The following is a 64,423-nucleotide window of genomic DNA, read 5'->3' as shown; positions in this document are numbered from 1 at the left end:
GTGTGTGCGCGAAGGACAGTTCCACCAAGCTCCGAGTACCCCCCCATAGCCAGGAGAGGGGATCCCGTCGGGCGCAGAGATCGGGTCCTCATACCGGGATCGGTCGGGTGCCGTCGAGGCTTCCTCCTTTAGCACAGACTGGCAGAGCTGGCGTGCCAGATGCCTAGGATTCTCCCAGAGACAAGAGTTATGGGACCCTCACTTCGCTTTGACGTCTCCCACTGCTCTCCCCTGCCCGTCACCTCCACCCCCGACCCAAGAGCTCCTGCTTCTTTGCTGCTGACTCTGGCAAGATTGCCCCTCCTGTCCCCTAGCAGTTGTAGAATGTGAGGTGACACAGCCCATCTGGGGCTGAGACTTCTAGCTTTCTTTGCCCCGAGGCTAGGACCAGAGGACAGCGGTGTCCCCTGGCCCAGACTGTGGAGAAGAGGGTGGGGGGGGAAGGCCCTAGACCTTGTGAAGATTATTTTTCAGGGGGAGGCCCTGGTGCCTGTCTTGGGCTCCCTCATAGAAAGGACTGGGGCCTGGGGACTTTGGCCTCTGCCTGCCCAGTACCTCCCAGAAACAGCTCCTTCCCTTCCTCTGAGGAGTCTGTGGTGCCAGGCCCTAAGGAGGCAGAAGGCTAGCTCCTGTGCCCTTTGATCTCCAGGGTCAAGGTGAAGCCCCTGAACTTGAAGGTTACAAACTTTCCCCTCAGCCTCATTGTGGCAAGGAGGCAGGTGATACTCCCTTTTCCAGGGGTCCTGAAGCCAGTGTGCAAGGAGAAGGTGAAGACCTGGACTAAGTCCAGGAGCTCAGGTGATTTTTCACGTTTAGGCCCCTGGCCTCTGCATTAGTCCCCTTCTCTGCCCGTTCTTACTTGAGGCAGTCCCATGTGTGCTGGCTCTCAGGGCCACAGGTTAGGGTCAGGGTGAGGCCCTCGCATCCCCAGCACCCAGGGTGTGCTGGCCCTTTAAAGGGATGGCCAACTGGAGATTGGAGGGTGGGCATTGGAGGGTGGGCGAGGTAGGATTAGGTAACCAAACTGAAGGCGCAATTTGGAGTAAATTGCTCTGGGATGCCTGCCACGGGGTTTTTACAGGCCCTGTACGGCTGTTCCTGCTCGGAGATTCTCTCGCTGACTCACCCTCTGAGGTGAGGAACACTGCCCTCTGCAGCTCCTATCTCCCCTACACCTTCCGCCCTGCTGGGGCTGGGGGTGCACGGGCCTGGGAGGTGGCACTCAGAGGTGGATCCCTTTGCCCAGGCAAGCCCCTGTGACCTAGGCCTCCCAGCAAAGAGGTAGAACTGGGAGAGGCTGGGAGGGACGTAACCCAAGGACTTCCCCTTGGGTTAATGCTGGTAGGGCGGGAAGCCATCCAGGAGCTCCATTCCCAGCCTAGGGCACCACTTCCTGCTTCCCTTTGGGGACCCCGGGGCAGGGGCCCACTTCACTAGGGGGCCAGGTTTAAAGGAAACTTGACTCAGTTTTGACTACTACCGCACCTAAATTTTGTGAGAGAAGATTAGCTTATTCCCTAAGATTGCAGGGCCATGATTTGTCTAGGAGCTTCACCTTGGAAATGCTGTGTGACCCTTGGTCAGTCCTCAGCCTCTCTGGACCTGTGTTTCTCCACTGGTGAGGTCTGGGTTCCAGCCTCTGCTTCCTGGGCCTGAGAGGGCACAGGGCCCCAGGTATGGCTGTCCTCCCCCTCCCCCATGGAGGTGCCAGGCGACTGGGTGTTATTGTTTGGGTAACAGGAGCCATGGGGCAGCCAGGTCGAGGGTTGGGCTGTTCTCACTGGAGAACAGGGCCTCGCTGTTCTTAGCCCAGGTGACATGTAAGTGATACAGCAGCCTGACCTGCAGGTACAGGCGCCGCCAGCGGCTCCTGGCAGCTTCTGGCTGGGAAGGAGGCAGGCAAGGGGCTAGCAGGAGCATCTGGCAGGGACCTGGGACCTGGGCTGCCCTTTACATGATGCTGCCAAAAATGGGCTGCTGGGAGGCAGGGCCTGGCCCAGGGTGCAGCCCAGGTGGAGTAAAGCCACTGGAAATGTGGGTGAGGATTCTACCTGGGCCTTCCTTGGCCCTGCTAAAAGCAGTAACCTTGTCCCCAAGCCCAGCGCTGCCATGTACAGAGCTTTGCTACATGCCACCAACTCCATTAATGTCACTTTATTTTAATTCTTGCAATTTTTCAAGTCAGAATTATTATCCTCATTTTCGGATGGGACGGCTGAACTCAGAGAGGAGAACTGGCTTATGAATTAATGTTAGAGCCAGGATTGGAACCCAGCTCTCTCATTGTCTTCCACAGACTGGAAAAGGGCTGGGGTACAAACTGGCCCAGGTAAAAGGTACTGCTAGAGCAGATCCGGATGTTGGCCATCTCTCCTAACCCCGCAGGGCCTGGGTCCAGCCTCAGCCGAGAGGCTGACAGTGCCAGCCGGCCCTGGCACCTGGCCCCCGGCCTCCAGCAACATACAGAGCTGCCAATGCTGGGCTCTGAACCCGGCTCCTGAGGCTGCTTCCTGCCTGCGGGGCACGTGCTGTCTTTCTCCATCTGCTGCCCCACTTCACCAGACGCTGCCCTGGCTCCCTCTTCCCAAGGCAGAGCTGTTCTGTGGGAAGGAAGGGCGCCTGTTGGAACTTATCTCTGACTTCTGTGAAGGGGGTGCTGTGGTCTGGGGGCCCTGGGTAGCTGTCCCCATGAGCAGTACTCTGAGGAAGAGCAAGGAGAGTGGGTCTCGCTCCCAGAGGCCAAAGGATCCTTCCCTGTACCTTCATGCAATATTCTGCAAGGTCACCGTCATTGTCCCCTTTCATTCATTCATTCATCCAGTATTTACTAAGCACTTACCATGTGCCAGGAGCCCTGGTGACACAGTAGTTAAGAGCTCGGCTGCTAACCAAGAGGTCAGCAGTTCAACTCCACCATCTGCTCCTTGGAAACTCTATGGGGCAGTTCTACTCTGTCCTATAGGGTCGCTATGAGTTGGAATCGACTGGACAGCAATGGATTTATCATGTGCCAAGTACTATTCTAAGCAACAGGGCTGCAGCTGTGTAAAAGAGACACTAAAATCCATGCCTTCATAGTACAGATGAGGAAACTGAGCCTCAGATAAGTGATGTGACAGACTTAAGGTCAGAGTGGTGGCTGGCAGAACTAGGATTAGAGGCCATGTCTTTGTGGCTGCAAAGCTGTGTCTTCCCACTACCCTATGGAGCAGCCAGGTCTGAGGGGACCATGAACCCTGCATTCCCAGGGCCCTGGTTCTGAGGGGGGAAGCTCACCTCGGGTCCTCTTTGCATCTGCAGTTCTTTCTCCAGGGCTGCCCATTCCCCTCTATAGACTTTGTGTATCACTTCTTAAGGCATCACCCCTGGGTGGGGTTCCATGAGGACGGCACCTAGGCCAGAGACTCAGGCGGTAGGGATGGGCCACACTGGGCCTGTGGAGTCCCCTGAATCATCCAGGCCAGTGTGGAAGCACTGACTGCTTGATAAGCCCACACCTCTGGGTACTCCTGCCTCCTCCGTCATCAGGGACCAAGACTTGCAGTCACATGATTTGGGTTATGTCCCATGTCTGCCACCTGCTTGTTGAGGGACCTTGGGTGAGTTCCTTAACTCTCTCAGCCTCTTCTGAAAAAAGGGAGTAATAGAACCTGCTCTGGCCTCCTGGCTGGGTTTAACTTTCATTTGACAACCTATGTACTGGACTCTCAGCTGGATTCTGGAGAGATGATGATGGACAATCCATGGCCCCTTCCCGAGTTAAGCTGCAGTGGGCTCAGTGCTGTGGGGACACGAGGGAGGAAAGAACTTGAGGCTGTATGGTCAGAGGAGGTGGCGTTTGAATTGAGTCCTGAAAGACCAGGAGTTGGCCAAAGTGACAAAGCATGAAAGTTTTCTTGGTGGAGGGAGATGCAAGTACTCAGGAATGTGAAACCAGCTGGTTTGCTCAGGGTTTCAGGTGGTGTGGTTTAGCTCAAGAATAGATAGCTGCTATCAAGTCAACTCCGACTCATGGTGATCTTATGGACAACAGAATGAAATACTGCCCGGTCCTGTGTCCTCCTCATGATTGCTGGCATGTTCAAGTCCATCTTTGTGGCTATTGTGCCGTTCCATCTCACCGAGGGTCTCCTTTGCCCTTGCTGGCCCTCTGCTTCACCAAACATGATGTCCTCCTCCAGCATGATCCACTGATAACATGTCCAAAGCAAGCGAGTTGAATAGTGTTCTAGTGTGATCACTGGCTGATTTTTGGAAGCAGATCACCAGACCTTTCTTCCTAGTCTGTCTTAGTCTAGAAGCTTCACTGAAACCTGTCCACCATGGTGATCCTACTGATATTTGAAATACCAGTGGCATAGGTTTTAGCATCATAGCAACACACAAGCCGCCATAGTATGACAAACTGGCAGGTGGTGGAGCTCAAGAATAGGGCCTGATAATGATAACAGCTATTGTTGATGGAAGTGACATGCCAGGTGTTTATGCTTACAGGCAGTATTTCATTTGCTTCTTGTGCCCCTCCCCCCATATGGTAGGTTTCTTTTATCTTTTATCCCCATTTCACAGATGAGGAAACTGAAGCCTTGAGAAGTGAAATAACCTTCTCAGTGTCACGTAGGTGATAGAAGCCAGGATTTGAATCCACAAGGTTAGGTTCCAGAACACACATTTTTAATCACTGTCCTGGGCAGTTGGAGATGATGGCCTTGAATGCCATGCTAAGGAGCTGGGACTTTAGTCTGCAGGCAAGGGGGAGCCATGGAAGGGTTTGGGGCCTGGTATATAGAAGGTGCTCAATAAGTGTTGAGTAAGTGAGTGGCTAAGTGAATTGAATACAAAGATCACACTTACTTGAGTTTTAGGAAAGATAAGGGTTTGGAGTGGGAAGGCTGGGGGCAAGGGGGTTGGTGTGATCATCTGTGGTGAAATTCACCCTGCAAATGCATCACTACTCCCACTCCCACCCCCCTACCCGGGCCTTGATCAACCCGTTCCTGCTCCCCAGGCTGCTGAGAGATGACAGTGTGTATATGTGTGTTGGTGTGGAGGGGCCTGCAGAACACTTGGCCCCTGGGGAGGATTAGGAGGCATTAAGGGGGCTCAGGGGGCAGGATGTCCTGGGAGTGGCACAGGAGCTGTGCCAGGGGCAAGGAGATTATGTAACGGACAGAGCACAGCTGTGCCTGCTGCTGCCAAGCAAGGCTACAGCTGCCCTGTGGACCCAGATCCTGGCTCCAAAGTCCCGACCTGCCCCAGGCTGGGGCTTACCAGCCACTGGGAAACTCTTATCTGCCTCACCACGCTCTACTGTGCCAGGAGAAGTGGGGAGGGCTCCTTTCAGCTTCCCAAGGCCCAGAGAGGGAAGGTTACTCACATTGCATCACACAGGAAAGGAATGGGTTGGGTTCATTGCACCCCAGGGTGTATAATGCCCACCTGAGGGCAAAGTCTGGGGGCAGGAAGAAGCAGGACTTCCCAGGGGTGGGCTTTAGTGCCCACTTCTCCTTGAAGGAAGTTCTCTTGCCTGGAGTGTGGGCTGCTCTTCAGCAGTTCTATTTTCTTTGAACTCTCAGCCTCTTCAAACAATGTTCATTTTCTCTACTCCTGACATTTGCCAGTTGCCATCGAGTCAATTCATGGCAACTCCATGTGTTTCAGAGCAGAACGGTGCTCCAGAGGGTTTTCAATGACCGATTTTTTGGAAGTAGATCACCGGGCCTTTCTTCCAAGGTGCCTCTGGGTGGATTTGAACTTCCAGTCCTTCAGTTAGCAGCTCAGCATATTAACTGTTTGCACCACTCAGGGACTCAGGCAGACCTATTTTGAGCACCTCCTGGGTGCCAGAGAGACCAGATTTTAAATCCTTACTTACCAATTGTGTGACTTCAGGCACATCGCTAGGCCCGTTTGAGCCTCAGTTTTCTCCTCTGTCAAATGGGGCCAGGGCCTACCTCCCAGGGCTGTCATGAGAATTAAGTCGTGCCACAGGTCTGAAGCTCTAAGTCCAGTGCCTGGCATGTGGCAGCGGCTCAGAAGAGAGCAGCTGGTAGCACCACGCCCTAATCTCTGATCTCCTAGGACTCTGTTTATTGGGAAGGACAGGCCTGTGTGTAAATAGTCCCAGCAGTGTGACTGACACGTGGTACAGTGAAGAGGTCAGGGGTGTAGTGGAGGCTGCAGTAATTCTGCCTGGCAAGGGCAGAGGAGAGGTCCCAGAATGGGACAGGGCAAGAAGAGCCACCATCTCTAGTCTGGACACTTTTCCATACTTTGTCTCCTTCAACCCTTGCAGCAACTCTGGGACAGGGATGTAATTACTCCCATATTACAGACTGGGAAACTGAGGACTGTGTGGTTGAATAGATTGCACAAGGCCACAGTTTGTCTCTGGAAGAGCGTGGAACCGCACACGACTCTTCCTTTTCACTGGGAAGAGGTGATATTTAAGCGGAGTCTTCAAAGATGAGGTGTTTGCTGGGCCGAGAACGTAAGAGAGGGTGTATTGGGCCCCTGGGGAATGCTTCATCTGAGTTTTGAGGAGCTATTGCAGGAGGACTTAATACCCACCTCTCCTTCCACTCCCCATGAAAGTGGAGGTGGAGGGGACATCCACCCAGAACTCCTGTCCCCGCCTCTACGGCTTGCCTGGCCATTGGGAGCTGCCGGAGGGTGGGAGTGCACGTGGGGTCTCTTTGCTCTGTTCCAAGCTGGTAAGTTCTGACAGTGCTCCCCCCGCCCCTTCTGTTTTTCAGAATGGCCAGGCCTCAGGGGAAGAAGCTGGACTTCAGCTATCCAAGGTGAGAACTGGGGCCAGCACCCGAGGCTATGGACTGGGTGAGGGGACAGTGTTTGCAGGGCTTCGGAGGAGAGAGGCTGCCCTTGTCCTGCCTGGGTGGAGGGTCCTTCCTTTTCTGATCCCACGTAACCCTGTGCAGTGAGATCATTTGCTCCAACTTCCCAGTTTGTTAGGTGAAGAAACTGCAGACCAGAAAGGGTTGGGAGCAGAATCCAGGCTGGTTACTTATCAACCAGGCCAGGACACTTCCTCGGTGTAGTTACTCATTCTGCTCATGCTCAGTGTGAGGGTGGGGAGGTTGGGCCTAAGTGATGGGAGAGGCTCAGGTGGAATCTGCCCTCGCTCCTTCGTACAGCTGGTCCTGATGAGGGCCTGGAAACATCTGGGCATGGTGGTGCTGGAAAGAATCTGGTGGCCTCTCAAGTCTAACCAGGGCCCAGCCATTTCTCAGGGCTCCCCACTCCAAGCCTGGGCTTGTTCTTTCACCTCTGCTACCTCTGTTTCCCCTGTCCCCCTCCCTTCAGCCCCTCAGCCCTTGTTGCTGGTTTGAAGTGTTGCTAAAAGCTCCAGAGGTTGGGTGATAGTTGTGTGACCTTGGGTGGGTCTCTTGTCCCTTATCTCCTCTCTGGGAAAGACCACACCCAGTTCATGGGGTAGCTGTGAGCCACAGAAGATGCTAGCTGTGGAGGGGCTCTGAAAGCCACCTAGGTAGGGGCAGAGCGTGGGCTCACTGGAGCAGACCTGGGTTCAAGTCCTGGCTCCACCCTCACCTTGTGACCAGAAGCTCTTCTCCCTTTTGAGTCTTTGTTTCCTCATCTATAAATTGGGGATAGTTGTATCCACACAGGAGTGATGTGAAGGACGTATAAGGTAGTACCTGCCTGGCCCATAGTGGCTTCAGCACCAGCAGCATGAATGCCCAGTATACTGTTCAGCTCCACCTCCTGCCAGTGACCCCACCCTTCAGTCTGGGTCCACCTGGGCACTGGGCCTGCCATAAATAGGACCTTTGAGATGGACCAGGGCTGCTGTTTGCCTTGATTTGGCCACCTAAGATAAGGGAACTGAGCTGGGTGGAGTTGGGCAGGGTGAGAGAGATGGGCTCCCACCATGCCTTTGTTGGTTGCTATGGCAGCCTTGGACCAGCAAAGGCCAAGCTAAGTGGTGTGGACTGGGCCCTTTGGTATGTCTTCTCGGCCACATATCTGAAGTATCTGCCCACAAAGTAGCTACCTCTAGTTGCCTAGCAACAGAATGAAGGGACTGTAGCTCCCTGATGAAGAACCAGGATGATCAGGTCTTGGGGCTGAGGTCCTGGGGGTTGCAGAGGAGCCTGATGCTTTTGGGGAGCTGGTGGTGAGCACAGCTTCTAATCGTGAAAGCTGGAGGGGCTGGCTGGGAGAGGGGTGGGAACGTGCTCAGGCAGGTAACTACATTCGAGCTCAAGCCTGTGACTCCTGCCTGCAGCAGAAGGTCCTGCAGTGGGAAGGGAGACAATGCTGGAGATGCATGGGACAGGGAGAGCCTTGAAAGCCACATTAAAGAAGAGAACAAGCTTAACCCATGCCTGGCACCACCCCAGGAGCTCTGCATTTAATTGTCGCAACCTCAGAGGTGTTATTCTTGTTCATAAGTGCTACTGAGTCTATTTTAACTCGTAGTGACCCATGTGGCAGAACAGAACTGCCCCATAGGGGTTTCTAGGCTGTAATCTTTATCGGAGCAGTTCGCCAGGTCTTTCTCGCACAGAGTGGCCAGGTAGGTTCGAACTGCCAACCTTTCCGTTAGCAGCCAAGCGCTTAACCATTGTGCTACCAGTTCTTCTTACCTCGGGGCTAGAGATCATTATTATCGCCATCTTACAGATGAGAAAATTAAGACCCAACGTCACATAGCCAGTGGGTGATGGAGTCAGCACTTGAGCATAGGTCTGCTTGACCTCAGAGCCCGCACTCCTCCTAGCCCAAGGAACCCTGAGTGCTGGAAAGGAGGAGTGTTGGTCCCTGTGACCACAAGTGCCACCATTTCTGGGCATCTGCTCATCCATCTCCTCTCTTGTCCTAGCCACCAGTATCCCCCGTGCTCAGTTCTGGGCTCAGCACACAAGGGGGCGCTCAGCCTGTGGTTGGGAACCCATCGCTTTGCGCAGGGGACAGAACTGGCAGGCTGCCAGTTTATCCTGTGCTTCATCAGACATTCGGTGCACCCTGCTGTGGCACTGGGGGACCTCAAAATGAAGTCAACACCCCCTACCCTCAGAGAACTGCCAGTCTTGGGGAGATGGGTGGAGACAGGAAAGTTGTGTGGTGGGTGCTCTGTTAGGGAAGAACATGGCTGTGGGCACATAGAGCCTCCATTCTGTACCAGGCCCTGTGCTGGGCTCTGGGGCCAAGGGCAGAGGTGTGTCATCTTCCAGGTGCCCACATCTCTCAGTGGGATAATGAGACAAGCAAGTCCCGGGGAACTCAGCCGGCGACATCTGAGCATGGGGCTGAGTGTGGGCCCTACAGATGGTTACTGCTATGCGTAACAGAGGAGGAAAAGTTGGGGTGTACTGGGAGGCATCCTGCCACCTTTCCTGCAGAGCTGGCATTTACTGGGCCTCAAAAGGCAGGCAGGATTTAGGCAGTGGGAGAAGGAAGTAAGGCCTTCAGGTGGAGGAGAGGCAAGAAGGGGGACTTGGGAGTCAGTCATCCTGAGTTCAGATCCTGCCCGTTTCTTGTTTGCTTTGTGACCTTAGGCAAGTGACTGGCCCCTCTGAGACTCAGATTCCCTTCCTGCAAAAGGAGACTAGAGCCCACCTCTCAGGGCCAGCTGAGGAGAGAATGTGATGCAAGTAAAAGAAAGCGTGCAGCAGAGTTTGTGGTACAGTGTAGGTGGTTAATGCTTGTTTGTTTTATTCATTTCGGTTTTAGCAGCGATAGTGTGGATGGCAGGTCCAGGGTGAGAGTTCTCCAGATCCCTTCAGCACCCTGGGCACACCTGATATCCTCGGGCACTCTGGGGCTCCCTTCACCCTCCCTCTCTTCCTGGGGGTGAACTGGGCACCCCAGGCCCCCTCCCCTGGCTGTCTCCGGAGCTGGACCCCTTTGAAGCGCCTGCAGGTCTATTTTGAGAGCTGAGTATCTCCCCCCTCCCCTCCTCTCTTCCTGTTTATGAAACCCTGATCCCTCCCTGATCCCTCGTGCTCCCCTGGCCTGAGCGCAGGCAGGATGTGACTGGACTTCAGGGAGCCTCAGGTGTTGTGGGGACTTCCCCTGGGCTGGCCAGGACAGGCCTAGCCCGCCCTCCCAGCACCTGGGGCTCTGTGGCTGGACTCTGACCCTGTAGCCTGCCCAGTGGGGACCCTGCAGCAGTAAGACTGCCCAGCTAAACCAGAGAGAGGTTCTGTTTACAATGTCCCTTTGTCTCTGTGGCCCAATTTGCTTCTAGAAAGCCTTCTGAGGGTGGAACATGTACTTTTAACCTCTGTTTTACAGAGGAGGAAACTGAGGCTCAGGTAGGCAAAGACATTTGCCTCAAGCTCTTCTTGTCTTCCCACCCTTCCCTCCCAACCTCAAGCCTTTTACTCATGCTGGTCTTCCTTCCTGGCTAACACCTGTTCATCCTCAGGACCCAGCTGGACTGCCCCTCTCTGGGCACCCGCAGCACCTTGATTGCAGCCCTGTCATAGGATGTTTGTGTTTTATTATCATGTATTTTCGGAGAGTCCCTGGGTGATGCAAATGGTTAACGTGCTTGGCTGCTAACTGAAAGGTTGATGGTTCAAGTGCACCCAGAGGCATCTCAGAAGAAAGGCCTGGCGATCTACTTCCAAAAAATCAGCCATTGAAAATGCTATGAAGCACAGTTCTGCTCTGACATACATGGGGTCACCATGAGCCAGAACTGACTTGATGACAACTGGTGTTTGTTTTCAGAAGCTCTCTGAGGACAGGGCCAGGGTCTGCGTTAACCTCTGTGCCTCCTCGTGTCCAGCTCTGGCCCAGGACAGAGTAGGGGCCAGTACTGTGAGTGATGTGCAGAGAGGGGCCGGGCTGTCCTTGCTAGGAGAGTGACAATGAAATGCTTAAAAGTGGGGGTTTTGGAAGCAAACAGACTTTGAATTTGCTCTTAGCGCTATCCCTTTCTAGCCACATAGCCTTGGGCAAGTTACTTTCTCTCTGAGTCTAGTATCCTCATCTTTGAAATGGAGATGACAATACCCCCTTGTAGCTAAGATCTTAGCTCCAGTGCTAGGGTCTAGCAGAATCCACATCATCAAAGGTTGAAGGAAAGAGTGGCTGCATGCAATAAATGCTCGATTAATAGGAGGTGCAATTCCCATCGTTACTGTTTGCCAGTCCTGGCCTAGTGCCTGAGGCCAGCTTCCCACTCAAGTAGGCCTGGGCCTAGGGACCCCTTCTCACCTGCCCAGAGACATGCTGGGAGGTACGTCTGGGGACATCTGTCCCACCAGAGGGGATAATGTCTGGGAGGCCCTGCAGATGCTGCCAGCTGGGTAAGGGGCTGTTGGTGTCCATTAGGGCCAGGGGCAGGCAGGTGGGCTTGAGCTACAGCTGCTGGAGGGAGGCCCAGGGATCAGGCTGGGGGGCTCTGGGCTTCTCTCTCAGCTGCTATACGGGAGGAAGTAAATAAAGAGGAAGTGTCTATGAGGGGAGAAAGGGGCAGGGACCAAGGGGATGTGGTCTGGTGCCTGTCCTCCCCCTCCCATCACCAGAGGCCACACAGCCCCTCCAAACACCCTTCTGTGAAGGCAGTTCTGAGACTGTTTCCTTCCTATTGTCCGTTCCTGTACCCTGCTGGCCATAGAGGTTCTTCCTCTGCTTCTAGGGGGCAGGCCCGGGGAGGGGCCGAGCTAGCACTGGCCACTCCTCTGCTGCTGGACCAGAACGCTCTGGGGCTCCCAGGGTTGCACTGGCCTCCAAGTCCTGGCCTGAGGAATCTGGGTGGCAGTGAGAGGCCTCAGTTAGGGGGAATGTCTTTCGCAGCCCCCGGCAGGACACCACCCGTCAGAGACTATTATTGGAGGCCCTGTGAGAGCTGGGAAGGGGAAGTCTGTGTATACGTGGGCGCCTGGATTTCCACATAGGGGGTGTCTGTGGAAATGATTTCCGACCGTCAGCCTGAGTGTGTGTTTGTGTGCATGTCAGTTCCTGTGGGTGTACTGGTGTGAGTGAGGAGGTGGGGCTGTGTAGAAAGGGTGGGGTCTGGTCCACCCGTCCCGTAGCCACCTGCTCCTCCACCTAGACTTCTGTGTTGGGCTGTCCAGTGGGCAGCCAGGGTCCTTGCCTAGGGGCTTCTGCCCCATTTTCCATCCCAGGGGTTTGGACTGGCAGGCTTCTTCAGGAAGGGCTTGGAGTATGGGGACTCTGAGCAGGGGCAGGGCTGGGTATGGCGCCTGCTTTGTGGGCTGGCATTTCGGGTGAGCCTCGCCATGATGGTTGCTACAGGGGAGGGAGTGTCCTCGGGAGTCAGACTGAATAATCTCTGGGCTGGGCAGTTCAAGGCTGTGGCCTTGCTGACTTCTGTCCCCAATCTCTCAGACCCCCCTCAGGGGGTGCTGGGATGGGATGTCCACTGTGTCCCTGCCTCATCTCTGTGTGACTTCTGTCTCTTATCCCATCTCCCCCTTCTTAGAGTCGTGGAGACAAGAGATGGGCATCCCTGAGTCCTCCTTGGGGCCTTGGACTTGGGGTCTGCAGTATCCCCTCCTCGGCAGGGAGCCTGACCCATCTTCTGTTCCTCCTCCTTGCAGAGGGGGAAGTGAGAAGGAGGGAGGCCAGGGACCGTGCCTTCTGCTGGAAAGGCTGAAAAAGCAGAAGTAAGGGGAGTGACGGGGCCCTCTGGCCACCGGCTTGATCCCCACCATGCAGACCCCGGCAGACTTCCCCAGGGTTGAGGGAGACTCAGTCCCCTGTCCCAGAAAGGTGAGCAGAGAGGTGGGCTGCCTCCAACAGTGTCTGTCATGACAACTCTGGGCAAGGACTGGGTTTGGGGGTGGCTCTCCTCCTCTGGGGTTTCTGGGTGGCTGCCTCTGTCCCCAGGGAGTGTTCTCAGTCAGAGGCAGACAGACTAGGTGGAGGCTTAGATCTCAGAACAGGGTGGGCAGGCATTGCTGTTTTCTTGGCCCACCCCCACCCCCCTCTCTGAGCCAGGCTTTCTGCCTGTCCCTCCAGGTGTTTACACTCAGGGGTCCGATTAGCCTGCAGCTTTCCGTGGCTGCTACACCCACTCCACCATCTGTCAGGGAGAGTTCTCTGAAGATGGGCCTGTGTCTCTGAGGGTCAGGATCTAGAGTGGGAAGTCCCCAGGCTGACCCTAGTGCTGAGGATGGGGGCGGGCTGGGGTGGGCAGGAAGTGGCTCTGGTTGACTTACCTGCCCACCCTTTCCTGGCACTCAAGGCCAGGCAGTAACCAGGGGAGGAACTTGGGTTCAAGCCGACTCTGCTGCCTGGCTCGTTTTGAGCCTGGATGAGTCACTGTCCTGTGGGCCTCAGTTTCTTGTTCTCAGAGGAGATGATGGCTTTGGGATATTTTGGGTCAGAGTCAAAGTCATTAGATGACACTCAGGAGATGGTCTCTTAGCCCACTGTCTTAGTCCCAGACCTCCTCAGGCCCTGATGTAGGAAGAAAATCTGAGGGAAATGGAAGACCTCAGGGTTGGGTCTGCCATGAATACTGGGTTGCTCTCCTTAGTCCTGGGGGTTTGCAGTTATATCTCCTCACCCTTCCCCCTTCCCAGACAGACCAACAAGGGTCTGACCCCCTTTCGTGGGGATCCCTGCCCTGCTACCTATCTGCTGACTGTCAGATTCCATCTGCTCTGGGTATCTGACAGTCTGCTTGGGTCTCACTGACTCTCTGGCTGTCTCTGTCTGCTACCTACCTGCCTCTACTGTTGGGTTCCTGTCTCTGTCTCCACCTGTCTTCGCCTTTTGGGTACATGTTCCCATCTGTCTCTTCCTGTTGGGCTCTTGTCTCCTTCTGTCTCTGCCTGTTGAGTACAGGAACTCCTCTTTCTCACCCTGTTGGGTATATGTCCCGTCTGCCTCTCTGCCTGTTGGGTATGTGTCCCTATCCATTTCCCTGTTGGGTACAAGTTCCCATCTGCTTCCACTTGTTGGTTATGAGTCCCCATTCATCTCCATTTCTTGGGTACATGTTCCTATCTGTCTCCACCTGTTGGATATGTGTCCCCATCTGCCTCTGCCTGTTGGATATGTGTCCCCATCTGCCTCTGCATGTGCCCCCTTCTGTCTCTGCCTGTTGGGTACGTGTCCCTGTCTGCCTCCACCTGTTAGGTATGTGTTTCCTCCTGCCTCCTCCTGTTGAGTTTGAGTCTCCTTCTGTCTCTGCCTGTTGAGTACATGTCCCAGTCCATCTCTGCCTGTTGAATGCCTGTCTTTATCTGTCTCCACCTCTTGGGTGCCTGCCTCTGCCTGTTGGGTGTCTCCCTTTATCTGCCTCCATGTGCCTCTGCTGTCAAGTTCCTGTCCCTGTCTCTTCTGATGAGTGCCTATGTTCATCTCTGCCTGACGGGCATCTATCTGGTCCTCAGCAGCTGGGTTGGCGTGGGGCTTTCCCTTTGCAAGCCCCACAGGGAGGCTGGGGGGAGGGCCAGAGGGCAGCCCTCAGGCACTGGGGAGGGGAGAAGAGAGAGAAAGGGAACCGGGTGAGGGTGTAGGCCTGGAGCTGGGAAACCACAGGCCCTGAATGATTGGCGGTCCTGGGCTGGGCCCAGCCCCCGCCCTCACCCTGCACATCCGCCTTGGGCCCGGCCACCTCCGCGGCAGCCCCGGACGCTGCCTGCTCCTGCCATGGTGCCACGGCCCTGCCGGGCGGATGGAGCAGGATCCCAAGCCGCCCCGTCTGCGGCTTTGGGCCCTGCTCCCCTGGCTGCCCAGGAAGCAGCGGCCCAGGATCAGCCAGACCTCGCTGCCTGCCCCGGGCCCTGGCTCTGGCCCCCGGCGGGACTTGGTGAGTGTGCTCGGGCGTCTGGTCCTGCCCTGGCTGTGGCCCTGGGAGCAGGTGCTTCAGCAGCCAGTTCGGCCTAAGCTGACTTTTGGCTGTGCTGGCCCAGGCCTGGCTGTGTTGGATGAACTGGACGCTGCCCAGAGCTGCATCCTGGGGAAGTGAGGAGGCACTTTAGGGCCCTAGGCCAATGGTGGTGGGTTGGAGGAAGGGCAGAGGGGTCCTAGAATAGCCAGGACCTGGCAAGGGGCTTCTCATAGGCTTGTACGAGGGAAGTTTGGGAGGGAAGGCATTGAGTCTGGCGTTAACTCCCAACTGCCCCAGGTTGATGCTTACCAGGTTGGTGGGAGAGTCCCAGATGATTCTTAGGTCTCTATGTACCTCAGCCCTGTCCTGCTTGCCAGAGGGATCCCCCGCTTTCCCATCCTGATCAGTAACAAAGGTTCAACTCCACCTCTCCAGTATGAGAACAAACCCTACTTCCTATTGTGGTAAAACCAAAAACCTTTGCAGAAGGGGGAGGGGAGCCCCACAGGGAGGGCCTGGGGCAGGCCTACAGGCCTCAGCCAGAGCCTAGGGTTAGGGTATTCCCTTCTGCTCATGCCTGGGCATCCCAGGCTGGAGAAGCAAGAGAACAGGAGCACCTTGGTGGTTTGGCCCTCCCTGACCTTTGAGGCCCTTTTTGTATTGATGAACCGGAGGCTGGCTGTATCTGTTCAGGCCTGTGGGGCCTTGTCTGCTGAAATCTGGTGGGAATGGACTTGGATTTGGGGGATGGTGCCCCCATGCCCACCGACTCTGTCTCCACACCAGGATGAGGGCGTCCTCAAGGAGATCTCTATCACGCACCACGTCAAGGCTGGCTCTGAGAAGGCTGACCCATCCCATTTCGAGCTCCTCAAGGTTCTGGGCCAGGGATCCTTTGGCAAAGTAAGTTCTGAGCCCACAGCTGGGAGGGCAGCACTGGCCAAGTCAGAGGTAGGAGGTGAGGGGTCACCTCAGGGCCCAGTGTGTGAGGTGTCACTTTTGGGGTCATAGGGGTGAGAGGTCACCTTGGCGCTCAAGGGATCGGGGGCAAGGGTTGATGGGCTTTTCTCCCACTGCCTTCCCAGGTCTTCCTGGTGCGGAAGGTCACCCGGCCTGATAGCGGGCATCTATATGCTATGAAGGTGCTGAAGAAGGCAACACTGAAAGGTGAGTGGGGAGCAGCTCCCCGTGTGAGCCCAGGCTGGACAGAGGGTTGACAGAGACAGCCTAGTCCTCAGGGCCTTGGGTCTGATGGGAGAGGTAGCTCTATTCTCAGGAGCACCCAGTCTGAGGGAGGAGAAACTGGCTTGCTCTTAGCTGGCCCCCATTTCCCCCCACCTGATGGGGAAGACAGGGCCCGCTCAGAAGAAAAGACTTCAAGCCATTAACCCTACCCCTCCACCTCATCCCTACCCTCACTAATGAAGCCACATGCCAATGACTAAGGCTGAAGATGGATGTCTAGAAGAAGGTAGTGGGGCAAATACAATGTATTTGTGGCGGGGTGGGGGCCCTCAGATATGTTTGGGCAGAGGTATTCTAACTGTCAGTAAAGTTGCTTCATGATGCAAAGTTGGAGGAGGCCTCTCTGGCCTCATTGCTCAGGATGGAGAAGGGCATGAGAGAAGAGGCAGGAACCCAGGGAGCCAGGTGGGCCAGGAGAGGGTGAGATTGAGGCAGGGCAATGGAGATGGATGGCATGGAGGTTCAGAGGGAGCACGAGCCAAAGTCTAGCATTCTGAGGACTTAAGAGGTGTGAGGGTGGTTGGTAGAGGGCTTTGGGCTGGACATTGACTCTTTGATTGGCTTGGGAACCAATGTGGCCATGGACCAGGTGAAGTGGGGGCAATAGGAGGCCTTAGAGATGTTATGGGTCATGTGGCCCATGAAGGGCTGTCTGGGGTGATGGTAGCTTTGGTGCCCCTGTGCCAGCCTGAGGTAGGGATGGGAGTCATTACTCAGGAGGGATGATGGGAGCCACAGGGGAGGAGAAAGATGAAAAGACTTGGTCCCTGCCTGGGAATGCCTCCCAGGCTGGGGCAGGAAAGGCTAAAAACCCTTGGTGGGTGCTGTCAGTGCTGCGACACCAGGATACATGGGCTGGGGGGGCCATAAGAGGAAGGGCTACACCCTGGAGAGGGAAGGCTCAGAGGTCAGGGGGACACCTAAGGAGTAGCCATTTGAGCTATACTGTGAAGGTCGAGTTAGGACTTCTCCAGACAGAAAATGGTAGAGGAAGGGCACTCAGGGCAGGAGACACGGCCTGAGCAGAAGTGCAGAGGCAGGGAAATGCAAAGTGTGTTTGGGAAACAGTGATTAGAATAGTAAGCTCCAGAATGGTCCCTGCCATGTCCAATGAAGGAAACAAAAATTCAAATAGAGGGTAAAAAGTGCTACAAAGGGGGAAGCTCAAGCACTGCAGGAGCCCAGAGGCCCTAACCCAGCTTGGGAGGTTAAGGAAGGCTTCCTGGAGGAGGTGAGGCCTGAACTGAGTCCAAGAAGGAGACGCATTCAATGGTCCCAAACCTGCCAGGATCAGAAATGCCTGGGGACTTTTATTCTTTAAAAAAAAAAGAATGTATTGGAGGGTGCCTGCCCAGACCCATGAATCCAAATTTTAGGCCCAGGGAAAGTTCATTTCTATCTAGCTCCCCAGGTGACTTTTGCAGCCTGTATGCTGGAATTTGGGGATTTTTATGCCCGACGAAGAGGGAGCGGGGTAAGATGTCCCAGGGGGAGCTGCAGAGGCAGAGACCTGGGGGTCTGAGAGACATGGGCACATAGGAACTGGTTGCTCAGACCTGCTGATTTGAATGGCCCTTGATGGGGCATGGTGGGAGAGAGGACTAGAGAGATGAGCAAGGGGCCAAGGGCCCATCCCTGGACCCTGCATGAGGTGTGGGGCCAGGAAGCAGGCCGAGGAGCCAGAAACAGAATAAGAAGGAAGGAAGAAACCTGAAGATTGAGTGTCCCCAAAGTGTCCCCAAGCCCTGCAGAGGAAGCTCTGGGAGCTCAAACCTGGAGGATCAAGTAGAAAGGAGGGCCCTTCTTAGCCAGGGTTTGGAGAGTGGCTGTGTTGGGTGGCTGGACTCTTGGGAGGGCTCTGGCATGACTGCCTTTCTCCTCTGGCCAGTGCGTGACCGGGTCCGGACCAAGATGGAGAGAGACATTCTGGCTGACGTCAACCACCCGTTTGTGGTGAAGCTGCACTACGGTGAGACCACAGACCCACCTGCCCTGCTCGCCAGCCTTCACCTTTGCCTCTGGGCTGCCGCCTTCCCTGTACCTTGTGCCACCTCCCACCAGGCAGGCCAAGAGAGTGAGGAGGGGGCAGAGGAGTAGGTTCTGGAGCCTGTCTGGCTCTACCATTGCCCTTTCCCCTCTCCCCAGCCTTCCAGACCGAGGGCAAGCTTTATCTCATTCTGGACTTCCTGCGTGGAGGGGACCTCTTCACACGGCTCTCTAAGGAGGTGAGCCAGCATCCCACTGCCAGAGAACCCTAGAGTGGAGCTGGAGGGAGAACCAAGCCCCCCATCCCAAGGCAATGCCGAGCCCTTGGCCGGGACCTGGGACTACACAGGCCTGCCTAGCAGTCCCTCACCCTGGAAATAATCACCCGCCCTGGGACAGAGCCCTGGTAAAGCCTCTGAGAGTTCCCCCAAGGCGGGCTGTGGAGGGTCAGGCCCTGGATTCTGATGCTGCCCTGACCCCAGGGAGCCAGGGGTGGTCTCATCTCTCCACCTCTGTTTTCCCAGGGCTGCCCTGCTCAGGGCTGTGAGGATAAGGGAGAAGCCCAGGTCCACCCAGAAAGCTAGAGACTTTAACGTTCTTGTCCCACTTGTTAACCAAAAGGATTCTGAACTAATATAAAAGGATTTGAGCCGGATATAAAAAATAGGATCATTAATACAACTCACACTTTAAAAAGAACCAAACTTTTCTTTTTTTAATTTTTAAAATTTTATTTTAATGCTTGCATAGGTAATACATTTACATGATTCAAAAGAAAAATATTCATCAAGAAGTCTTGCTCATACCCCAGCCCCCTCTACTCCCCCATAGGTAAACATTTTTACTGGTTTCTTGTTTAACCTTCCCATGTTTCTTTGGCAAATACAAACAAATCTAATATGTTCCAAATCCTGGTCCCCACTTTCATACATAAAAAGTGTCATTCTGTATACACTGTTCTGTACCTTGTTTTTTCCATTTGACAGTGTATCTTGGAGATGGTTCCGTATCAGAATAAGGCGAAACTCCTTGTTCTAGTTTGTGGTTGCACAGCGCTTCATTATGTGGGGGAGAAATGGTTTATTCCAGCCTTCTACTGCTGGACCCTTGGGCTGCTGCCAGCCTTTTGCTATGCCAAACAATGTTACAATGAATGACTTGTATATTAGTCATTTCATATTTCAAAACCCCTTTATAAAGACGAGGAGATATAGCACTGGGCTCCCCAAGGGTCCTTCCCAAGGTGGACCCTCAGGATGAAGAAGCTGCTGACTGCCCAGTGCCCCAGTTCCTGAGGAAGAGGGAGGTCCCAGCTGAAGCCCCCTCCCGCCTGTTGCAGGTTATGTTCACAGAGGAGGACGTGAAGTTCTACCTGGCCGAACTGGCTTTGGGCCTGGACCACCTGCACAGCCTGGGCATCATCTACAGAGACCTCAAGCCCGAGAAGTGAGTGAGGCCCCCATCCGCACCCTGGCCTCCCTGCAGAGTGCAGAGACAGGCCCTGGGGCCTCTTCTAGGACAGGGCCACTCTGATGCAGGTGGCCATGGCTCTCCCCAAGAACGTCCCCCACTTTTGGGCTGTCTGATGAGTCTGTGGGCGGAGCGGGGTGGTGGGAGCAGGCTCGCCTTTGCAGGGTGTGGCTGCATGATCACTAGCACTGCCATTACCAAGTGCCCGGAGCCGTCCGTACAAGTGTGGTGCCTACCTTTTTTTGCTAATCCAGTGTGACATCTGAAGTGCTACCATTAAAGCTCATTCCTTTGGTTAGAGATGGCCCTCTGTAGAATTTTTCTTAACATCTGAATATCCTTGGATGAAAACTTGGGAGCAAGGGACAGGTGGTAAAGTGGAATGAGATCTGGCTTTAAAATTAGGCAGACCTGAATTAAAATCTTGTCTTCACCACCTACTAGCTCTATGACTGTGAGGAGTTACTTCGCCTCCCTGAGCTTTAGTTTCTACATCATTAAAATGGGACCATAGTAGTACCTACCTCATACAGTTATTTCAAGGATTAGCAAAAAAAGGTAGGTCATACAACTGCATGACACTTGGTGATGGCAGCACTAGTGATTATGTAGCCCCCCAACAAGGTGAGCCTGCTGCCACCATCCCCCCACTCCACCCACCCATTCATCAGACATACCTGGGCGGGCCACCATCTCTGGGCCAGCCCAGCCCCCACAGCCCCCATGGTGTCACTAGAACCCACTGAGGGGCCGCAGCTAGGGGTCCTGACTCCCATCTCTCCATCACAGCATTCTTCTGGATGAGGAGGGCCATATCAAACTAACTGGTGAGCGGAGGGCGCCTCCCCCCTCGGGCCCTAGGCGGGAGGTAGAATGGACTGCTGGTGGGTCTGGGCTGAGTGCAAGGGGTTCATCCCTCCTGAGAGGTTGTACCAGTCCCTGGGAGATGGTCATAAGCCCAGGCCACAGACTTGGAATGCCCTGGGTTTGATCCCAGCTCCCTGCTTTGCTGGCTACATAACCTTGGGCAAGTCGCCTAACCTCTCTGGACCTCAGCTTCCTCCTGAGTGTCATAAGGCGATGCCCTCAGGCCCCTGGGGCAGGGAGTTGGGTTTGTGATGGTTGGCAGTGAGGAAAGCGGTCATCCCTGAAGTTGTGTCTTCTTGCCCTCCTTGATGCAGACTTCGGCCTGAGCAAGGAGGCCATTGACCATGAGAAGAAGGCCTACTCCTTCTGCGGGACAGTGGAGTACATGGCCCCCGAGGTCGTCAACCGCCAGGGCCACAGCCACAGTGCAGACTGGTGGTCCTATGGGGTGTTGATGGTAAGCACCCAGGCAGGAGTGAAGGATCCAGCCCAGCCTCAGACCTCAGTTTACTTAGCTGTGCAGTAAGGGAGTTGGTCTCTCAGGCGCTCCCCTCTCTTCTCACACCCAAGCTGGTCTCACCCTCACCCAGCTGCAGTTTCCTGCCTTGGAAGGACCCCAGGCTTGCCTCCACCTGGTGCACTCCTGACCTGAAACTTGTCCTCTCCCCAGCCTGGGGCCCCTAGTGCTGCTCCTTGTGGTCTGGGTTGGCAGATGGGAGAAGGACAGACACATTTCTTGCTCTGGGTAGACTTGCACTCCCAACAGGCCAGTAAGAATACTGGGAATGGAACAGAGTGGCCTAGTGGATACCACTGGGGAAGGAGACTGGGGGAGTGGGCAGCAGGAACTGGAGCCTGAATAGACCCTTGTCCTTGGCAGTTTGAGATGCTGACAGGCTCCCTGCCCTTCCAGGGGAAGGACCGGAAGGACACCATGACACTGATTCTGAAGTAAGCACCAGCCCTTCCCTAGTACCTTGGGATCCCCTCCAACTCCAGTTGGGACATAGTAATACCCTGCACCTGCCTCAGATCCCCTCATTAGTAAGACCTCCTGTGGGTTAAGCATCGTGCTTTCCAGGGCCCCCTTTTCATCCACCAGACTTGTGGGAGGGGACCCCTGAAGCCTCTGGGAGGAGAGTTAGTGGATGGCTTATCTGGAGACTAGACCTGGACGAAAAGACGGAGGGGAGACGGGGCCTCTTGGGCAGGGCTCAGTTCTCATGAGACCCCGGGGCTGTTTCAGGGCAAAGCTAGGCATGCCCCAGTTTCTGAGCACGGAAGCCCAGAGCCTCCTGCGGGCCCTGTTCAAGCGGAATCCTGCCAACCGTCTCGGTAAGCAGCCCTAGTTCAGGAGGTGACGTGGTGGTGGGGAGCAGGGTACAGCTGCAGCCTCGGCCATGGGGCCACATCTGGGGCTGAAAGGGGCCGTTGTCCTTTGTGTGGGTAGACAATGCTGCTGGCCACCCTGCTTTCTGGCTCCATGTATGGAGTTGGTGGGGGGTGACCTGTGTGTAGGGGAAGGGCAGGAACTGAGTCATCCCCACTCTCCCTGGGGACAAGGACAGAGCCCCCACACAGCTTCTCTGCCAAGGCTGCTGGAACAAGAGAAATGCAGTGAGCTCAGGAGTCAGAAGGCCCAGGTCCCATTTCCGTCCCTGTATTAGGTCCCACTGGCTGGCATACAGTAGGCCCTTCATAAATATTTGTCAAGTGAATGAATGCCATTTATGAAGTGAGTGACCTTAGGCAGGTGACTTCACCTCCCTGAGCCCTAGCTTTTTTGTTTCAGTTGGAGATGCTGATCCCAAGCTAGCTCGCGGGGCTGTGTTGATTAAATGAAACTGCATGAACATGCCTGGCATGTAGTAGGTGCTCAATACCTGCTGGCTTACTTGGCTCCTGGGTTCACCTGGACCATGACCGGATTTGTAAAGCCCAGTCCAGGCCCCTGAGGTCGAACGGAGTGAGAGCCCATCTCATGGTTGAAAGGGCAATGGGATAAGAGCAACAGTGATGAGGCCTGGGTTGGGTAAGGTGTGGGGGCCCCCTGGAGACCTCGGAACAAGTCCAGCCTCTTTCCTGACTGTGTGGCCTTGAACAAGTTGCCTGGCCTCTCTGGCTCTTCCTTCTCCCATTAATACACTGGAGCTTGATCATAAGGGGCTCTAGAAAGTAGAAACAATAGGCAAGAGTAGTTGGGGCAATGGCTGAGTGGATTTAGGGCAGGGCAATCCCTTCCTTCCTCCCTGCTCCAGCCCACTGTGAGGCCACTCAGCAGGCAGGGTGGTGTCTGGGGGGCTGTCCATGGGCAAGCCCCTCATCTGGACTCTTGCAGGCTCCGGCCCTGACGGGGCAGAGGAAATCAAGCGGCATGTCTTCTACTCCACCATTGACTGGAATGTGAGTGTGTCTGTCCACTCCCCGGGCCCTGGCCAGGGCTTCAGTAGGTTTGGGAAAGGTGGTGGGAGGGGTCCTCTGCTAACTAGGGCTTTGGATACTGGAGCAGAAGGTGATAGAATGGCCTTAGAGGCAGGGGCTGGCCTCCTGGAGAGCAAGGTGTATGCCCGTGTCTGCTGGGCGTTGTAGCCTGTGCTCCAGACCCGTTACCTCCCCCTGCACGGGCTCCTGGCAGGCCGTGGGGGTGCCCAAAGTGACCTGAGCACCTGCCCTGCCTTGCAGAAGCTGTACCGTCGGGAGATCAAGCCACCCTTCAAGCCAGCTGTGGCTCAACCTGATGACACCTTCTACTTTGACACAGAGTTCACATCCCGCACACCCAAGGGTGCGTTCCCTTATCTGGGTTTGTCTGTCTTGGGCTGGTACAGAAGGGAAGCAGGGAGTCCGGGGCACCTTGGGATGCAGAGCTGGTCAGAGACGCTGGCAGGCCCAGGTGCGTGGGCAGGCAGGCGGGTGAGTTTCTGGCTCCACGGGACTCTAACTCTTTGTCTCGGTCTCACTCTGGCAGACTCTCCCACTCCAGCGCTCTGTGGACCTCTCTGTGTCTAAGTGAGGGAGTGGGGGGTGAGTGGGTGGGTGAGGCTACAGTAGGAAAGTCAGGACCCCTGCCCTGGGCGTCTTTCAGCCCACTGGGAAGACCAAGCATATCAGGCTCACACTCACATCAGGGCTAAAGAATCCGACCCAGCAAAGCTGTGTGGTGGAGACAGTCTAGAGAGCAGAGGTGATGGTGCCCACAGGTCAGGGGCAAGTGTAGGAATTGGCTTTAGATGGTCTGACTGCTGGGCCTCAGTGTGCTCATCTGGAACATGGGCACAGCCACAGACCCACTCGTTTCCTAGGGTTGCTGCGAGAAGCCAATGAGGGGCTTCTGGAAGGGAGCTCGGTGAATCCTGACTTTTTAAACCAGCTATTGGTGCTAGTTCTTGGAGGGCAGGTTTTAGCAGTGGGGTGCTTTCTCGTTGCATCATGCACATGTCTGTTGACAGGGAGCTCAGCACTTCTCAAGAAGTCTGTCTCGTCTTTGTTCATTTATCTGAAAAATAGGTACTGGTCGTTCCTTTGTGCCAATTGTGGGGAGAATGATGGTGAACAGGACAGACCCACGCTCACCCTCCTATGCCCAGGCTGTAGTGGAGGGAGAGGCATGAGGCCAGCTCCTGGGCATTGTGACAGGTGCAGCCCCATAGGGGCGAGGGGCCAGAGCAGCGGCATCAGGCAAGGCTTCTCAGAGGACAGGACTTGTATGCTGAGCCTTGCAGGGTGGACAAGGAGTGGATTATCTAGTCCGAGGGAACAGCGCGTGCAGTGGTTCAGAGACTCCTTCCTTTAAGGAACTGAGAAGTCCAGCATGACTGAGTTGTGGAGTCGGGGGAGAGGATGCTAAGAGGTCAACAGGGACCAGATCACAAGCACCTCAGTTGCCAGGCCAAGGAGTTGGACTTTATCGTGAGGGCAGAGGAGAGCATTTGAAGGTGTAAGCAGGGTGGCAGTGTGGTCAGATTTGTGGTCGGAACCTTCCCTTTGGCTGCTGCACAGAGGAGGGGCCTGAAGGGGCAGCACACCTGAGGCCAGGAGGCTCCAGCAAGAGCTGAAGTGTCTGGGCCTGGGCTGGGGCCTTCATGTTCCTAGTATGTCAGGACTGGGCTGGTCTAAATACACATTATGCATGTGCTCACAGGCCTGGGGCAGATGGGCCCTGCCCAAGGTCCTACCACAGCCGTTTGCTGGGCTGCCTCAGGTTTAGGGACACCTCCTCAGGCTCTCATCCCTCTCCCACCCCTACAGACTCCCCGGGCATACCCCCTAGTGCTGGTGCCCATCAGCTGTTCCGTGGCTTCAGCTTCGTGGCCAGTGGCCTGATGGAGGACGACGGCAAGCCTCGGGCCACACAGACACCGCTGCACTCGGTGGTCCAGGTGAGCCGGGCAGGGGACTGCTGCTCAGTTGTCCTCTTCCACCTAGAAGCCACAAGCCAGAGCAGCTGAGAACACAGGCTCTGTTCAATCCTGGTTCAAACCCTGAGGCCACTGCAGGGCCAGTAGATCCTCCAACCTCTCTGAGCCTGTTTCCCCATTTGTAAACACAGGCGATGGTGTCTGCCTCACACAGTGGCTCTGAGGACTGGATTACCACGTGGATGTAAAGTTCCTGCACGGGGCCAGGGGTCCCCAGGATGATGGGCAGGGAATGGCTGACAGGGCCCTGAGTGGGAGATGAGTGGTAGGGGGCTCATGTCTCCTCACACCTGTCCCCCAGCTTGTACACTTGCACTGCTCCATGGGAAACTGAGAGTTGAAAGGCAAGAAAGTAGACTCTGGAGCCCATTGCCTGGGTTCTGATCTTACAAAGTAAGGGACTCTGGATGAGCCACTTACTCTCTCTCAGTGTCTCAGTTATCTCATCTGTAAAATGGGGGTAATGATAGAGCCTTTCTTCATTGTTGCGAGGATTACGAGTTAACATGTATAATGTTGAGGTGACCGTATAGTTTATTCTCCAAACTGGGACGTCTTTGTCTAGGACAGACGTTAAACCAGATGACTGCTGGGCCAACAGACCCAAACTAGGGTTGTCCAAGGCAAACGGGATGTGTGGTTGCCCATGAAAAGTGCTTAGAATAGTGCATGGCAAACACTAAGCACCAAATGCAAGCATTTGCTATTCTAATGCCTCAGAACATTGAAACACTCAACACCCTACACTCTATGAGGTGGGCTGTGACACCCTAGAAGGAGGAGGCAACTCAGCCAGGGCCACAGTAAGTGGCAGAGCTGGGACCCAACTCAGGGCTGTTGTGTACCTCCCAGGCCTGCCTGGGCTCCTCAGAACCACAAACCTCTCGATGCATGTGTTGTGGCTCTGTTACCAGCACGCTGCAACCACCCTCTGACCACAGACTACATCCCAGGCTGGCTGGGAGCCAGGGAGTCTGCCCAGCATATGGTAAGAAACTGAGGCTCAAAGAGGGGCAGGTTCTTTCCCAAGGTCACACAGCCAGTGCTGTACCCAAGGCCTCCTGGCTCTTGCTTATACCCATCTCCACTGTACCAAGACCTTGGGCACTGGGAGATAACCCCTGGCATTGTGGAGCAGGGGTCAACCTCAGCTCTTGGTTTCCTTCAGCAACTCCACGGGAAGAACCTGGTTTTTAGCGATGGCTACGTGGTAAAGGAGACGATTGGTGTGGGCTCCTACTCCGTGTGTAAACGCTGTGTGCACAAGGCTACCAATATGGAGTACGCTGTCAAGGTGGGCCTCCCAAACATGTCTTGCTTGGGTAGGGCTGGTGGTGAAGCCACTATAGCCAGGTCCTTTTGCAGGGAGGGTTGGTGCCCAAGGCTCTGTGGATCAGTGAAGGGGGTGCAGCTAAGACCCCTGGGCCCTGCAGTGTGGACTCCATGGCAGGGAGGAACTTTGGAATCTGTCCTGTCACTGCCACGTGCACTCCGTTTTCCTCAGGTCATTGACAAGAGCAAGCGGGACCCCTCAGAAGAGATCGAGATTCTTTTGCGGTATGGGCAGCATCCCAACATCATCACCCTGAAAGATGTGAGTGTGGGTTCTTGACACTGGGGTGGGGATTGGGGCACTCAGTCATCTAGGATTTTGTCTCAGGGTTCTATTCTTTTGACCTCTGATCCTCCTCCCACAGCTCATGGGGAGCGGGAGGAGGACCCGTGTTCCTGCTGGTCTGGCCACACCCCAAGGACTCTACAGCCCAGACTTGAGCATTCTCTGAGAGCCAGTGCCCCTTAAGGAGCCAGTGGCAGTGCCAGCATCCCCTTGCCCAGGGAGGATAGAGGTCCAGAGAGGGAAGCCCCTGCCAGGGCCACTAAAGCACAGAGCAGAACACATCCCAAGGCCCCAGCATTCTGGGCAGGGTCATTCTGCTGGTGAGCTGGTGACCGAGGGGCCCAGGCCTGGTGCTCTGGGCACGGAGCGGGCTTGATCGTGAAATCTCTTGCAGGTGTACGATGATGGCAAACACGTGTACCTGGTGACAGAGCTGATGCGGGGCGGGGAGCTGCTAGACAAGATCCTACGGCAAAAGTTCTTCTCAGAGCGGGAGGCCAGCTTCGTCCTGCACACCATCAGCAAGACTGTGGAGTATCTGCACTCGCAGGGCGTAAGTCTAGGGCAGGGACTGGGGACGAGGGGTGTGCTGCCAAGGATCATACCATCAGCAGAATGTAAGAACCATGGGCTGAAGTAGACAGCAGAAGTCCCCAGCCAAACATGGGGCTACAGATGAGTGGGTGGAAGAGCAGGCAGGCATGTGGGTAGGTAGATGGATGAGTGGAAGGAAGGAAAGGAAAGGAGGGAGAGAGAGAGAAGAGATGGAAAGAAGGAGAAGGGATAGATGAGGCCGAATTGTGGAAAAGAACATTTATAAGTAACAACAATATGCCAGGCACCATTCTAAGTTCTACATTATCTCACTTGATTTTCGTAACAACCCTATGAGGTAGGTACTATTATTGGCCCCACTTTACAGATAAGACTGAGGCTCAGAGATATGAGGTCACTTGCCCAAGGCCACATAGCTAAGGAAGGATGGAGCCAGAATGCCAGGCAGGGGTATTTGGGCGAAGGGAGCTGCAGGGTCACCGTGGGGCTTGACGGAGTTGAATTTGGCTGTGGGTTCTGCTGTTAGGGCAGAGGAGCGGATGCACAAGCTGCCAGAAACACAGTAGGTGCTGTAGAAGAGGCATTGGTCCAAGCAGTAGAACTTGACCTTTATTATACAAGCTAAGTAAGTGCTGAACAGCCTTGGGCCAAGGTCAGCAAAGCTGAAAGGAGGTAGACATGTCCTTTACAATGTATTAAAGCCGCAAGCAGTGGAGTTAGGGTGAGTTTCTTTCTGCATGAGGAGATGTTTTAGGGTACTTCTAGCCAGACAGTGTGGGGGTTAAGAATGCAGGCTGTGTCCTGATGCGTGCTACAACATGAATGAACCTTGAAAACATTATTGTGAATGAAATTAGTCAGTTGCAAAAGGACAAATACTGTATGACCTCACTTACATGAAATAAGCAAAGTTATAGAAACCAGAAATTATTAGTGGTTACCAAGGGTGGAAGGGAGGAGGGGGAAACGGGGAGTCCTTGCTTCGGGGGCACTGAGTTTATGTTTAATGGTGGTGGAATACTTTGGAAAGGGGTAGCGAGAATGGTAGTGCAACTTGAAGAATGTGATCAGTGTCACTGAGTTATACATGTAGAAATTGTTGAATTGGTGTATGTTGTGTATATTTTCACAATAGAAAAAAATGAGAAATAAAAAAGAATGCAGGCTCTGAAATCTGACTGTCTGCATCCAAGTCCTGGCTTCTTCACTTACCTGTGTGAGATTGGGCAAACCACTTCACCTCTCTGAGCCATTTCCTCATCTGCAAACTCATGATAATGAGAGCTGCCACCTCACAGGGTGGTTGTGAGGATGAAGCGAGGTCCTGCGCCTGGGAAGGCACCTGATCCACGCAGGCTTGTCGTAAATGCCACATAAACGTTAAAGGGGGAAATAGGATGAGACCATTGCCATGTATGTCTCTCTTTCTAAAGTATTTTATTATAGAAATTTTTAAATATCTACAAAACCATAAAGAATAGTATAATGGAACCCCATATACCCATCACCCAGACTTAAAAATTGTCAAGATTTTTACCACACTTGCTTCATTCCCTACCCACCCCCTTTTTTTGTTGTTGCTGAATGAAGTATTTTTCCCAACTTTTTGTTGAGGAAAAAGTTCAAACTTACAGAAAAGTTAAAAGAATAGTACAAAGAAAACCATTTATGTTCTAGATTCACCAAATTCATCAAATTAACAGTCTGCCACATTTGCCGTATCTCTCTGTCTCTCTCCTACAAATATATATTATTTTGCTGATGCATTTGAAAGGAAGTTGCAGGTGACACTTGGCCCGTAAATGCCTATAACTGAAGCATTTTAAAGCATGTCCTAGACCTCACATCCTCTTAGTCCTGTATCTACAACTCTAAAAATGGGGAACATTTTCTTTTCACAACAGCTAACAAAATGATATCTGACTTGTTTTCACATAGTACCTGTCTATAGACATGTATCCCCTATTGTTTCAAAAATGCCTTTACAGTTGGTTTATTGGAATCAGGACCCCTACAAGGCCACACGTTTCATTCAATTATTATATCCCTTACGTCTCTCTCTCTCTTTTTTTAAACTGAGGCAAATTTTGCATATAGTGAAATGCACAAATCTTAAGTGCACAGTTTGATGAGTTATGTTAAACGTGCACATCATGTAAGACCCCCTTTTTAAATGCCACTGCCTTGTGTGATTTGTGTCATTCTCCGTTTGTCTGTTTGCTTCCTTGTGGTGTCATTTAAATCCTTCCTCTATGGCCTGTATTTGTTGTCAATTACAAGTTACTCTAAAGTCCTAATTAGATTGAGCTTCAACTTTTTTTTTAGTGGGGCGGGGTGTTCAGAACACTTCAGAGGAGGTGCAGAGTGCTTCATAGTGCATCATATCAGCGAGGACACCATGTCTCGTTGCCCCCATTAGTGATGTCAGGTGGTGACAGCCCGACTCCTTCACTGAAAACATCCTCATCAACCTTTCATCTAATGGTTTCATCCTTTGAGCCTCTTGGGCTGGATCAATTATTTCATTAGGGTTTGCAAAATGTCAATGTCTAATTCTGTCCAATTTATTAGAGGGAATTCTTTTGTAAAAAAGAACTTTATCTCATAACCAGAACTTCAGTTTGGTTACCACGTGTGCTTTTAACAGTCACATTTGAAGTGGCTTTGGTTTTTGCAATGGCCGGTGTGAACAGACTAATATTTAAACGTGTCCAAGTCAGACAGTAAATGTGTTTCCTTTTCCTGTTTTGTTCCCAAGTGAGTACTAGTTAAAGTTACCCCCAAGAAGGCTTAGAGGAAAGAGCCGGAACCAGTGAGTTACCAGTGGGTCACCTGAGGCTCAAAGCAAGGAAGAATTTGGTATAATGGGGGCTGCATCCAAAGGTGGTGAGCCCTCTCCACCAGAGGTATGCAAGCTCCAAGTAAGGACAGTCACTTGGTGGGGATGTTGTTGGAAGAACTTTTCTCTTTCCCAAAGCCAAGAGTCTATGATTCTCCAAAGTTTCTGGCGCTTTCCAAATCCCAGGGGCAGATGATGAGGAAATGGGGAAGCTTTTCTTGTTGAGGTATCTGGAAGGAGATCTTCTGGGCTGATTTGGCATCAGCAGTAGCTGTGGTCTAAAAGCTGGGAATCCCACAGGAGCTGAGAGATGGGAAGGGTGACCAGGGACCTGGGACCACTGGGGCCCCTTTTTGTTTTGATGTTATCTTTTTATAGAAGTATAACATCAATGCAGAAAAGTGCACAAATCATAATGTACAAGTAAGTCAATAAGTTTCCAAAAAGTGAGTACAACCATGTAAATAGCACCCAGATCAAGAAAAGAAGCACTTCCAGTTCCTCCAAAACTTCCTCGTGCCCCTTCCAGTCCCGGCCCCCACCGAAGGGTAACCATTCCCAGCTGACTTTGTGTCTGGCTTCTGTTGCTCAGCATCATCTCTGAGATTCATCCATATTGTTGTATGTGGCTGCAGTTATTCCTTCTCATTGCTTGTAGTATTCTGCTGTATGAACAGACCATGATTTAATTGCCCATTCTATTATTGATGGACATTAGGTTGTTACCAGTTGGTGACTATTACAAATAATGCTGCTGTGACATTCTTGTACTTGCCTTTTGGTGAATATGTGTACATTTTTATGTTGGGTGTGTATCTAGGAGTGGAACTGCTGGGTCATAGTGTATATGTATGTTCATTTTTAGTAGATATTGCCAAACAGTTTTCCGATGTAGTTTTATCAGTTTATGCTCCCACCACAAGTGTCTGAGGGTTCTGGTACTTACCAACGCTTGGTATGTTCTGCATCTTTAATCATAGTCCTTCTGGTAAGTGTGAAGCGGTATCTCATTGTGGTTTTAATTTGCATTTCCCTGTTGACTAATGAGGTTGAACACCTCTTTGAGTGTTCATTGGCTGTTTGGACAGTCTCTTTATGAAATGCCTGTTCAAGTCTTTTGTCCGTTTTTGATTGGGTTGTCTGCCTTTTTCATATTATTTTGCAGGAGTTCAATATGTGGAGCCCTTTGACGTCCCCAGCCCCTCCTGGTTGTTTCTATTATGGTCCCATCATGCCGGTTTGAGAACAGCCTTTGAGTCCGTGGACTCACTAGACAGTCAGCCCCAGGCTTTGGTTTCTCTGTTTAACTAGATCATTCACATAGAACAACTTCACTTTTTTTTTTTTCTTTTTCTCCTGACTGGTCACAGGCTCCTAAATGTACATCCTCTGGTGATGCTGATGATGGCAATGCTGCTGCTGCTGCTGGCAGTTAACACCATACAGCACAGCCAGTCAGGGTTCTAAGCACTTTACACATTCACCCATTTAATAGTTCCAACAGGCCTATGAAAAGGATCCTGTTATTATCCGCATTTTATAAGTAAGGGAACTGAGGCCCGGGGAGCTTAAGTAATTTGCCCGAAATCTCATCACTAGTCTAGGTCCAGAGTCTGAGCTTTTAACTTGTGCATGTGATTAGATGCTGCCTTAGACAAGAAGTAATTTCTTGTCCTCATTTTTAAATGCTTCTTAACAAGCAGTCACTGTCTTAACATCCACCTTGGTGGTAGGGCTCAACCCCAGGCAGTTCTGGAGTTACTGTGACAACCCCTACCATTTCCTAAGCCCTGTGCTGAACATTCCTAGTGCACTAACTCATATGCTCGTTCCTGTAATCCTGGGGGCTGAGCTCCTATCAGCCCCATTTGATAGATGAGAAAACTGACAGGTTAAGTGACATGCCCAAGGCCATGCAGCTACTAATGGTGAAGGCAGGATTCACACTCTGGCCTGCCCGACAGCACGCCTGAAATCACAACCAGAGGTCACAGGCTGTTGACTCAGTGGTTGCATTTGGCTGCAGATAAGTTTTGTTTGGCTTGCAAGGTGTGGGGTTTTTATGTAACTTGGCTGCTTTCGAAAAACTCGGCCTGAGTCCCTCCATGGTGACTATCAGGCCGGTGCTGTGTCGTGCCTGCCCCCTTTAGATGGGGCCCACACAGCCTGGCTTCACTCATTCCTCGCCCAACCTGTTGCACTTCCCAGTGCTGTGAGATGTGAGAATATGCCCTCCTTACCCCCACCTACACACACCTGGGGACAAGTATCAGAATCACCTGGGTGGGGGGGAGCTTTTCAAGCTGTGCTGACCCCACTGTCCTAATATTCTGACACCTGCCATAATGAGCCACAGTTACCTGTGAGAGTTTGTCGTTTTCCTATGTTGCGTTAGGGCAGGATAAAGGTTGAAAACTGCCATATCCCTGTCTCCAAAAAATGTCATTGGTGCCACACTAAACTGGAAAGATTGTGGAATTAAGGTCAAAACTTGCCACGTGCAAGCCAATGCTCCTCTCAGCGCCTCGGTTTCCTCCTGTGTATATGGAGCCAGTAACCCCTGCCCTGCCCACTTACTGAGGTGGAATGAGATCGTGTCCAGGAAAGCACTCTGTAAACAGAGGAGATCACTTGTACAGGGTCGTTGGTGTCCTCAACCACACTGAGCAACCCTGACCTCTGGAAGCTTGCCCTCTGTGGGGAAACAGAAGAGTCTCCATTCCAGGGGCCTGGGCCATACAGTTGTATTAGGAAGGAGAGAGCCCAAGGGGGTGGGCAGATGCTGCCCAGGAAAGGGCTCCTCCAGGACTTAGGTACAATTCCCAGTGTGCCTCTGGGGCCACCCTGCCAACGTAGCCCTTTCCTCCTCGTCAGCCTGGCACTCTTCCCTCTGCAGAAGTAGACCGTGTGGGCAGCGGCTGGAGGGGTCGGGGCTCAGCTGGGGCTATGAAAGAATCTCCTCTTCAAAGCTAACCAATCTGCGAGACTCAACTAATCTAACCTGCGAGGCCTCTGCATGTTCCAGAGGTCTAATCCATTAATTTATTGCACACGTGTTCACTTAGAACTTACTCTGTGCTAGGTCCTGTGCTGGTTGCTGGAGGTGAACAGGTGTTCCCCAGTCAGACACGGTATGGTTATGGAGAAGGAATCCCCAGTGGCCGAGCTCATGGTGCCTGAAGGGAGGTGGTGGACAATGAGGCTGGAACGGATGGCTGAGCCTTGGAACTTTGGGTTTTATCTTGAAGGCATTAGGGAGCCACTGAAGATTTTTGACCAAGAAATAATGTGATTTAATCATCATGTCAGTCACTTAGGCAATAAATAATAGTCTCTGAGCTAAGGCATCAATGGGTTTGAAGTTACCAGGTGAAAGCAGAATAGACAGGACTTGGCACTGATGGATTGAGCTGGGAGAGAAGGAGAAATTGGGAGATGCCTAGGGAGGTACCATTAGCTCATGGGAGGAAAAGTAGGAGGGGGGAACATGATTAATTTTGTCTGGGATGTGTTGAGTCTGAAGCTCTGTGGAACATCCAGCAGTTGCTGACTGGAAGGCAACTGGACTCAGGAAAGGTCTGGGCTGGGGTCAGAGATCTGAGAGTTGTCAATAGGTGATAGAGGAGTGACCGTGAATAGAACAGCACAGAGGGAGAGAGGAGAGTGAGAAGTGGAGTGGTTCAGTTCCCTTGGGTTACAGAGGAGCAGACAGGTCCAGAGGAAAGTCATGTGCTTACAGCCTCAGTAACAGGTGTCGTTCATGTATTCATTCAACAAACATTTGTAGAGTATCTACGATGTGCTAGGTACTATTATAAGTGCTTGGATACAGTGAGCAAACACTCATGGAGCAAAATACTCATGGAGCTTACATTGCAATGGGCAGAGTCAGAAATAGGTAAATGTTATGTCAAGTGGTAGTAAATGCTATGGATAAAAATACAGCAGGATAAGAGACTAAGGAGCACTAGGGGGTGGTTCCTATTTCACATGGGATGATCAGGGAAGGCCTCACTGATAAAGTGACATTTGAACTCAGACCTGAAAGAAGCAAGAGAATGAGCCAGGCAGATACCTGAGAGAAGAGTTTTACAGGAAGAGAGAAAGTGCAAGTGCAAAGACCCTGAGGCAGGAGTATGCCTGGCATGTTGAAGGAAGAGCAGAGAGGCTGGTGTGACTGAAGCAGACTGAGCAACGGGGAGAGGTAGAAGACCAGAGAGGGCAACAGATGTGGACGAGGGGCAGTGGAGAAGTCAGATAGGGCCACACAGGGCACTGGAAGGGCTTCTCCTCTTGAGAGGGGAAGGCTTGGAGGGTTTCAAGCCAGAGAGTGACATGATCTGACTTCTTCATTGAGAATAGACTATAGGAGGAGAGGGCAGAAACTTCCTGGAGGTGGTTGCCATAATCCAGGGGAGAGATGATAGTGGCTGGGACCAGAGTGCTGCCAGTAGAGGAGCTGAGAAATGGTTGGGCTCTGGATATATTTTAATGGTAGACATAACAGAGTTTGCTGATGGATTGATTGAGGGATATGAGAAAAAAGAGGAATCAAGAATGATGTTATCTGGGGTCTTAAAAGCCTATGAGTGGCCATCTAAGATACTCCACTGGTCTCACCCCTTCAGGAGCAAGGAAGAATGAAGAGAACTAAAGATACAAGGGAAAGATTAGTCCAAAGGGCTAATGGACCCCAACTACCACAGCCTCCACCAGACTGAGTCCAGCACAACTAGATGGTGCCTGGCTACCACCACTGACTGCTCTGACAGGGATCACAACAGAGGGTCCCGGACAGAGCTGGACAAAAATGTAGAACAAAATTCAGACTCACAAGAAGAGACCAGACTTGCTAGCCTGACAGAGACTGGAGAAACCCTGAGAGTATGGCTCCCGGACACCCTTTTAGCTCAGTACTGAAGTCACTCCTGAGGTTCACCCTTCATCCAAAGATTAGACAGACCCATAAAACAAAACAAGACTAAAGGGGCACACCAGCCCAGGGGCAAGGACGAGAAGGTAGGAGGGGACAAGAAAGCTGGTAGTAGGAACCCAAGGTCGAGAAGGGAGAGTGTTGACATATTGTGGGGTTGTTAACAGATGACATAAAACAATATGTGTACCGTTTAATGAGAAGCTAGTTCTGTAAGGCTTCATCTGAAGTACAATAAAAAAAAAAGAGAGAGAGAGAAAAGAATTCTAGTCCCTGTCCTGTAGCTAGGAGCCCTGGTGGCACAGTGGTTAAAAGCGTTCGGCTGCTAACTGAAAGGTCAGCGGTTTGAACCCAAAAAAATAGAATGGCTCTAATGGTTGTGTAACATGAATGTAATTAATGTCACTAAATTGTACATGTAAAAAATGTTGAAATGGCCAATTTTTGTCATATATATATGCACCATGATAAAAAAAATAATTAATTAAAAAAAAAGAATGACCCTAAGATTTTGGTCTGAGCAACAGGAAAGATGGAGTTGCCATTAGGTAAGGCTGTGTGACCAGCAGATCTGAGGGGAGAATAGAGTTCAGTTTTGAACAGGTACCTCATAGACATCTACACAAAAATTTCAAGTAGGTCTTTCCAGTAGCACACTGGCTCCCGTTTCAGCCCCTTACCCTCCTTTTAGGTTCTGGTCCTTCTACCCCCTCCCTGGGGCCCTGTCTTCCCAACCTCTCCATCCCTGGCAGTGACCTGGATCACTAGCAGCCCCTCCGCGTTGAGAACTGACCCCAGCCCTCTGCCCGCAGGTTGTGCACAGGGACCTCAAGCCCAGCAACATCCTGTATGTGGACGAGTCTGGGAACCCCGAGTGCCTGCGTATCTGTGACTTCGGCTTTGCTAAGCAACTGCGGGCTGAGAATGGGCTCCTCATGACACCTTGCTACACTGCCAACTTCGTGGCCCCTGAGGTGAGTGGCCTGGCCTCCTCAGGTGCAAGAGTGAGGGGGCCTAGCATCAGAGCCCTTGTGCCCCCTTCCAAAGGCACCACGTAGATCCAAGACTCCAGTTCTTGTGGCCTTGGCCCAGGCCCCAAGGGAGGATCCAGCACGTGGCTGGGACTCTTGCCACACGGGGTCACCTGCCACTGCCTCTCAGACTAACCTCCCTGCCAGGTGCTGAAGCGCCAGGGCTATGATGAGGGCTGCGACATCTGGAGCCTGGGCATTCTGTTATACACCATGCTGGCGGGGTGAGTGTCCCAGCTGGGCTCCCCTCCCCACCCCACACTCCTTTTCCAGCCCTAGTGTTCAGAGGGTGATGGTGCTTGTCTGATGGGAGAGATTCGGCCCTGCCCTCAGAAGGGTCCAAGGATGGAGACATGGCCCTGCCTTTGGGAGCTCCACCTTGAGGAGGAAGATGCTGCCCTTGGGAGTACCCATTTGGAGGGGGAGATACACCCCTTTCACCCCCACCCTCAGAATTGAGGCCAAGGCTAAGCATGTGGGCTTTTCCCCAGATACACTCCATTTGCCAACGGGCCCAGTGACACACCAGAGGAAATCCTGACACGGATCGGCAGTGGGAAGTTCACCCTCAGTGGGGGAAACTGGAACACAGTTTCAGAAACAGCCAAGGTGAGTCTGGAGGCCTGGACTGGGCTCATTTAAGGGGGATGCAGCATCCCATCTCAGGGCTTCAAGTAGTTGATGAACAGGTGGCCTCATTTCTCCAAGCAGAATGTTCTACAAATCCCTATTGCTCTATTTCTCCAAGTAGAAGATTCCCAGGCAGACCACCACCCACCTCCTACCCCTACCTTGCTGATCACTCAGTGATCATTCACTGGGTCTTCCCGTGTGTGGGGAACAGAGAGCTGCATCAGTGACAGGCGCTGCCTCATGAAGCATGGTGTGGTGAGAGATACAAGCTTGCATACAAGGAACAGAGATGCCAAGCAGCAGAGAAGGGTCCTGTTGGCCAGGGATACGGGCAATAGAGGCACAGAACAAAGTGACTGACTACACCAAGCAGAGAGGCCTTTTCAAAGGAGGTGACGTTTGAGCTTTCAATATTAGCAACAGTTTCCAGTTATTGGGAACTTCTCTACTAGGCACTGGAGCTGAGCCCTTTCTATACATTGTAAAGCAAGTATTGTCCCTATATTCAGAGAGAGAAGTGAGGCTTGAGAGTTGAAGTAACTTGCCCAGGGCACTCAGTTGATGAATGCAGGAGACAACTTTTGAACCCACTCTGCCTGACCCAAAACCCTAGGCTCTTAGCACCTTGCCACATAACTTCTTGAAGGTGAAGGAGAAAGAGAAGCATATTCTAGGAAGAAGTCTCTGCAGCAGCAAAGGCCCGTAGAAGGGAATGCATTGTCTAGGCTTGGGGAGACTGGAGAATTACAGGGACTATTACAAAGGTCTAGGCATTCCCTGTCAGTGGGGCACAACTGTCTACTTCCCCACTGACCTCTCCCATCAACCTCCTTGACCACTGTGTCCCTAGGACCTGGTGTCCAAGATGCTGCACGTGGACCCCCACCAGCGCCTCACAGCCAAGCAAGTCCTCCAGCACCCATGGATCACCCAGAAAGACAAGCTCCCCCAGAGCCAGCTGTCCCACCAGGACCTGCAGCTTGTAAAGGTATGGCCACCTCTAGCTGCTGAGCATTTGGGGGCTCAAGCCAGGGTTCCCATGGGCAGGGACTTGAGATGGTAGAGCCAAGAGATGCCTGTGCCAGGCACCTCAGGTGGGACAGAGGAAAAGAAGATACAGCCCTGCCCTCAGGGAGCCCCCAGTCATGTCAACGCTGCAGTCATGCGCCCCCAGTCCCCTGACCTTGAAAGGCCATGGGATGAGGTGGTTGGAACACAGGGAGGGGGTGGCCTGGCCCTGGAACACGCCCGTCTGATAAACTGCCCTCCCACCTTCCCTCCCAGGGAGCCATGGCAGCCACGTACTCCGCACTCAATAGCTCCAAGCCCACTCCGCAGCTGAAGCCCATTGAATCATCTATCCTGGCCCAGCGGCGGGTGAGGAAGCTGCCGTCCACCACCTTGTGAGGGGCCAGTGCATCCAGGCCGCAGGGCGGTGCTAGCTCAATGGAGGCAGCATACTGACCAGAGGGAGCAGGCCTGAGTCACAGGACCAGAGGGAGCTGGAGCCCCGAGGGTCCCAGGAAGCAGCCAGCCCAGATCACCCCCAGTGAGGGTGTGAGAAGTGCCTTCTCCTTCCCCAGGATGAACTCTTCTTGGCTCAGGCCCCGCTGGTTGCAGTTGATTCACTGTACAAACTCTTATCTTTTTTTAAAGGCAAAAAATGACATCGACCACGATGGATTTTTACAAGATCCATTTGCCTTTCTGGGAGCAAAAGTAGCCAGTGCAGCCCGGGAGGGGCACTGAGTCATGCTAGGGCTCTGTGTAACTGAGACTCCTTAGAGCAGCTTGGGGGGAACCCCCACAGTTGGCCGTCTGTAGCCATCTGCACACACCTCCGAGGCAGCCCGAGGCAGTCCAGCGTCACCTTCTGGAGCCTTTGGCTGTTTAGAACTCACTGTCCCCAGTCAGCTCCTTTTCCGTTCTGTTCTACTGGGGGGTCTGGAACCACATCCTGCTTGAGGAGAGGACCAAGGCCCCACCGACTCCCAGCTCCGGGCACCAGCATCCGCATCGGCCTTGCCAATGGGTCTGCTGTAGTCAGTTTGGGCTGTCCCAGGGGGAGGATCAGGAAAGCACTTTCTGGCGACTTCTGTTGGGGTCTGCCACAGGACAGAGTTCACAGGAGGCCAGTGGGGCAGGCCAGGGAGGGCAGGGGCTTTTTGTTTCAGTTTGTTTCATTTCTTCCTCAGCTGGTAACTCAGGGTTCATCTGTCCATGGCCTTTCTAATAAACTTACAGTTGAGTTGAAACTCATTGTCCATCACTTTTCATCCCCGAATTTACCCTCTCTCTGCTGTCAGGTGTCAAGGATTTGGCAGTGGTAAGAAACGGGCCAGGTCCAATTAGCCGAGCTACTTGGAGTGCGGGTCATCTGGGGAGGGTATGGGAATCCTGCTGGTCCTGCCCAGCCCGTTCCTGCCAAAGTTTCCATAACAGCGTTGATAGCAGTAATGGTAACATTAGCCACCAGTTACCGAGGGCCAGGCACCATGCCTGGGCTTTACGTGTGTATCTCATTTAATCTTAACCCTGTGAGGTGAGTGCTATTATATCATTTTCCCTGTTTTATAGATGGGGAAACTGAAGCTCAGGGGAATTAGATGCAACAAATATTTTCTGAACACCTCTTCTGGCCCTGCTCCAGATGCTGGAGTTAGAATGGTGAACAAGGTAGAGGTGGGTCTTACCTCCTAGTGGGAGAAACAGACAATTAGCAAACCCACGTCAACTACTGATAAGACATTCACAGCATTCACAGAGAGTTCAGTTGGGGTGAGGGATGGGGAGTGACTTCAGATGAGGTGGTCAGAGAAGGCCTCTCTCGGCGGGGGTGGGGGGGTGACCCGGAAGCTGAGATCTGAGTGGTGAGAAGGAGCTAGCCAATCTAAGACCAGGAGGCAGAGGGCAGAGTCAGGGCAGAGGCCCCAAAGGAGGAAACAAGCTGGCTGTGCTCAGGGACCAGAAAGGAGGCCAGTGTGGCCATAACCTCAGGATGAGAGGATTTACACAAGGTGAAGCTGGGAGGAAGGGCAAGGGCCAGTCATAATGGGCTTTGTAGGCCAGGGTAAGAAGTTAGGGCTTAACTGTTAGTGAGATGAAAGCCCTTGAAAGAATTTAATTAAGTGGGGAAATGACATGATTTTTTTGTTGTTGTTGAAAATACACAAGGCAAAACATACACCAATTCAACAATTTCTGTGTACAATAAGTGACATCTATTACACTCTTCAATGTGTGCAACCGTTCTCACCCTCCTTTTCCAATTTGTTCTCCCCTATTGACTAAACTCATTTCTCCCTAAGCTTCCTATCTGACCTTTTGAGTTGCTGTTAACAATTTGATTCCATATACTAAGTTTTTAAAAAAGAACACAAAGCTCACAGCAGATATTCTTTACTAGTTAAGCTAGACTGTGTTTGGTTTAAAGAAGGCTTCAGGGGTTATTTTTGGTTTATGGTTTAAGGGTTAAAGATTATCTGAGGGCAGTAGTTTCAGGGGCTTATCCAGCCTCAATGGCTCCAGGAAGTCTGGATTCCATGAGAGTTGAAGTTTACATTTTTAAAAAGATTGTTCTGACCGCTATATGGAGATTGACTGGGAGAGCAGAGGAGGTACAGGTTTACCAGGCCAGCAGCTACTGCAGTAGCCCAGACAAGAGATGTGGTGAAAGAGGAGGTGGGGGTCGGGGGGAGTGGGCAGGGTCAGGATGTACTTTGGAGGTAAAGTAGACAGCACTTGCTGAGAGTTTGGCTGTAGAGGATCAGAGAAAAAGGAGATTCAAGGAAATCTGTATTTTGGCTTGAGCAATTGGGTACTGAAATAGGGGAGAGTTGGGGAGGAGCAGGTTTGGGGGAAAATTTTAGAGTTTTATGGGAGATGCCTTTTAGATATCCCAATGGAGATGTCGAATAAGAGTTGTAATTAGAAGTTGGCATTCTGGGGAGAGAGCTTGTAGGAAGTTTGTAAAGCCAAGAGACTGGGCTTCTCAAAGCGTGGGTCATGGACCAGCAGCATTGGCATCATCTGGGAGCTTGTTAGAAATGCAGAATTTCAGGCCTATCCCTAAACCTGCTTAATCAGAATCTACATTTTAACAAGATCTGCATGTGATTTGTGTGTGCGTTGAAGTTTGAGAAGTCCTGTTTCAGAAACTGAGAACAGAGAAGAGGGGACCTGTGACTGAGCCCCGAGCACACTAGCATTTGGAGATGGAGCTGAGAAGGGAAAGCTGCAAAGGAGACTGGGATATAACAGCTGGTGAGGGAGGACTTGCCAGTCTGGCAAGATTCAAAGCCTTATGAACCAGGACCTTTGCTTCTGTGACTTCTCAGCCCTCTCCAGTTTACAGATAAAGCCAGGGTCTGCAGAAGTGAGTCAGTCCAGTTATGAGGGAAGGAGATTCTGACAATCGCAGCTCAGCTTTAGCTCTGGACTAAGCATGCTAGGCAGCCTCCCTGCAGGAGCAAGGAGGATGTGTTGGGAGACTAAAGGACTCCCCTAAACACCTGCTGACATACAGTCCTGAGCCTCTGTGTGTTTCACTTCTCTGACTTAGTTTCCCCATTTGTACAGTGAAACCAACATTTTCTTTCCCACCCACCACCCAAGGTTGTCTACCCTGGATCCATCACCCCAGCTGGAATAATCTGAGTGTCAGCCTGTCTCCTTCCCCTCATTCCCTGTATCCAGTCTGCCTCCTAAATATTTCCAGAGTCCATCCCCTCCTACCCATCCTCCCTACCATCCTCATATTTTTCTTTCCTCTTTTCAACTCCCTTCTCCTCACTGGTTTTCTCCAGTCTTTTGCTCCCCCAGCATCCTCCATTTAGAATCACAAATCTGCCCTGGCATCTGACCTGGAGCTTAGGCAGACAAGCCTGAAACTTGGTGTTCTGTGTGACGTGGCGCCCGCCGAGCCCCCAGCTCTCACCGCTTCTCTGCAGAGTCCCCAAACTGCCCACAAGTCGTGCTGCTCCCGCCACTGGGTTCCTGGCTAACTCCAACTTGTGCTTTAGGACAACTCAAGTAACGCCTCCAGGAAGCCTATTGGGACACCCCAGATTGGGTTGGGTGACTCACCTTGTGGATCTCCAAACGCCCCGTGCCCATCTTTTTGCACATCACACTGTTTTTGGAAACAGCTGGTGATGCGTATCTTCCCCACCAGTCTGTGAACCTGAGTCTGTGGGCGGTGTCTTTTTCATCTCTGTCTCTCAAGCTCCTAGCACTGGGCCTGATGCACAGTAGGTCCTGAGCTTGTGCCTGTTGAATAGGTGAATGAAAGAGCATGCAGGAGCAGTGGACTTGATGGTGCTGGGGGAAGCACAGCAAACTATGCCTGAAGAGCCGGAGCCTGGAAAGACATCTGAGGAGGAGGAAGGGAAACGGGTGCTCTGAGGCACAGGGCAGGTAATGCCTGGCCACAGGCACTAGGGGGAAGATTCAAGAAGCAGGAAATGGTGGGTGGGCGTGTAGGGCGGGAGTCCATAAGTGCTTTCTCAAATATTTCACCTCTCTGGGCCAGAGTGTCCCCACTTGCCAAATGGGGGTAATAATTCCTACCTATCTCACAGCATCACCTGAAGACCAACTGAGTGAGTGAATATAAACGTGTTCAGGAAGATAAAGAGAGCTGCTTGTACGATTAACCTTGTTCTAATTCTCATGGGATCAGGATGGCCCCCCAAGCACTCACTGGATTCCAGAAAAAGTTCCTAGCCAATAGCATCTCCAACAGGAATTTCCCTCCCTGGGTGCCAACTCCCTGGACAAAATCTACTAAGAAATAACCTGGCTTGGGGAAACAAAGTGTCAATCCAGATGTCCCCAGTTTCGAAGGTTACTCTTCCCTTTAATGCCCAAAAAATAATCCCTAGGTCCCCATCCTGTAGGATGTCCCCTCCCATGAATATTGGCTCCCATGTACTAAGCAAACGCTCACTATGTGCAGGTGCCAGGCTCCAAGGCCTTTCCATGCTCTATTCCATTTAATCCTCATGTGAGCAAATTGAGGCTCAGGAAGCAACTTGCCAACACATAGCTAAGAGGCAGAGCAGGAACTCAAATCGAGGTCTGTGTGATTCTGAAACTCATTGTTAACCAGCGTGCTGTCCTGCCTCACTGCTTCTGAGAATGCCCAAGACCTACTTACGTGTTCCACAGATCTGTCTGCTTACCATCATCCTTCAGCCAGCCACGTGGTCATAAACGTTCCTACAATATTGAGATGCGTTCTCAACGAGAGGAAGCACTTGTTAAAATGATCTATTTCCTAACTTGCAGACAGTGGAAACCAGCTGGGAAATTTGGGGGATTTCCTATGGACAGTCTCAGAAGGTAGTGAGTTCCCCCATCACCTGGGCTACACACAGACCTAATGACCACTTGTCAAGTTCATGGAGGGGATTCCTGTTCCCAGTAGGGGACTGTTTAGATGTAATCTTGTGTGTGCCCTCCAGGTTGGAGACTCAGATTCCAGATTGTTGGCACAGGCATCAAAATCCATGTGTCTTGCACTTTAACCCACTTATATATCAAACCCAGGGGCAGATTAAACAGTAAACAAGGCACACGTGGGCTTAATTGTGTTTACCTACTAATCTGTAGTGCACAGTTTCACGTGGGTTTCACCTCATCTTTGACGTGGTGAAAAGTGAAATTCTGCACTGCAGATTAGTAAGTAAGCACAAGTAAGCCTGTGCGTACCTTGCTTATTGAGTAACCTGTCCCTGATCACATCACATTGTTTTCAATGATTATTTCAAAGACAAGCACGCTGAGAGAAAAGGTTGGTCTGCTACATATGTTAAGTATCCAAACATTTGGTACCTTGATTAACACATGGATTCAATTCTCTCACTCAACCCGGTAATAAAAGGCCACCAAAGAACCTACCAATTCACGATGCAACCATTCATTTAATGGCTATAATAATAAGTGCAATTTACTGAGCTCCTGCTATACATCAGGCACTGTAGAGTCATCATCCCTAATTCTCAAAGCAATCTTAGGAGGTAGGTATTATAATTTTCACCTCCTGTCAAGGAAACTGAGGCTAAAAGAAGATAACTTGCCCACAGTCCCCCAGCAAAGAGGCAGCTGAGCCAGATTTTGAACCCAAGCCTATCTGGCTCCAGAGCTCATACATGTCCTATTATTCCACCCAGATACATGGGCTAAATTTCATCCCACAATGAGTCATGAAATCTCAGGGTCAGAATGACCTTCCACCCACTACAGGAATCCCCCACAGATGGTTATCAAGTTTCTACTCAATACTGCCACTGACAGAGAATTCACCACATCACAAGGCAGTCCCCCGCACTGTTGGAAAATTCCTCTAGCTTTGAACTGAGGTCTTCTGAGTAGCTTCCATTTTGAGGGGGGTTCCCACTAACTCTAGGGGACTTGAAGAAGAAATGACTAAACAGCAGCAAGGGAAATCTAAATGAACATCCCTACCACCAGTGAAAAAGGAGCCCTGGTGGTACAACAGTTAAGCACTCTGCTGTTAACTGAAAGCTTGATGGTTCGAACCCACCCAGTGGCTCCATGGGAGAAAGACCTGGCGGTCTGCTTCTGTAAAGATTACAGCCTAGAAAACCCTATGGGGCAGTTCTACTCTGAGTCAAAAATTGACTCGATGGCATCTAACAATAACAGCCACCCCCAGTGAAGGCAGCTGTGGGTGGCAAGGCCAGGTGTGGTACTAAGGCTGTGCCAGCAAGAGGGAAAGACCCAGTGAAGTGAGCAGGAGGGCCTCCTGGTCCATCACCCCTACCTGTTCCCTCCTGCCTGGACTCCTGCTCAGTTCATCCCCGAAGGCAGCAGTGGGTCATGGGAACAGCACTGGACCTGGAATCAGACCTTCAGTCACGCTCAAGCCCTGCTGCTGACCTGCTGTGTGACCTTCAGCCAGTCACTTCACTGCTCTGATGTTTCCTCAGCTATCAAACAGGGCTATTGTGAGCATTAAATGAGAGTGTGTATGAAGAGTGTGCCTGGCACAGAGCTGCTCAGTTATAAGCAAACAGTGACTAGGACATAGGAAGCAATCTAGAGTAGTGGTTAAGTGCAGACGCGCGGGTTAAGCTGTCCTGGTTTTGTTGTTTGACTATTTTATTGAAGTATAAGCAGTCCTGGGTTAGAATCCAATTTTGGCCACTTGCCTGTGTGACCTGGGGCAAGTCACTTAACCTCTCTTTCTCGATTTCCCCATCTTTAAAGTGGGGTTTAATAGTAGTATCTGCTCTTCAGTGAAGATGAAACAAGATAATGCATGAGAAGCACATACCACAGGTCCTGACACATAATAAGTGCTAATAAGTGCTTAAGACATGTTGGCTACTACCCCATTCCTCCTCCCGGAGAAGACTCCAACCTCTCAGCTGTCTGTCTCTCTGTCTCTCTCTCTCTCACCCCAATCCCTCTTTTAAGTAGAAGGAACCACATCCAGAGCCTGTAGAGAAGTTGTCTTGTAGGAGCAACCTCACCCATAGGGAGGAGAAGAGGGGAGTTCTCTTGTGAGGACCTTCTTCCTGCATTCCTCTCCTACCGCAGAGCCTCTCTCTGAGTTATAACTCATGTTTCTGACTCAGTCTGAAACTTCTTTTTATAAGTAATTTCCTCTGTTTCTCTTCCCTTCTTCTGTTCCACCCCCACCCCAACACTGAGTTGAGAAATCGAGGAGAGGATGACACATGTCTGAGCTGGGCATGGAGCCTGCACCTGGGATGGGCCCGGAGTCGCTCACCCATTGCAGAATCTTCTACCAGGGCTGGATTTGGGCAGAGTCATCCTGCTGTGACTACAGAGCTTTCCAGTTACCAAGCCCTTTGGTGGGCTTCAGGGAGCATCTCTGAAGGGGACTAGATTCTCAGCTCAAGGAATGAGCAGTGCCTTGGAATCAGAAGGCATGAATGAAGTGAAATCTCAACATTAGCCATTACTAGCTGTGTGGTCTTGGACAAGTCATTCGATCTCTCTGAGCCTCATTTTCCTCACTTGTAAAACAATCCTCAGCTGGTTGTAGAGACGATTATAAGAAATAATGAGAGTAAATGCTCTGGCAGGGACTAGGTACAGAACAAATGGTGACTGAGTTGCAAGAATGTTTGGTAGACCCTTCAGAGCCAAGTGAGACCCTCCAAAACCAAAGCTCAGGGTCCATGAGCTTCCCAGGCATGTGGAAATTATATGTAAAAAGGTGCATACATGTGCATTTTTCTGGGAGAAGAGAGTACGGGGCTTTCATCAGATTTTCAAAGGAATTGATGACCCCCCAAAATGTTAAGAAATATTGTATCAAGGGGAGCAGATAACTAATACATATACTTTACAAGCATGTGGAACAGCCCTCCTGTTCTAGCTCCTAGAACTGTGCGATAGTTCAATCAGACATTTATGGAAGCCTCTTATGTTCTAGTTCAACCATTTCAGGAGGTAGCATATGATCATGAACCGATGGTATTGAAGGAAGAAGTCCAAGCTGCACTGAAGGCATTTGCAAAAAACAAGGCTCCAGTAATTGATGGAATACCAACTGAGATGTTTCAACAAACCAATGCAACGTTGAAAACACTCATCTATACCAAGAAATTTGGAAGGCGGCCACCTGGCTGACCGACTGGAAAAGATCTATATCTGTGCCTAGTCCAAAGAAAGGTATGGAATGTGGAAATTATAGAACAATATCATTAATATCACACGCAAGTAAAATTTTGCTGAAGATCATTCAAAAGCAGTTGCAGCAGTACATCAACAGAGAACTGCCAGAAATTCAAGCCAGATTCAGAATGGGATGTGGAACAAGGGATATCATTGCTGATGTCAGATGGATCTTGGCTGAAAGCAGAGAATACCAGAAAGATGTTTACCTGTAGTTTTATTGACTATGCAAAGAAAGGCATTTGACTGTGTGGATCATAACAAATTATGGATAACACTTCAAAGAATGGGAATTCTAGAACACATAATTGTGCTCATGAGGAAACTGTACATAGATCAAGAGGCAGTCGTTTGAACAGAACAAGGGGATACTGCGTGGTTTAAGGTCAGGAAAGGTGTGCATCAGGGTTGTATCCTTTCACCATACTTATTCAATCTGTATGCTGAGAAAATAATCGGAGAACTAGACTATATGAAGAAGAACATGGCATCAAGATTGGAGGAAGACTCATTAACAACCTTCGATATACAGATAACACAACTTTGCTGAAAGTGAAGAGGGCTTGAAGCACTTACCAACGAAGATCAAAGACTACAGCCTTCAGTGTGGATTACACCACAGCATAAGGAAAGCAATAATCCTCACAACTGGACCAATAAGTAACATCATGATAAATGGAGAAAATATTAAAGTTGTCAAGGATTTCATTTTACTTGGATCCACAATCAACACCCATGGAAGAAGCAGTCAAGAAATCAAATGACATATTGCATTGGGCAAATCTGCTGCAAAAGTCCTCTTTAAAGTGTCCAAAAGCAAAGATGTCACTTTGAGGACTAAGGAATGCCTGGTCCAAGCCATGGTATTTTCAATCACCTCATTTGCATGTGAAAGCTGGACAATGAATAGGGAAGACCAAAGAAGAAGTGATGCCTTTAAATTATGGTGTTGGTGAAAAACATTAAACATACCATGGACTTCCAAAAGAATGAACAAATCTGTTTTGGAAGAAGTACAGCCAGAATGCTCCCTAGAAGCGAAGGTGGCGAGACTTCATCTCACTTACTTTGGACGTGTTATCAGGAGGGACCAATCTCTGGAGAAGGAAATCATTCTTGATAAAGTAGAGGGTCCACAAAAAAGAGGAAGACCCTCAAGGAGATGGGCTGACACAGTGGCTACAACAATGGGCTCAAACATAGCAATCGTTGTGAGGATGGTACAGGACCAGGCAATGTTTCATTCTGTTGTACATATATGGTTGCTATGAGTCAGAATCAACTCAAGAGCACCTAAAAACAACCAATGTTCCAGGCACTGAAGATACAAATGCCAATGCCATTGGTTCCCTGCCGTTCTGGAGCACTGAGCTACAGAGAAGTTAAGTGATTTAAAAAAGTTCACATAGTTCTGAAGGAAGTCTGCTGCTGGGATTGGAACCCCGAATCTCTGACTGCAAAGCTGGCCAGTTTGTGTCTTGATAGAGAGGCCCTCCCAGGTCAATGGCTCACCCAGATTTCCTCAGGCTGACCAAGACCAGCAAGATCAGCATTCCAAAAGAAAGGACTTGGAAATGGCCAGCTACTGGGGTCACAGCTAGGGCCTCTGCATGGGGGAGAGGGGTTTGAGCCATCAGCTCTCCTCCTGGGGCTGCTGATGAGTTGCCTGGGTGCTGTTATCTGTGACTAACAGTGTTCTGAGCTGACTCAGGGAGGGAAAGTTCCCTTCCTAAATTCCAACACAAGCAGACAGACTATGAGGGAATTCCATATGTGTATTTATATCAACTCTATTGAGGTTTAATTTACATATAATAAAATGTATAGATTTTAGGGCACAATTGAATGAGTTTTGACAAACGAGTACACTTGTGAAACTCACATCACCTTCAATATACAGAACATTTCCATTACCCAGAGAGTTCCCTCGTGTCCCTTCTCAGTCAATCTCCCCCAATGCCGGAGGCAATTAATATTCAGATTTTTGTCACCATAAATTAGTTTTGCCTGTTCTAGAACTTGATATAAATGGAATCATACAGCAGTGTACTCTTTTGTATCTGGCTTCTGCTCAACATAATGTCTGTGAAGATTTATCCATGTTGTTGCATGTATCAGTAGTTTATTCCCTGTTGTTGCTGAGTATTAGTGCATTGAATGAACATGTCACAATTTCCTTAATCCATTCACCTCTTGATGGATATTTGGATTGTTTCCAGTTTTTGGCTAATATTAATAAATTTGCTATGAGTATTTGTGTGAGAGTTTTTGTGTGGACATATGTTTTTATTTCTCTGGATAAATACCTAGAAGTGGTATCGCTAGGTCACAGGGTAGGTTTATGTTTAACTATATAATAACTCACCAAACCATTTTCCAAAGTGGTTGTACCATTTTACGCTTCCACTAGCAAAGTATGAAAGTTCCAGTTGCTCCATACCCTTGCCAGCCTTTGGTGTTTGTATTTGTTTCCTAGGGCTACGATAATAAAGTAGCACAAACTAGGTGGCTTACGAGGACAGGAATTTATTGTCTCACAGTTCTGAAGGCTAGTAGTCCAAACACAGGGTGTCATTGGGGCCATGCTTTCTCTGAAGGCTCTAGGGGAAGGTTCCTTCTCTCTCAGCTTCTGGTTAGCCTCGGGTGTTCCTTGGCTTGCCCCTGCAGCATAACTCCAGCCTCACTGACTGTCTTCCCTTGGTCTCTATCTCCTCTTTTATAAGGGCATTATTCACATAGGATTCAGACCGTTCCTACTCATGTATAACCTCACGTTGACTGATAACATCTTCAAAGACCCTACTTCCAAACAAGATCATGTTCGCAGGTACCCCCAGTTAGGACTTCAACATAAATTTTGAGAGGCCACAATTCAATCCATAACAGTATCATTAGTCTTTCTAAATTTAGTCATTCTAGTGGGTGTAAAGTGGTTTCTCTTTCTGGTTTTAATTTGTACTTCTTAGTTGTTTGCGTATCTTCTTTGGAAAATAGTCTGCACAAATCTTTTGTCTATTTCTTATTGGGTTGCTTGTCTTATTATTAAGTCGTAAGAATTCTTTACATATTTTGGGTACTTTGTCAGAAATCCATATTAAAAATATTTTCCCCAGTCTGTGGCTCGCTTTTGTATTTTCTTAATGATGTCTGTAGATGAGCAGAAAATTTTAGTTAAATCCAATTTATCAAGTTTTCTTTTGTGGTTTTTTTTTTTCTTTTTTTTTTTTTTTTAGTTCTAAGAAAGCTTTGTCTACCCTGAAGTCTTGAAGATTTTCTCCTGCTTTCTTCCGGAAGTTTTAAAGTTTTAGCTTTTACAGTTAAGTCTATTTCAAGTTAATTTTTTTGCATGGTATGAGACAAGGGTTGAGATTTGTTTGTTTTCTTATGGATATCCAGTTGTTCCAGGCCATTTGTTGAAAAGACTATCCTTTCTTAAAAACGTTTGTTGAAAATCAATTGACCATACATGTGTCTATTTCTCTTCTGAACTCTGATAGATTGACACAGTGGCTGCAACAATGAGCTCAAACATAGCAACGATTGTGAGGTGGTGCAGGACCAGGCAACGTTTCATTCTGTTGTGCACAGGGTCACTATGAATTGGAACCGACTCCACGGCACCTAATAACAGCAAAATTTCTGAACTCTGTTCTGTTGATCTATATGTCTTTCTAATACCACACTGTTTTGATTTCTGTAGCTTTATAGTAAGTCTTGAAATGAGGCAATTTAAGATCTCCTCTCTGGTATCTTTTTGGATTTTCTCATTTCTTGATTTTATGCAGTTTCGTTATGATACAATTCTTCTTTTTAATATAGACCCAGCAGCAGAATCACTAGGACATATGATATATGTAAAATTAATTTGACAGACTATGTACTGGCAAATTTCTTTCCAGAATGAATTCAGCAGTCTACACTCCCACCAGGGGCCCTACATCTCCCCATCTTAGCTAAAACTTAGCATTGCCTAGCTTTCTCATTTTTGCCAGTCTAATGGTATAAAGTGGTATCTCCATGTTTTTTTTTAAACAGCTTTATTGAGACAAGATTGGCATACAATAAATTGCACATATTCAAAGGGCACAATCTGATAAGATCTGATATATGTATACCCCCACATGAGGTCACCATGGGTTGGAATCGACTCGACAGCAACTAACAACAACAGTGAAACCAACTTTACAATTAAGATAGTGAATGTATCCATCACCCCCAAAAGCCTCCTCATGTCCCTTTGAGTATGAGCTATTTCATCTGCAAAATATAACTCAGCTTTCAGGATGTATGGTGTGAGCTTATGTTGCCATGGGTGGCGCAAACAGTTAAGCACTCAGCTACTAACTAAAAGGAGTCCCTGGGTGGCGGAAACCGGTAAGCACTCAGCTACTAACAAAAAGCTTGGTGATTCAAACCCACCCAGAGGTACCTTGGAAGAAAGGCCTGGTGATCTGGTTCTGAGTGGAGCACAGTTCTACTCTGAAACACACAGGGTCATAGGTTGCCATGAGTCGGAACTGACTTGACTTGGCAACTAGTTTTTTTTTTAAATAGTGTGAGCTTAGCTTGAAATCTGGAACATAGGAGGTGTTGGGAAAATGGGGCTGGTACTACTGAAACCATACAGCAGAGTAGTTAAATGTACAGGTCCCGGAGCTGACTGCCTGAGTTCAAGCCCATCCCTGCTATTTGCTCCCTTGGGCAAGTTACTTAAAGTCTCTGTGCATCAACTCCCCCATCTATAAAATGGGAATGATAATATGATACCTACCTCAAAGGGTGATTATCAGGATTAAACTAATTAACACATGCGAAGATATTTTTACTTTGTTGTAGGTAATAGAATGATTTCAGCTAGACTTTTGGAAATTTTGAAAATATTCATTAGCACCTTCTTGATGTAGGAGTTTGGAACTTCAGCTTGAGAATCTGAACTAAGTGTGGTCTCTCAGTGGTCTTACAGAACCGTTGCAATTTGGTAGTATAAGGTCCATGATTTACTTAAGTGGTAATGGTAATTCTAGGAGTCACCACCAGAGGGAATAGGAGTTTACTCTTCTTTTGTGGCTTGTGAGGACAATTCAGTATTTCTGGTTTGTTGCTGTTGTTAGCTGCCTTTGAGTCGGCCCACGACTTGTGGTGACCCCATGCCCAACAAAACAAAACACTGCCTGGCCCTGCACCACCCCAATTATGAGTTGTGGACCTGATGATTATGATTCATAAAGTTTTCTGTGGCTGATTTTCAGAAATAGACCGCCAGACTTTTCTTCCTGGTCCATCTTAGTCTGGAAACTCCGCTGAAACCTGTTAGGCATCATAGCAACTGCAAGCCTCCACTGACAGATGGGTGGTGGTTATGCATGAAGTGCATTGTCTGGGAATCAGAAATAAAAACATTGATATCTGAGCATCCAGCTCCTTCTTAGTATATCACATCTGGGGCTAATGTGGGTGATTCAATGCTAGCGTTTTGTCCAGCTGAGTCTCTGTGGTTAAGCATTATAAAAGTACATATGAACAAAAGGACTTATAGACAGCCTTTGGACTATGTGACCTGTTTATAAGTAGCAGCAATAATAATAAAATAATAATGGCCAACATTTATTGAGTTCATACTCTGTGTCAGGCACTACGCCAAGGGTTTTGCACTAACTTATCCTGTGTGACAGGTAGAGGGCAGTGGTGGTTCAGTGGTAGAATTCTTTCCTTTCATGCAGGACACCCAGGTTCGACTCCGAGTGGGGGGAAGGGGGGATCTCAGGTGATAGGCATTCTGATTATTTTATTTCCCCACTTTAAAGATAAGAAAATTAAGATTCAGAGAGGATAGGAAACTTGCTAGAGTTCATGTAGTCTAAGATTAGAGTAATTGATGGTTAATAGGGGAAATTCTATAGTAGGAGAAAGAGACTATTTTGATGAAGGCCTTTTTTTTCCTTTTACTTGCTTTTGCCACTCAATCTGACATCACTACAAATTATAGAAATTGGTAAGCGAGTAAATCAGATATATAGATAAAACCAAAACCAACCAACCAACCAACCCAACAAAACCATTGCCATTGAGTAGAACTTCTCCATAGGGTTTACAATGCTGTAAATCTTTAAGAAAACAGACTGCCACATCTTTCTTCTGCAGAGCACCTGGTGGGTTCGAAATGCCAACTTTTTGGTTAGCAATCAAGCACTTAACCCACTACACCACCAGGACTCCTTCGATATCATTGCTAATGTCAGATGGATTTTGGCTGAAAGCTGAGAATATCAGAAAGATGTTTACCTGTATTTTATTGACTGTGCAAAGGCATTTGACTGTGTGGATCATAACAAATTATAGATAACATTGTGAAGAACAGGAATTCCGGAACACTTAACTGTGCTCATGAGGAACCTGTACATAAACTAAGAGGCAGTTATTTCAACAAAACAAGGGGATACTGCATGGTTTAAAATCAAAAAGGGTGTGCGTCAGGATTGTATCCTTTCACCATATTTATTCAATCTGTATGCTGAGCAAATAATCTGCGAAGCTGGACTATATGAAGAAGAATGTGGCATCAGGATTGGAGGAAGACTCATTAACAACTTGCGATATGCAGATGACACAGTCTTGTAATGATGAAGATCAAAGGCTACAACCTTCAGTATGGATTACACTTCAACATAAAGAAAACAAAAATCCTTACAATGGGACCAATAAGCAACATCATGATGTTGTTGTTAGGTGCCATCAATTCGGTTCCGACTCATAGTGACCCTATGTACAATAGAACGAAACACTGCCCAGTCCTGCACCATTCTCACAATCATTGCTATGTTTGGGTCCACTGTTGCAGCCACTGTGTCAATTCATCTCGTAGAGGGTCTTCCTCTTTTTCTCTGACCGTCTACTTTACCAAGCATGATGTCCTTCTCCAGGGACTGAGCCCTCCAATTATGATACATGGAGAAACTATTGAAGCTGTCAAGGATTTCATTTTACTTGGATCCACAATCAATGCCCATGGAAGCAGCAGTCAAGAAATCAAATGATGCATTGTATTGGACAAATCTGCTGCAAAAGATCTCTTTAAAGTATTCAAAAGTAAAGATGTCACTTTGAGGACTAAGGTGAGCCTGACCCAAGCTGTGATATTTTCAATCGCCTCATATGCATGTGAAAGCTGGACAACAAGTAAGGAAGACTGAAGAAGAATTGATGCCTTTGAATTATGGTGTTAGCAAAGAATTTTAAATATACCATGGACTGCCAGAAGAATGAACAAATCTGTCTTGGAAGAAGTACAGCCAGAATGCTGCTTAGAAGTGAGGATGAGGAGGAGACTTTGTCTCACATACTTTGGACATGTTATCAGGAGGGATCAATCCCTGGAGAAGGACATCATGCTTGGTAAGGCAGAGGGTCATTGAAAAAGAGGAAGACCCTCAAGGAGATAGATTGACACAGTGGCTGCAACAATGGGCTCAAACATAGCAATGATTGTGAGGATGGCGCAGGACAGGGCAGCATTCCGCTCTGTTGTACATAGGGTCACTATGAGTAAGAGCCGACTCACTGGCACCTAGCAAAAACAACAATCTTTACCAAAGCAGACTGCCACATCTTTTTCCTGCAGATTGGCTGGTGGGTTAGAACCTCCCACCTTTCAGTTAGCAGCCAAGCTCTTAACCACTGCGCCACCAGGGCTCATTAGATATGTAGATAAATACCAAAAATAAAAGAGCTCTGACCAAATGATTTTACCTTCCTCTGCCCTTGGAACCCCTATGGAGCAGTTCTACTCTGTCCTATAGGGTTGCTATCAGTTGCAGTGGCAACGGGTTTGGTTTTTTGGTTTTTGGTTTTTTTGCCTATCATGCAGTCTTCACAGAAAGAAAAACACAAGAGGCATGAAGAGATAATGGAAAGGGCATAACTTTGAAGTCAAAAAGACTGGGTTCAAACTTCTGGTTCTTCCCATTGCTGTGTATCCTTGGATAAATTACCCAACCTCTCTAAAAAAAATTTTTAAATTTTTTTATTTATAGAGAATTGTGTGAGGCATAAATAAACTAAGTTTTGTAAAAGCATGTAATAGGTTTTGGCATGTAGTAGGAACTAAGGACATGTTTAGTTGAATGTCTTAAATGAGGCTTCCCAAAAGCAGGCCCTGAGACTAGGATTACTGAGTGAGGGATTTATTAAGGAAGTGCTCCAAAGAGAAGTTGGTAAGGGCATAGGGGAAGTAGGACCGGGAAGGAGAAGAAGCCAAGCAAGGATGAGATTTCAGGCAAAGTCCTAGGGAGGGTAGCCTGATCCCTAAGGGAATTCAAGGGTAAATTCCATCCCAAGGCAAGGAAGCTGGGCTTTCAATCGCCTACATCTAATCAGTCATTTGCTAAAAACCAGGGAAAAGGGACAAAGCCATTCCAGTAGCCTGAGGACGAGCCTCCTCAGAAAAGTCTCCAGTTCTGGTTACTGGAAGCAAAAGCAAACAGGAGCTGAGGGAGGGGCATGCGGACCTGGTAGAGATCTGAGAAGATCTGAGTGGAATAAGAACAGTATCTGCTACAGTATTTGTTTGTTTGTTTTCCCCTCAGAAAATCTGGGCTGAAGTCCTTGCCTTGCCACTTAGGAGTCATTTACTCAGAGTTTCAGTTTCTTCATCCATTAAATGGGAATAATAATACCTACCCTCTCTTCCTCACATGATCAAAAAGGATCAAATGGAACAGTACAGTAAAATCCCTCTGGAGGTTAAAATGTTAGACAAATTCTTCCATTTACTCAACAGGCATTTACCCAGCACCTACTATAAACTGGGGACAGTACTGTTGTTGTTAGGTGCCGCCCCACAGGACGGAGTAGAACTGCCGTATAAGGTTTCCAAGGAGTGGCTGGTGGATTCGAACTGCTGACCTTTTGGTTAGCAGCTGAGCTCTTAACCATTGAGACACAATGTTACGTGTTGGGATACACACCTTAATAGGAGAGTCATAAACTGTTAAGGTGCTTTTAATCTAGTAAGGGAGTCAAATAAGGAAATAGAAAACTTTCACGACCACGTAAGTGATGTTATTCAAGTATGGAGGTGGAGGAAGGGAGCAGGTGGCACAAAGCAGGGTGTGGGCAGTTGTACAAAGGGGCAGGGAGTTACTAAGGAGCTGAACCCTGAGCTTAGTCTCAAAAGATGGGCAGGGAGTTGTCAGGCAGACTGGCCAGAAAGGGCATTCCTGGCAGAGGGAACAGCACAAGAAAAATCAAAGAGATGTGAAATAGCCTTGGATGACTTGAAAGTTCAACATGGGAGCCTTGGGCGCCAGGATAAGGAACTTGAACTTAATCCTAGAAGTCAGTGGAAGCCACTGAAGGATTCTGAGCTGGGGAATGGCTTGACCCACCTTGCATTTTAGAATGATCACTCTGGTTGGCAATGATGTGAACACATTTGAGGAAGACAGACCAGACTGGTAGATCCGACTGGAGACAATTAGTCAAATCAAGAGCTCAAGGAAGCCACTCAGAATGACTTGGATAACCAAATGGAGGGTGGTATCTTTTACCAAAATTATAAACTATTATTTTCCCTAATTGATCCCAGGGGAGAAACTGATGACACGGATAGTCCTGTAAGAGAACCTGTAGACAAAATAAATTATTAATAATAAATGATATGGAACGGAGTCCTTTCACATCTGTTATTGGGTTGCTCCTCACACAACTCTGAGAGGGGAGGGAGGCATTTGACAAATGAAAGACCTAAGCCCCCCCCGAGAGCTAAAGTGAAGTGCCGATGGTCTCACAGGATCTGTCTGATTTGTTTTGTAAAATATGAATTTGAACCCAGGCATCTTTTAGAGAAATAAGTCCCCCCCCCCCCACCAATAATTCTATTTATTGAAAAGAATAAAAAACAGGAAGAAAATGTTTAGTCTTCCACGGCCTCACAAAAAACTACTGGTAACATTTTGGTATGGCTTCCTCCTCCAAACTCCCAAACTTATTTTCTACGCTTAGATTTTACTCTGCTCTTTTATCCACTTTACATTATAATACACACTCATTATGTAATCATAAATTTTTAATAACATTGTTTTCAATAGTTTCAGAATATTCCACCAAGTGGATATACCCCTGATGTTTTTAGCCATTTGTCAATTTGTGGATATTTGTGATGATTCCTTTTTTTTTTTTTTAAAGCAATAAAAGATTATCATTGTGATGAATATATTTGCACGTAGTGATTCTTCTAAATTTTGGATTCAATTCTTAGAACAAGATCTGAAGGATAAAATTACTAGATCAAAGAAAAAGAACATTTTATGACTCTTGATACAATATTGCCAACTACTCTCCAAAAGAATTATACCTGTATATCTTGGACCCTCCATCAACACTCTCGCTGTTAATCACATTTGCTCTATTTCACCTTAATAAAACAGAGAGTGAAACCCTTAGAAGAAGAAGGATGGTCGTTATACCAAAACCCTTCAACTGATGACATCTTCCCGGAGTTTAGCTTTCCAACATTTTACCTCTTCCAGCCCTGTTTCTCTGACGTTGTTTCTCCTTTGAACAGCAGATGGCAGAATAATCCCACAACAAGTGGGTCATAATTTAATTGCGATGAGAAGAAAATTGCTTCTTTTCTCACATGTATTTCTTTCCGGAGATAAATAGCACGTAGGGAATCTGCCTCTGTATTGGAAGCAAGATATGTAGAAGGTATCTTTTCAACAAGAAATATCAAGGTCGCCCACATAAGTTCTGAGCCTTAGGTTATTACACTACGTGCAAAAATAGGTTTCTCGGAAAGCAGCAAATGGAGGGTAAAAGCCAATTGTTAAAATTCCACATATTCTAAATTTCCCCAGTTAATAATCATAAAAAGTTTATAGCCAGAAGTCACAGAGGCCCCTCTGTTGTAATTGTTAAGAGTTTAGAGTCAATAGGAACACCCTTCTCAGTCGGGGATTTTAAAAGCCCTCTCAACCCCCTCTCTCCTCTCTCCTCCCTCCTCCCTCCTTCCTCCTCCCCACAATCCTCTCTGCTAGCACTCATCTCCCATCCCTTCACAAAATTGCCAGGGTAATTGACTCTTAGATGAGATAAGTTTGACTTTCTACCCTGATTTTGTAACAGAAGTTCTTTCGGTGAGGTTCTTTGTTTGAAAATGCACAATAAAAATGGCTTTAGAATGACTTCAGAGGACTCTTTCTGGTGCCAATAACAGATTCCAAAGCAGCTATTATTTGAGGTGGGTGATAGGATCCCATGAGACTGTTTAAGTATCCGTTTTCAAAGTGCTTAGGAACCTGAAATGTCCTGCATGGTATATTTGCAGGTGCATAATTGGCCAAGCGCTCCAGGGGTTATGGAGACTGCCTTCCTGTAGTTGGAATAGACGGATTTAGCCTCTTACTGAAATTGAAGGCTGCAACGTCGATAACAAATCTGATTCTAACTTTCCCCTGTCACTTCAGCCCAAAGGTGCCTTTGTCTCCCTGGAGAAAAAGGTTGGAGTTAAGTGAATGGCTCTTAACCAGAGCCATGTAGAAAACATTGCTTAGGAAAACTTTTGTCCTGAGAGTGTAGGTTTAGGGCTGCTGCGTGTGAAGCAAATTTGCTTTGTTCACAGCCAACCTGCCTGAATGCAGTATCCCTGAGGTGACTGGAGCTGTGGAGCAGCAAACTGCTTTAAAAGCAGGCTTTCAGTGGGAAACTCTGAGCGTACAATGGCCTTATTTTTGTTAGACATAATTCTCCAACCTCACTTTTTTTTTTAATTGCACTAACCAAAATAAATCTGGATAAACTTAAAAGGCTGCCTTGATGTCAGAAGGAAAATGGATATTGTCTCTCCCCAACGCGTTTGAAAGGTAGTACATAATCCTAGCTACATCCAGATAAGAATACACCTCCTCCTGTAGAAAGCTTTCCTGGAACGGAATAGCACCAAGAGTATTCACTTTGGGGCCTGATGGTTCCAGCCTGTCTTACTAAAACTTCTAAAAAAATAGTTTACCGTCTCTCTCACTCTTCCATTTGTATTTAATACTTATGTGTACTTAGGGGTGTTCTGAACTCCTTTTATTTCTCAAGGCCCCTGGCATTTGATGATACTTGCACAGCAGGAGCTTTCATCATATCAAATACAGAATGATGTTCAGTGAAGAACGGCCAAGAGAGAGGGGAAAAGCCTATGATTTTTCCTAGGCCACTTGACTGAGCAAACCAGTGGGCTTCGTTTAAGATTAAATGTGGCTTTAAATATTAGAATCTTCAGTTATGAAGGTATGGGTGCTCAGACAAACCTGGGGTGGGGAGCGTAGGTGTCATATTCAAATCAAAGAGGTGCCTCTCAACAGGAAAGATTTAATCAGCTCTCCTTCCCAGGATCAGCTGCCAGGTTTGAGCATTTACTTGTCTGTGTTCCAGGCAGGAGACACTACTAATTATGGGAGCAATTCCCATGGATACAGAGAAGAATTGTCTGAGCTGGGGAGTCAAAGCTCTGATCAAGATGGGGCTGAGAGGAAAAATGTCCCCAACATTCTCAGAGGAAATTTCAGAGTTGCCAAGGGACATGCCTTCTCTGCAGGAATGCTTCCTGTACCTGGTATTTGAAGATCTGGAAACATCCTTTCCTTCACTTTCCTAACCCATGTGTTAAGCATCCATTTGTCTGAGAAGTGTGAATTAAAAGAATTTTTTTTTTTAATCTAAACATCACCTAAGTTTATCCTGGAAGACCTAGAAAGTAATTCTCACACATGACAGCACCTGAAGAGTCAGACTTGGCTTTCAGGGCAGCCAAAATGGCACATTTGGATCCTGTTGCCTTATCCTCGGAGCCCTGGTGGTACAGTGTGGTTAACAGCTCGACTGCTAACCAAAAGGTCAGCAGTTCAAATCCACCAGCCACTCCTTGGATATCCTATGGGGCAGTTATATTCTGTCATATTCCGACTCATCTATGAGTTGGAATCGACTCTACCACAACGGTTTTTGTTTTTTGCCTTATCCTTGACAAAGCCACCACTAGATCCTTTCTGCTCTACATAAAGTAAGCTGTGGAAAAACTTACCTTTCTTGTGGTACAAAATCCAAACTCACAAGTGAGCCTCTCCGCCATCAGTTTGAATTTACATTCTGCCCCTCTTCTTTCTCCATTATGTAGGGCACCTGCTCCCTGTGCCTCCCCCACTCCTCCAGCTGTCTGTCTGTCTCATTTGTGTCAATTAAGAATTCAATACTGCTTGATTTAATTGAATGACTTTCCCTGTATAGAATTCCAGCCAGACAGGACACCAACCATCACTCCTCTTGCTCAGACTAAAACCTCTGAAATGTCACGGGCAAGCAAGAGAAAAAGTCCATGCTGGCTTTGCTAGCGAACCCAAGAAGGAAAGGATGGCAAGACTGGGTTTCCTAACAATACTTAGCTAGGATTGTTGATGGCTTATCAAGAGTCAGCACTGCATAAACAAGATCCTTTGGGTCCACTAAGTTTAGTTAAGGCTTTCAGAAGTGGTTCTTAAGGCTTAGAAACCAAGAACCAACTGGAAGAAATAAACCTCTTACACCACTTCCTAGTTTACAAAGTGCTTTTTCAAAAGAATGATTTTGCCTTTCTGTTCATTCAGTCATTGAACAAATATTTATTGAGCACATACTATGTGCCAGGCAGTGTTCTAGGAGCTGAAAACAGTGTTCTAAGAACAGAAAATAAAAGTTCCTGTCCTCATGAAACTTACCTTCTAATGGTGATGGGGCAGACAATAAACAAATAAGTAAACGTGTTGTTAGGTGCCATCGAGTCAGTTCCAACTCGTCACGATCCTGTGTACAACAGATCGAAACACTAAGTAAACATAGAGAATATCAAATGGTAATAAGGGTTATGGAGAATCATAAAGCAGGGTTAAGGGAGATGGGGATTCTGAGGTGGGCAGAGTTGTTAGTTTATAAAAGGTGGTCAGAAAGGACTCCCTGATAAGGTGATTTTGAGCTGAGACGTGAAAGAGAAGAGGGAGCAAGCCATACAAATATGAGGGGGAGCAGGGGTGGAAATCAAACGACACATTGCATTGGGCAAATCTGCTGCAAAAGACCTCTTTAAAGTGTTAAAAGACAAAGATGTCACTTTGAGGACTAAAGTGCTCCTGATCAATTGCCTCATATGCATTTAAAAGCTGGACAATGAATAAGGAAGACCAAAGAAGAACTGATGCCTTCGAATTATAGTGTTGGCAAAGAATATTGAATATACCATGGACTGCCGGAAGAATGAAAAAAATCTGTCTTAAAGAAGTACAGGCAGAATGCTCCTTAGAAACGGGGACAGTGAGACTTCATCTCACGTGCTTTGGACATGTTATCAGGAGGGACCAGTCCATGGAGAAGGACATCATGCTTGGTAAAGTAGAGGGTCAGCGAAAAAGAGGAAGACCCTCAAGGAGATGGACATCAAAGATGTGATGAAACACATGTGAAACTGTGCACTACAGATTAGTAAGTAAGCACAAGTAAGCCCGTGCATACCTTGCTTATTGGGTAATCCATCCCTGAGGGGGAGGAACATTCCAGACAGAGGATAAAGCAAGTGCAAATGTCCTGAGACATCAGTTTCCTTGTTGAAGACCAGGGTAGCTGAATAGAGTGAGCCAAGGGAGAGATGTAGCGGATAAGGTTAGGGAGGTGGGAGTAGAGGAGACAGATTTTCTAAGGCCTGTAAGCCATCGTAGGGACTTTAGCTTTTATTCCAAATGAGATGGGAAGCCACTGAAGGGTTTTTAGTAGGCAAGTGGCATGATATGACTTATGTTTTAAGAGGATTATTTTGGTTACTGTGTAGAGAATTAAGATTGTTGTGCAAGGGCAGAAGCAGGGAGGCCAGAGAGGAGACAACTGCAAGAATCTAAGCAAGAGATGGTGGTGGCTTGGGCCAGGGTGGTAGCAGTGGTGGTGCTGACAACAGAGGTGTCAGAATTTGCTAAGGGGCATGATGGGGAGTATATGAGAAACAGTGAAGAGTCAAGAATATCGTGAAGGTTTTGGCCTGAGCAGTTATTAGATAATCTAGTGGAAAGAACAGAGGTCTTGAATCAGAAGCTGTGAGACTAAATCCAAATCCATGGCTTCTGGGTTGCATAATCTTGGAGAAGTCACTGAACCTCTCTGAGCATCAGTTTCTTCATCAGTAAGAAGGTGATGATAGTAGTATGTCTCTCCCAGGTCTGTAGTGAGAGTTAAATGGGATGTTAGAAAATGCCTAGCTCAGAAATGCTCAATAAATGTCAGTTGAATCTGGGAGCAAATAATGCATTTTGAAGTATTATGTCTCCAGGGTCTTCTTAATTCTTTCTTCATTAACTTATCATTCTCCAATAGTCTCCCACTGTGTTTAGAATAAAATTCAAATTCCTTCCAAGTCCAAGAAGGCCCTGCACAGTCTGGTCCTCACCTGTCTCTCCAACCCACTAGTCACATTGGCCTTCTGTCTGGCTGCTCACAGAACTCGACAGCTTTCCAGTTTCAGGACTATCACACACTCTCTTCTCTCTGCCTGGAATGGCTCCCACCCCAATGGCTGGTGCCTCCTCATCCTGCATGAAATTTTATCTCCTTAGAGTGGTCTTTCCTGACCATCAATTTTAAAATAGGTCCTTATCCATTATTCTTTCTTTCAAGATTGTTCTTTTCATTCAGAAAACTTAATCACAATTTATAACTCTGTTTACCTGTTTATTGTCTGTCTCTTCAACCAAACTGTAAAGTCCCATGAAGACAGGGACCACCTTGTGTTTAACCAATGCCTGACACATGCTTGGCTCATAGTAGGTTCTCAATAAATATTTGTTGAAAGGCTGAATAACATATAAGGCTCTTGTTGGTATTCTCCTGCTGTAATTTTTCATCTTTCATCCCACTTTTTCTGTATTTTCCATAGCTGTTATCGTACTTCACTGCTGAGTGGAAATAATTCTTTCTTTTGAGTCAGGAACGCTCTTGACTATTCTGTGTATACTATGCTGGGCTTAAAGTCTATGTATAGTACTAACCACTGGCTGTTCTATTTTTGTACTCATTTCTCATGGTTGTACTTGTTTTTGGAAGCAGGTGACCAAATAACAGGGCCTAGCCTTCAGATCTTCTAAGAATTCTCCTTCTTATCCATCCAAAGGACTTGTAGAGGCAAAGGGAGTGGGAAGAGCATTCCAAGAAACAGAAGGCATGTAACATTTGTGTAAGGGATAATTAGGAAACTTCTGGTGGTTGGAATAGGGGTGTCAAAGATCAGTTGGCTAGATAAGGTCTAATGACTTGAAAATGTTCTCTCCTCTTCTATTTGCTAAAAGAATTTATGCAAAATTGCTGTTACTTCTTCCTTAAGTGTTTGATATAATTCTCCAGTGAAACTATCGGGACCTAGAACTTTCTTTAGGGAAAGTTTTTGATAACAAACTCAGTTTCCTTAATAGATATAGGACAATTCAGATTTTCTATTTCATCTTGCATCATTCTCAGTAAATTGTATTAGATAAGGTCTTGAATCAAAGACTACAGCCTTCAATATGGATTGTACCTCAACATAAAGAAAACAAAAATCCTCACAACTCACAATATCATGATAAACAGAGAAAATATTGAAGTTGATAAGGATTTCATTTTACTTGGATCTATAATCAACACCGATGGAAGCAGCAGTCAAGAAATCAAACAACACATTGCATTGGGCAAATCTGTTGCAAAATACCTCTTTGAAGTGTTAAAAAGCAAAGTTGTGACTTTGAGGACTAAGGTGAGCCTGACCCAAGCTATGATATTTTCAATTACCTCATATGCATGTGAAAGCTGGACAATGAATAAGGAAGACCAAAGAAGAATTGATGCCTTTGAATTATGGTGTTGGTGAGGAATATTGAATATACCGTGGACTGCTAGAAGACGGAACAAATCTGTCTTGGAAGAAGTACGGCCAGAGTGCTCCTTGCACTCTGGTAAGACTTCACCTGACGTACATTGGACATGTTATTAGAAGGGTCCAGTGCCTGGAGAAGGACATCATGATTGGTAGGTCAGCGAAAAAGAGGAAGACCCTCGAGGAGATGGGTTGACACAGTGGCTGCAACAATGCACTCAAACATAGCAACAATTGTGAGGGTGGCGCAGGACTGGGCAGTGTTTCGTTCTGTTGTACATAGGGTCTCTATGAGTTGGAACCAACTCAATGGCACCTAAAAACAACAAGGTCTTGGATGCTAGACTGAATCTTTTTTTCTTGTGATGAACTACATTTTGGAGCCTTTGAAATTTTTTATGCAAAAGAGAGACAGTACTTCAGGAAGGTCGATATGGAGAACGTACAATAGGGTTTGGGGAAAAAGTCAGGGAACAGGGAGACACAGAGGCAAGAGAACCAGATAGTAGGCTTGTACAGAAATGCAAAGAGTAAGTGACAAGGGTCTTGACTAGAGTGGTTTTCGAACTGGGAGAAAAAGCTAAATTCAAGAAATGTAACCACTTCTATATCTATATCTCTTTTGCCTGAATTAGGGCATTGATAAATTTGAGTACTTAATGGAACATCGTGCTATTCCTCAGCATCTACCCTGCCCAAGGTGGAAAGCATTCCTTGTACCAGAGCTCAGTGGTAGCAAGGAATAATATTTCTACTATGATTTAGACTTCCAGCCTTTAAGACCTATACCTTAGGCACTTGTGCCAGCTCTGTCCATTTGGTTTTAAGTTTAACTTCACAACTAACTTTTCCAATACACTGTTAATATTTATCTTTTTTATATGACAGATGTGGTTTCACAGGACATCTAGAGATTGCTTAAATTCTGCAAGTAAATACTGTGGTGTAGCTGTTTTCCTAATTTGGGAATTGAAAAGGCAGCTATGATAGAGGGAAGAAACGTGGAACTTGGAGTCAAAAGACCTGAGTTTTAACACTGGCTCAACCACTTATTACCTTTGTGACCTAAGGCAAGACAACTAATTTCTCTGAGCCTTAGTATCCTCATGTGTAAACTGAGCAAAATACCAGTCTTGTATATTTCATAATGTTGTTCTGAGAAACAAATAAGAAAATTTTTCATGTGACTGTTTTTAGTGAAAGTTATTAATTAATGTAAATGAGAATCTCTCAGCTGAAAACTGCAAAGAACTTATTTATTTACTATTTACTTGCTTGTTTGTTTGTTTTGGGTAGACTTCCACACCTCTACGTGACTTTGGTATTGCTATTTGACCTTCAGGGAAAAAAAAGAAAAGAAATTTACTTTTCAAGTTTTAAATACAGAAGAAAATATTCTTTGATGGTTACAAGGGTAGGGAGGGAGGGAGAGGGGTATTCACTAGCTAGA

At 48.8% G+C, this 64,423-nt stretch overlaps 1 protein-coding gene across 6 annotated transcripts; it reads left to right on the top strand.

The window, feature by feature from the left end:
- The first annotated feature begins 6,758 nt into the window (after nt 1-6,758).
- RPS6KA1 (ribosomal protein S6 kinase A1) lies at nt 6,759-38,650 on the top strand. 6 transcript variants are annotated; one of them, XM_004377077.1, is made up of 21 exons: nt 6,759-6,800; nt 15,587-15,703; nt 15,886-15,967; nt 17,934-18,014; nt 18,191-18,270; nt 19,371-19,477; nt 20,291-20,328; nt 20,683-20,825; nt 21,249-21,319; nt 21,615-21,703; nt 22,707-22,771; nt 23,051-23,153; nt 24,617-24,747; nt 25,955-26,080; nt 26,291-26,380; nt 26,799-26,957; nt 35,544-35,705; nt 35,910-35,986; nt 36,254-36,371; nt 37,246-37,383; nt 37,680-38,650. In XM_004377077.1, exons 3-21 carry the CDS (start codon nt 15,937-15,939, stop codon nt 37,800-37,802), a joined length of 1,932 nt encoding a protein of 643 aa, XP_004377134.1. In that variant the 5' UTR covers nt 6,759-6,800; nt 15,587-15,703; nt 15,886-15,936; the 3' UTR covers nt 37,803-38,650. The 6 variants fall into 6 exon arrangements, 5 of the variants coding, with proteins under 5 accessions (XP_004377134.1, XP_012411206.1, XP_023587853.1 ...); XM_012555752.2 differs by lacking the exon at nt 6,759-6,800 and adding an exon at nt 12,028-12,729 and having other exon boundaries at nt 37,680-38,649; XM_004377076.2 differs by lacking the exon at nt 6,759-6,800 and adding an exon at nt 14,577-14,779 and having other exon boundaries at nt 37,680-38,649.
- Nucleotides 38,651-64,423: the final 25,773 nt, after the last annotated feature.

This window comes from Trichechus manatus, unplaced genomic scaffold (assembly GCF_000243295.1).
Source record: "Trichechus manatus latirostris isolate Lorelei unplaced genomic scaffold, TriManLat1.0 scaffold00048, whole genome shotgun sequence".
Lineage (NCBI taxonomy): Eukaryota > Metazoa > Chordata > Mammalia > Sirenia > Trichechidae > Trichechus > Trichechus manatus.
Note: the sequence above shows the minus strand (reverse complement) of the source record. Positions and strands in the feature narration are given on the sequence as shown.

Excerpts from the sequence above, each read along its gene's own strand:
- RPS6KA1 (XM_023732084.1), top strand. The coding sequence starts at position 15,374 with ATGCCTGGGCATCCCAGGCTGGAGAAGCAAGAGAACAGGAGCACCTTG. Across the intron at positions 20,329-20,682 it reads GGGCCATATCAAACTAACTG|ACTTCGGCCTGAGCAAGGAG; the intron begins GTGAGCGGAGGG and ends TCCTTGATGCAG. Across the intron at positions 35,987-36,253 it reads TTATACACCATGCTGGCGGG|ATACACTCCATTTGCCAACG; the intron begins GTGAGTGTCCCA and ends GCTTTTCCCCAG.